At 37.5% G+C, this 60,948-nt stretch overlaps 1 protein-coding gene and 1 long non-coding RNA gene across 3 annotated transcripts in view; one reads left to right on the top strand and one right to left on the bottom strand.

Moving 5' to 3' along the window:
• The first annotated feature begins 590 nt into the window (after nt 1-590).
• Nucleotides 591-37,541, top strand: LOC18439172 (SH3 domain-containing protein). 2 transcript variants are annotated; one of them, XM_011626924.3, is made up of 10 exons: nt 591-1,055; nt 4,580-4,702; nt 16,170-16,239; nt 16,403-16,548; nt 25,227-25,328; nt 25,456-25,653; nt 25,745-25,807; nt 25,917-26,006; nt 26,098-26,172; nt 37,206-37,541. In XM_011626924.3, exons 1-10 carry the CDS (start codon nt 996-998, stop codon nt 37,323-37,325), a joined length of 1,047 nt encoding a protein of 348 aa, XP_011625226.2. In that variant the 5' UTR covers nt 591-995; the 3' UTR covers nt 37,326-37,541. The 2 variants fall into 2 exon arrangements, with proteins under 2 accessions (XP_011625226.2, XP_088714288.1); XM_088858162.1 differs by having other exon boundaries at nt 25,449-25,653.
• A 21,075-nt stretch (nt 37,542-58,616) lies between these two features.
• LOC148783122 (uncharacterized) overlaps nt 58,617-60,948 on the bottom strand; it is a 3,131-nt gene continuing 799 nt past the window's right edge. Inside the window, exon 2 of the long non-coding RNA XR_016049297.1 lies at nt 58,617-59,169. This is a non-coding gene — a long non-coding RNA (uncharacterized LOC148783122). The remainder of the gene's footprint in view (nt 59,170-60,948) is intronic.

The raw sequence follows: 60,948 nt of genomic DNA, 5'->3' as shown, positions 1-60,948 counted from the left end.
TCATAGGGTATAATAACTCTAAGCTTCAAGAGCTCAAGAACAAACACAGAAATCAATAATATAGTCATTTGCTTTAAGAGCTCAAGAACAAACACAATGATCATTAACAGAGAGCATAAAGTGTATACCTCAAGATCAATGGCAAGGATCATAGGTTTGTTTGAGATAATGGCGTGCTGGGCTGGCTCAACAGCGAGATGTGAAGTTGCGAAAAGAGGGGTGCTCAACGGGGTGGGTGCTCAGCGGCGCAGAGAGGAGTGCTTAGTGGGGTGGGTGCTCAGCGGGGGGATGTGCTAAGAGATTATCGAAGGGGAGGAGTGCTCTAGGTTATCGAATGGGGAGGAAGTTTAGAGCTTCCTATTTGAGGTTCCAACTTTTGAATCACAACTTTTTTTACACGGGGGTGTGCGAAGATGAAAACTTTTAATTTGGGGTTCTCATTTTTATCAAACACGAAAAGTTGAGAAGTTCTCAACTTCGAAGCCACTTTCTATTATCAAATACGCCCCTAGTGAAATTTTTTAGGTAGACTTAAATTTGATTGGATAGAGCCTTGGATCTATATAAACTTTTTCCATTCCATATTATCTAATGTACTAAGATGCTAATAGCTTTTACGGTATTTAAAGAACCGTAATTTTATTTATTTATTTATTTATTTTTGTGGAGACGAAAATTAATGCACATTTGTAATAATTTTCATATTAAAAATAAAGACATTAGATTTACCTCTGCGCTCTCTCTCTCGACTTGGATCCGGCTGAATCCAGCCAGTCAAAACTCAATAGCTTCGTGGGGGAGATTTACCTCTGCGCGCAAAAGATATTTCTCTCTCTCTCTCTCTCTCTCTCTTCCTTGGACTTTCTACAGCTCAGGAAGCAGTCAAAAGACTGAAATACTTCTAAAGGGTTGATTTGCCTCTTCTCATAGCACAACTTGCATTTGAGTCTTTTGGGCCTTTCTCTCTCTTCTCTCTCTGACTTTCTCTCTGGAGGATGGACGCTCTGAGGAAGCAAGCGAGCAAATTCAGGGAGCAGGTGGCAAAGCAGCAACAGGTGACAACTTTTAGATCTTCTAACTCACCGCTCTCCTCTTCGCCTTTTCAATAGTAGTTGAATCATTTGGCGCTCTTGTTAAATATGTCTATTCCATTTTGTATACAATTTATAAATCACCATGATTTAGTGTGAATTTAACAGCTACTGCTTAATTTGGGGAATCATGCTTAACTAGTAGATCAAGTTTTCTTCCAATGTTTGATTTTTTTTTTTTTGCTGGTTAAGTATTCGTTAGCTAGAAAATAAATGAACGTATATGAAAAATGACTTGATTTGGGGATAAATGAGTGAGTGAAGATGCAGACTGTACATTAAATCAGTATAATCCCTTAGAATAGGTGTTCTGATGTGTCATGAAAATTCTTTGGGGTGCACGAACCACAATCAGATCGATTACTGGTTGTCATGTTTTGCGAGAGAAGAAAATCGAGGACTCCTTTGTCGATCCCGTCTGGGGTTGAGGAATTCGTGATTCAAAGAAAGTTTAGGTTTTTTGTCTACATGGAATGAGCTTGATAGAAATTTTAAAAACAAATTATACAAAGACTTCTACAAGTGATTTTGTATGATTTTCTGATGATGATGCACCATCATTTTGCTTTGATATTAATAAATCCATTGATATAATTGATTTGCTATTTATCCAATTTCCATTCAATAAATGAATTACATAGAGGATATTAGCCGTCTGGAAATTTTTAACAGTACTATTGGATTTTCACTAATTTCCTGGACTCTATAGACACACATACATAAATACATAATGTATGTATGTATGTATATATATGATTTCATGAAAAATGTTCCTGTTGGTTATTGTGCTGTGGGCTATTTATTGTGAGCTTTATCCATTCTATCTACCAGCCATAAATACTGAAACACATGTAGAAGACTTTATTTGTTTATTTTGCAAGATATTGTGGTTATGTTAGATATGGCTGCTTGCATTTCAATGTGCTACTCTTAGATTTTAGGCTTTCTAGTCGTTGGAAAACTTTGTTTCTAGCTTGCCTCACTCCAATTGAGGATGAAGGTCGAGTTGTTGTGATACCAAAGGTTGCATTAGTCAGACGCTCTTGTGCATCTTTACTCATTGGTTCACTAGTCATAGAAAGTGTCATAGTCTCATGATTTTTGCTGGATTTATTATTTGGTAACATGATATAGGAGCCATTTCTTAGCTCTGTAAAAAGACTGAGCATATTTATATCCTTTCAACCGTATAGGTTTTAATAATACATTGATCTGTATTAGGTGCTGAAATGTTTGTCGTATTTCTTTGGGCAAAGCATGCATGATGCTATTTGAAACCATGTCCAACAAACTACAGCTTGTAAACAAAATTTTTCAATGAAAATTTGAAGTTGGAGCTGCTCTGTGCTTATCTTTGAGTAACTTTTGTTTTTCCTCGAAGTCTTACAGCCTATCTGAAGCAGGCATAGACCTGTGAAGCTATCAATGAGATGCATCTATTGATTGTTTGAGTTAACAATGGTTTCCATGAACGTTGTTCTTGATATTAGACTTCAATTTTCCCGGCTTGTGACACTGTTACCAGAGTATTTTCTGGTTTATTTTGTGAAAATTGCTAAGGAAGATAACTTGGCTCTTTGCCAAGTGATTCCTATGTGTTCTTCTAATATCAAATTCATTGAACCAGATTTGTTACTAGCTTCTATACATGTGGCATCTAGCCCTATTATACATCACATGTCAATGAGTTCTACCTCTAGGTACATTATACATTATCTCAATGATGCTTTAAACGAAGTTTGAAAGGCAGTCTTGGTTTTTCTGGTTTTGGTGGAGTTACTAGAGGAGTGCTTTGGTGTACATGTTCGGAATGCTGTGACATGTGTGGGGTGTCATGCTTGGAAGCATGTATGCATGTGCATTTAAGCATATGCTCAGGCTGTCCTGCATACAAGGGGCACCCTTGTTGTCGTCTTGCAAGGTGGTAACCCATGTCTACATTACCTTTGTAGTATAGTCAAAGGAGAAGGTTCCCTATCTGTATGGGCTCCAAAAAATTGCATAAAGTCACTCATTTTGGGTGATAGATATGTTTTTGTATTTTGCTGTTAGCCTATGTGATGTTGTCTGCTGGGGCTTTTGCTTTAGAACTGTTAGGATCCTGATGCTGGAAAATTTGAGGGAACAGTAAAATCAGCAAGAAACAAAGAAATGAAGCTAAACGCAAGCATAATTCAAAAGAAACCTTCTCCATACCCCAAATAGGGTTCCAAAAGCATAAGCTCTTCTCCTTTTCAATTTCAAAAAATCATGTGGAATTGTCCCCCACATGGTCCTACACACCTCTTATATATTATAATTTAATGTTCCACGTAAACAAAAAGCGTCCAAACAAATAATACATTGACCCATATATCCTAACTTAAACATAAATTTTGTAATGACAATTCTACATCCTGTTGATTTTTGATACAATATGTGTCAAAATCAAGAATTTCATCCTCCAAATCGAATACCCTAAAGTGATGTTCCCCACATCTAGGTCTTCTATTACTATCCTCATCACTCTACTCCCCACACGGAGTATAAAAGTGAAAAAGCTTGTACCCGAGATCCTCTTGGGTTGACAGATCAGCGTCTTGCGCATTATTGAAGCTTGCAAATTGCTGCACCAGCTTCTATACTTGCCTTTCAAGTTCTTCAATTCTGTCATCTGTGTGATCACGGATTGGATCCACAAAAATCCCCCATCTGCGGCTCCTTCTCGCTGTCATGGGTTCGTTGAAATCACAAACCTTAAGTAAATAATCAAAAAAAAATATTGCTCAGCAAGATCAAGGTTGTTTTGGCAAAACTTTAGCTAAAATCAGCAAATCCTAGACCCCCACAGCGCTACAATACAATACTTTTCGTATAGATTGCTGGCTCTGATACCAATTTGATACAGAAAAATTTGAGGGAACAGTAAAAAATAGCAAGAAACAAAGCTAAACACAAACATAATTCAAAGAAACATAGGGTTTCTTCTCCATACCCAATCCAAAAGCCCAAGCTTTTCTCTTTTTCAATTTCTAAAAATCCTGTGGAATTGTCCTCCCCAAGGCCTCACACACCTCTTATATATTATAATTTAATGTTCCCTGTAAACAAAAAGTGTTTAAACCAATAATACAATAACTTAAACATAAATTTTATATTGACAGTTTTACCACTGTGAATAGTACCCATGAACAGTACTCGTGAATAGTACTTATGAAGTAAATAAAATAAAATAAAGACCCTAGATTCCCTAAAAAACTGAAAAAACCCTAGAAATAAACCCTAAAACTAAACTATAATATCTATCCTTTAAAGTTGAGTAACAATAAAAATAAGAATAATTTTGCTCTCCATCAGATCCTCTGAATGTGCTTTTTAGATATAAAAGAATTTGGGCATTGGTGATCTCTTCCATTTTTCTTCCTTGTAGTTTTGGTGGTTGTAGTTTGGTATGAAGTTAACTTCATTTCCGTTTACCATGGTCTTTACCTTGTTTTCTCGACTTTCAGGCTGTAATTAAACAATTTACTTCGAGTGGCTATGAAAGCTCTGATGTAATGGTTACGGATGAGGCGGAATTGCAGAGACATCAACAGCTGGAGAAGTTGTATAGCTCCACTCGAACTGGCAAGGTAGATATGGTTTTCTCTTTTTCTGCATCCATTGTAAATAACATTACCTTTATACTAGTTGAGTTATATGAACTACTATTTCTTTAATTGGGAGATTTTTGTCTAGTCATCAATGAGCAATGCAACTTAAATACGAAAGCAATGTGATCACTCTCCAGAGAAAGAAGCTTAATTTGTTATGGATAAAATGATATGGTCCGAGAAGTTGTTGTTGTTCCTTTATAACAGTCCATCCATGACAAGTGTTGATTAAACTTCTAGTGGTCTAGGTCGGAGCTATGTGACAGAGGCAAACTGTAGTATTCCTTTTGTCATTCACATTCATGTAATATGCACTGCATGAAAGCACGATCTAAGTTGTCTGTATTTAGATACCTATGCTAAATGTTTTTTTCAGGGTAGTTTTTCTGTACTATGCGTAACAGTCAAAATTTGTTGCATATTTCTCTGGGTTAAGCAGTAAATTGCATTCATCTATTAAGGGCAAACGATATTCTATTGCAGTGGATTACTGTAGTTTGAGATGGTTATTTCAATGAATAATTTGATAGGGGCGACGACAACCACACTATCGTTGTACTTGATTCTGTTATTTTCTAATATAGTGTGATATTCCCACATCTTAGCAACTGAGCATATGCTTTTCTTTGAAAGAGTTTGGGGTTGGGGCACAATGACTTGTTTTATGGATGACTATCTCCATTGTGCTTCATCTATTTGCATTTGCGCCTATTTTCGACAGGAGTCCAAATAAGGAAATCTCTGGAAGGCAGGATGACATTCTTGACTTGCATAGAGTATTCTAGAATTATGTGCAATGATTACGAAATGTGAAGAATCTTGGAGAGGCACGTGCAATCTTTATTAGGTATGCCGATTATTCTGGATTTCCTAGGGAGGTTTTATTTTTTAAGAGAAGGGCAGAGAATTTTTAGAGACGTCTATAGAAGTTCTAGAGAAGTCTAAAGCATCCTTATATATATCTACATAGGAGTTCTGTAAAAGAACTCATGATCAGTTGGTGATTCATAAAGGGTTATAATCAAAGGGCCTTAGCATTTACAAGATGGTGAATGTCGTGAGTAATCGTCTGTCAAATGATTATAATTGGTGAAATCCTTCCTCAAATGATTATAATCATTGAATCTCCCACAAAGTAGATTTCCTATTGTTGCCTCTGTGTTGTGGCAGTGTGTGAGAACAAGTAGTGCTGATAAGTCTCCATGTGAGATGTATGCAGTGTTAGGCAGCAAGACCCCAAACATGTGATTACTTGTTCGAAGGCTTACTTGACTTGGTAAGCCGTTGCTAAATAGGTGCTGCACAGATGCGTGTAGAAAGGGAAAGACGTAGTAAACTACTTTGATTTCTCATGTGAGGAGCAAGTTTTGTGCTTGCGACGAAAGCAAGCTCTGAAACTGGCTCGTGGAAGAACCTGTCAAATGTCAAGTACAAGAAGAATGATATTAGGAGTATTGGAAGTGGTGGGAATTAGTCATTTGTCTTGTATAAGGTGTGAGTACTCCTGAAAGATCATCAAACAAAAAGGAATAGTTCACATAAGAAGCAGTGGTAGAGAATTTGCTGAAGTTATTGGAACTAGATCAAGTCTTTCAATGAGAGAGTTGTGCTCATTGGTTGACGAGGTTGAACTCTTAATCTAGTCTTTCAATGAGAGAGTTGTGCTCATTGGTTGAGGAGGTTGAACTCCTAGAAATAACAAGAATAGCAGCGTACTGGCAGTCAAGCAACAAATAAGGGAGCTCACTACTGTAGAGCCTTAAGAGAGTTGACATTAAAGTAGAGAAGAGAACAGTTTGGTAGGGTCTAGAGAGAGAAAGAGAAAGAGATGAAAGAAAATAAAGTTGATGATGATGAAGAAGGGAGAGAGAGAGAGAGAGAGAGAGAGAGAGAGAGAGAGAGAGAGAGAGAGAGGGAAAGTTAGTGGCTTAGGGGTCACTTGTGACTTCTACCCCTCCTATAACATTAAGTAATAAGCCCAATTATAACTTATGGACAATATTGCCCTTATATAGTGACATAAGACAAATAAAGACTAAACAAAAGGTAAATGATAGTTCTGTCCATCAAATACAATAAAGCTTATTCCTTTTATTTCCATCACTCCCCCTCAAGCTGGTGCATAGATATCAATCATGCAATCTGTAGACTTTACATGAGGAGTCTGAATGATCTTGGCAGCAACCTTCTCTCTGATAAATTGATAATCTACTTCAATGTGTTTAGTTATTTCATGAAAAACGTAATTTCCTGTGATATGGATGACTGCTTCATTGTCACAACATAGAGTCATGGGAAGCTTAACTCTTAACACCCAAATGGAAAATAACACTTTGGATCCATATTACTAGGCAGGTACCATGAGCCATTTCTATGTATTCTGCTTCAGTACTTGATCTTTCTACCACATTTTTTTTCTTGCTTTTCTAAGTAACTAGTTTTCCCAAAACGAAGGTCCCATAGCTAGTTGTGGATCTTCTATCAGTTTGGCAACCAACCCAATCTACATCTATGTAAAATGCAACATCAATCTCTCATTGATTTGAGAAAAGTATTCCTTTCTGTGGTGCAACTTGAGATATCTTAATATTTGTACGCAACATCAAGGTGGGGTTTACGTGGTGCATGCATAAATTGTCTGACCACGATAATCGCATAAGAAATGTTTGATAAAAGTATCCCTTTCCCTGGTGCTGACTTGAGATATCTTAATATTTGTAACAACATTAAGGTGTGGTTTCCGTGGTGCATGCATAAATTGTCTGATCACGAGTGATTATGAGATATTATGAGATATCTCAGCATCCAATAACAAACTTCATATCGTGCAATTTATCGTGATCAAACAAGAAATGTTTGGTCGAGTGATTATGAGATATATAAGATTGCCTACTATTTGTTGGTACTGATTAGGATCTTTTAGTATCTCTCCCCTTTATCCATGAAGTTCATGATTGACTTCCATAGGAGTATTGCAGGTCTAGATCCCAACATCCACCGTTTGTTGTTACAAGATTTTCTCTGGGAGATGACTATCCCTTTCTTTGATCTTGCCACTTCAGCAATACTTAAAGGGTCCTAAATCTTTGATATCAAACACTTTTCTAAAATAAGATTTAAGATCCTCAATTCCCTTCACATTATCCCCTATCACAACAATACCATCAACATATACAATAAGGGCTGTAATTCCAACGGTATCCTTCTTCACAAAGAGTGTATGATCAACTTGACTCCTTCTGAATCCAAATTTCAATAGTGCCTCACTGAATTTTTTAAACCATGCTCTAGGAGACTGTTTAAGTCCGTAGATTGCCTTCTTTAACTTGCAAACATTTCTTGTCTCCCCCGTATTCTGAAAACCATGAGGCATGGCCATATAGATTTTTTCTTGGATGACTCCATGTAGGAATGCATTTTTAACATCTAGTTGATCGAGTGGTCACTATTTATTTGCACTAATGTTCAACTTTGCCACTAGCGTGAAAGTCTCTTGATAGTCTCTAGCAGGTTTTTAGGTGAAACATTTTGCAACCAATCTTGATTTGTACCTTTCAATGGTACCATCGGCTTTGTATTTTACAATGAATATCTTTCGACATTCTACGACCTTTTTCCATCTTCCCTTAAGGAAGGTTAGTGATTTCCCGTGTATTATGTTGCTCATGTGCTCGCATCTCGTCACCCATCCCAGCTTTTCATTGAGGTTATGTAAGTGCTTCTGCAACACTGGAAGGTGTTCTAACAGAAGACAAAGCAGATATGAAGGCACAGTGAGAGGGAGACACAACATTGCACGATATGAAGTTTGTTATTGGATGCTGAGTGCAAGAATGTGTACCCTTGCAAATAGCAATAGGTAAATCCAAATTAAGATTCTTCGAGAGGGTGAAAGAGATACTTGGGTTAGGAACAGTTTCTGATTCCGGGTTAGCATTCGAGGTATGGTCGCATGGAACTTTAGGTTCTACCATTTTCTTCCTCCTAGTATATGTCTTTAACTCATTCTTTGAATGCACACCATTCTTTTCAGATAAATCGCTCTCTTTAGATAAAAGTAGTGTGGGAATAGTAAGGGGAACAATTGATGTTGTCTCTTCACTAAACTGTAACTTACTCTCCCCCTGAAGAGAGCACTCATGACCAGTAGAGAAGTATGGAGTATATTCAAAGAAAGTGACATTCATGGAGGCATAATGGACCTTGTTAATAGGATAATAACACACGTACCCCTTTTGATGAGATGGATACCCCAGATAAATACATTTGACAGTTTTAGCATCAAGCTTGTCCTTCTTTGGACCAATGATGTGGGCAAACATACACAACCACACCTTGAGAGGTACAAGCACCATGGGTGAGTTGGGATGAACAATTTAAATGGGAAATCTCCCTCAAGAACATGAGAGGGCATGCAGTTTATTAAAAGTGTAATAGAGAAACTGCTTCAAATCAGAAATTTTTTGGAACGTTCATTCCCAATAAGAGAACTCGGGTACTTCAAAAACTGTCGAGGTGTGTATGGACTATAGTTGCTGGAAACATTTGTGATTTCAAATCGTCTCTGGAATCGGAATCATGGTATCAGAAGTTTCGGAATATAGGAATCGCTGTCCGTACGATTCGGATTTGAGAAAAATGATTCTCACTATTTTGGAATCGCGATTCAAAAAATTAGGGATCGTGTTTCCTATTTGCAAGAATCGATGTCCCTTCATGTTGGAATCGCGTTTTATACCTATATGGAATCACACATGATCCTACTTGTTTCGGTGGTTGTTGGAATCGTGATTCTTAAAATTAAGAAATCGTGATTCCTAAACTTCTAGAATCGTTGTCCCCATCAATTTGGAATCAACATTCTCACCATTCCAGAATCGTGATTCTCCCCATATTAGAATCGGGATTCTCCCCTTACTAGAATTGCGAACCAATTCCCTCCAGTATATAAGAGAAGTATTCAGAAAATATATAAATTTACCATTACTACAAAATCGAATTTTGGTATGTATATACTCAGTCCAAGATTCCAAGTACTAATGTCAATCTTTATGATGTCTTTGTGGACAATCCCATACAATGGACTCGTTCTATCGATAACCCTATTATGCCTACAAAGTCTGGAGCTAGTCTACAACATACAAGGAGTGAGAACAAGGGCAAGCGCCATTTATCTCTTTCCTTTGAATTATAAAATAAGTACATGACATAGTAATTCTTCTTTGTTAAATGTAGTTTTGGGTCTTTTGACTTTTTAAAATTGAGTTATTCAATTTTTAGTCAATTTCTTTGATATTTAATGATTAATTTAACCTAAAACATCACACAAGGCCCTTCGCTCAAATCCTTCTCTTTTTATTTTACTTAAAGAAAGGCATTTTTATCCTCTTATTCAACTTGAAGAAATGACGGTGTCGATCATATATTAAATATTATTACATTAGTAGTTTACTACCCACACCATTTACCAAACATTATTAAATTTGAAGTAACATATTTTTTTTAGTATTATTTATTCTTGGTAAGAGTTCTTAAAAAGTAACATGTAATGAAGGATGGAAATTAGTAAATAAGAAAATAAAAAATTTAACATATTACTTATATTTTAAATTTTGATTTTATTGCCGTGTGCAACAGCTTCAAATTCTCTCATGCTCTCATACATGTTGCGCTCACTCATGATTGAGCACACATCGAAGGGTTTCTGCTCTCCTTATGCTCACATATTACTCATTTTAAATTTTAATTTTATTGTCGTGTGCAACAACTTCAAATTCTCTCATGCTCTCATACATGTCGCGCTCACTCATGATTGAGCACACATCGAAGGGTTTCTCTTAGGCTCTCATACACAGTAAAGAGGGAAAAGGGTTATACTGTAGTTTAGGGTCTTTGTGAGACTACTAAAACAATCAAGGTGGATGACAAGTTAACAGAAGGAGTAAAATATATGGTTCCCTTTCCCTTGATTGGAATAATAAAACAATTTTCTATTTTAACTGATTCATGACTAGAACAAGGGATATAAGACGAGAAAAAATCAGCCATACCAGTCAAATGTTGAGTTGCTCCATTACCATCGTTACTGATCTTTGGGCAGACTGAGAAAGGGTGTTCTTGCGGGTCAAAGCGATCCAATTTTGGTGCCAGTTTGTGTCACTTTCATTAATGAGTAGGTGGAGAATTTACTTGGCTGTCTTTTGGCTCATCTCCCTTGCAAAAACATCTCCACATGATGCTGCTTTGGGATCAAACAATATCAACTACTCATCACTTTTCATATGCAGCAGGCACCCAAATCACTCTTGGATCTTCCTTGATCTTGATCCTTTTTGTCCAACCTCTTGTTTGGATTTGAAAAGAAATGAGAGAGGATCGTTGTCTGTCAAATTTCAGTGCAAAAAGCCTCTGTTGTCATGCAGTCTGATTTATGCAGCTATCATTTTACGACCTTTGATTTGATCGTCAATTTCTTTCCCCAGTCTTGTAATAGTCCCTTCCACTATTTGTATGGGTCTATAGAGCAATGAAAGAGGAACATTTTCCCCAAATTCCAGCCAAAAATACGCAAAGACAAGGGAAAGTTGAAGAAAGAACGCCTGGTGGTCATGCAGTCTCTGTGCGGCAGCATGCCTGTTTGTGGACGGGTTGTTAGGGCAGTATGGACTGGCAGTTAGGGCTTTTAAAACCTTCAACTTTGCCTCTTCTAAAATTGGGTCAAACCAGGTCCAGAGGACCTGAGGGTTTGATTACAGCAAGCTTATAATGCCTTGGATTAAAACACCAGAAACTTTCACAAGAATCTGAGACCGTCATCTTCTTTCGTCAATCATCGGCTTGGGTTATTGAGGGCTCTCTTGGACCGTTGCGTCATCTAAAGTGGACCAAATGATATTGAAATGCCTCAAGTTTGATAGGTTTATCATGATGAAAATTTGAGATTCTTGAGACTATCGCCCTTTAACCACTGGCAACTATATTTCTGAAGTGGTCAATAAATACTGAAAAACGTTAGAAATATTGTAGGAATAGGAAGAATAACTTGAATATGTAATTTATGTGATAGTAGGTATTTCGTTTTTGGCGTTTCTCCTAATATATATGTTTTTTGAGTCATTGATATAGAATAACATATATTTTTCAATCTTTATTCATTAATATAATTAAAATGTTAAAATATTAAAATAAAATGGTCCAACTGATTCATTAATCCAACTGATTCATTAAATGCAATAGAACACAAAAGTGAATGCATTATCCCAATCGAATGAATTACCATTTAACACATAGTTGTTGGAAACGCTTGGGAACTCGAATCGTTTCAGGAACCGGAATCGTGGAATCGCGCCTGGCCAGAAGTTTCCCATTCTAGGAATCGTTGTCTGTACAATAGAAATCGCTAGGAACGAGATTCCTAATTTTCAGGAATCGAGTGTCGATTGAAATAGGTCCAAGTTTCATCCACATATGAAATCAAGATTCTGGCCTCCTTGGAATCGAGATTCCCATCCCCCTGGGTTCCACACTCTAAGTGTCAAGTTTCATGAATATGCGGACTCGAGTTTCCGTCATCTATGGAATCGAGTTTCCAACATATACGGAATCGAGTTTCCATCATTTATGGAATCGTGATTCTAACATATTTGGAATCGAGTTTCTATCATCTATGGAATCGTATTTCTCACATAGTTGGAATCAAGATCAGAGATCCATGCTGGTTTGAGATCGAGAATTACAATAGCATAATTGAGTTTCCGACATCATTTGATTCGAGTTTCTGACATATGTGGTACATAGATATGTTGTTGTGTAGAATTGTCAATCCATGTGTGTTGCTTTGTATGTTATTACATAATTTCAATATTTTATAGGCATTTAAATTGGAGGCGAATAAATAAAATTAGCATTATTAATAACCACTTTACATTCAGTATTTCATTACTAAGCAATGTTGTGAGGCTACACATGGTGTAAGATCACTTAAGCAGTCTTTTCAAATAACATATGAGCAAGATTAAGAAACCAAGGCAGTTTACATCACCGCAAATATAGGAAACATTATTCTATGGGCATTTAAATAATTTCACATAACATTTGGGCAAGATTAAAAAACCAAGGCAGTCCGCAAATATAAGGAACATTATTCTATAGGCATTTAAATCAGGAAAAAAAGAAGTAAAAATAACATTCCTAATAACAATTTTGCAATCGGTAGTACAGTACTAAGCAATGTTGCAAGGTCAGACGTTGTGCAAGTTCACTTAAGCAATTCAGATAACTATGAGCAAGGTAAAGAAAGTATAACAGTTTACATTAATGCAACTATGAGAAACATAATAAATATAACTAAAAAAGCAACACAATGTCATTAAATTCCTTCTAAAATACATGCCTTATAAATAATAATACTGCTTTCAAGTACACATGCTGCCTAATGCTATCGTTTGGGACCTTAAAGCATGATATCCACCAGAAAATAAAACATTACTTTTGTGGTTATTATTTACAAGAAACTAATGTTTTATACGGTGTAGATGATTCAAAACCTTGACGAAATGAGTTCCATTACTTGTAGAATCGTGTATCATTTAATATGGCATCAAGGGTTAAACCTCGTTAGAAGCCAGATTCAATCTATTTGGGAGCGTCTACCCACAATTAGGGGGTTCAAGTTTCTCTAGATCTGTTGGATCGAGATTTCGAAATTAAGGAATCGAGATTCCAAAACTAAGGAATCGAGTTTCCTTGGTTCCGAAAAATAGTTTTAAAATAAGTGTTGAATCGAGATTTTGAATTTAAGGAATCCAGTTTCCTTGGTTCTGAAAATAGGTTTCCACATATGTGAGGGATCGAGATTCGGAAATTAAGGAATCGCGTTTCCTACATTTCAAAAAAAAGGTTTTCACCTAGGTATCGAGATTCCGAAATAAAGGAATCGAGTTTCGTTGGTTCAAAAAAACGGTTTCCATGGAGTTTCCTTAACAGAAAAGCAGAACGGGTTTTGGAACCGGAATCGTGGGGTCCGAGGTGAGATTCCGGTAACTATGATTTAACACCTGAGTTAATTGTAGCATATAGGCGAATAATAAAGAGCCTAAAGTACTTCGCAAGTAATTCCAAACACCAAAGTTCATGTCAGAGAAAATAAAAGAGATATACACTCAATCAGACTCCAATTCATGTGCATGTTCGTCTCCTCTGTCTCCTACATTTGAAGCTGAACCATATTATCTCTGTCATTGTCCCCCTCATTTATATATTCTTTCTTCCTCCTCAGCCTTCCGCTGAGTTGGTGTAGTCCTGATTTCTGGAACTAATGTGCTTGTCAACCGAAATCTCTTCTTTGCTAGCCTACTGTCCGGCTAAGGGTCTTTGTTAGCCCCCAAAACCCATTTGACATCCAATTTTCTGTTGGTTCACAGTCCATTCACATCTAGCATCATGTTCACCTGAGACATTGGGGCTGGGTCCATTAGCTTCTGGTTTCTCTCCTCACATTGTATTTAAAATGTATTAGATAACTGATAACTTAATTTCCTTTTCTCTAGAATATTCCTCTTTGATATGGAGCTGTGATTAGAAAAAGGGGATCAGGCAAAGGAAAAAAAACTTACTTAACCAATGCCCAGTAGTTTTCTACTATCTGGATGCTATAATACTAAACAAAAAGAGATTTACTTGCTCAAATGTGTTCCATTTATGCTCGCAACTGGATGAACTGTACTTGAGGCTCAACACTCGAATGTGAGACGTAGATGTGCTGTGTCGCTCCCATAAGGCTGTGCTAAGACTTGGATTTTCTTTTGTTGCCTGCTTCATTCATCATGACCAAACACTGGTTGGGTACCTTAAACAACTACCATATGAGTTGCTATTTTGTATGGTATACCTCATTCTGGTTCTTTCCCTGAGCTAGTTGTTATAGGTGTGATGAAACAATAAATATATGCAACTGGCATTCATGTGTCTTGTGTGCATGCACGACTGTTTCACCTTCCATATGTACAAATACACAATGACAGCACTAATGCCTTGAGCTGTCACTCAGCTCCTCTTAACTGTTTTAGCATAGCTGAATCATTTATGTTCTTTGCTGTTTTTGGATAGTCTAACATGATTAAGGCCTACATACATCACAACCTTTTAAATCAGATGTTAGTTACCATTGTTCATTAGGAGCTACCAGATTATTCTATGCATGATTGTAGTTTCCTCATTTCATTAGGAAGTATGAGATTATTCTATGGAAATCGCATCTAGGAGTTTTTGTGGCTTCCGGGATGAAATTGATGCAATCGTCATTTTCAGGATTTGTTTTGGTCACCAGGACGAATCTATCATTGTTTCTTTGTTTTAGCCCCGGGATGAATTTGTCAGTTTCTCTTTGTTAGTTGGTCATTTTGGGATTTGTTAAGGTCTGTCTAAGGAATTTGGTGTAGAGACAAGTAATTTATTGTGTGAAATTTTCATGATTCCAAAAGTCAAAATTGTGTAGTTTTAGTGCATAGGAATTTGGCTTCATACATGGGAACTTGGGTGCAAGAAGTTGCATGCAAGTATGGGAAATAGGGCAAAGGGGTAATCTAGTCAATTTCACATTTTATTAAGGGTATTTTAGTCATTTTCTAGTTTCAGCAAACTGGTTTATATGTATGGAATTGCTGTAACAGTTAGCTACTTTTGTTGTTAACTTGATAATGAAATTCTTCTTCCTCCTCCTTGGTATAGAGAGGGACAGAATTCCCATCCTTGTGTACCACGAGTACCTTAAGTTAGAAGGCCATCCTTGTGTACTGCGAGTACCTCGAGTGGCAAGAGTAAGGGCTGAAGATCCCTTCCTCTTCATTCCCTTGATCGAGATCAAGGAAGCCGGGTCGTTGTTGCACAATCGGCCACAGATCTTTTCTTTCCAGTGCCAGTTTATCACCACAGTCAATTGGTAGTTAGCATTGTTCATTCAAAGCTTACAAAATGCACTTGAAAATGCTTATTTTTTAGTTCTGTTCGGTTGTATTTACTATGTATTTCCAATATTTGTGGGCATGCATTTGTTTGAACTTGTGTGATTGCATTGTCCTTCAGTCATGTATATTCCTCCATTGTTGTATGTTTAGAACTCTGTAACTACGTGGATCTTGTATGCTCACATCTATAGGATGTTTTTCTTATCAGTCTTTTGTTGTAATTGGCATTGTTGGTACACTAAGATGCAGAGATATTTGCAGCTATTGAACATAAGGAGTTGTTTGTTTATTCTGCCTTATTATTGGTGTTCTTATTATGTCCAAGAACATAATTTAGGTTTAAAACCTCGTGTCTTTTGTATTTTAAGAACTTCAATTGAAAACAGAGTTTTTGCCACTTGGATATTTTTGATAAACTATTGGAGCCAGCATCTATAATAGCTTTTGCTATAATGATAATTTGCAATGTTACTCTGATGCAGAATTTTCAGAGAGACGTACTCAGAGCTGCTGAAGGATTCATGGCCAATGGACTTAAGCAGATTGAAATAGGTAGAATGATATCACAAGGACTTGAAACTCTGGTTTATGGCTACGTGTTGAAGATTTATCACACAATAGAACTAGTTATTTTACTGGACTTAGTTGTAGTTTTACCACTTCGATTTGTAATGGAACATGTAAGGAACCAAGTCATGTATATTTTCTTTACCAGGAATGAAGTTAGCGGAAGACTGTCGGAAATATGGAGTTGAATGCAACGATAATGGGATGTTATTGAAGGCTGCATCTCTGTATGCCTCAGCGCGGGCACATGTGGAGAAAGAGCAAGAGGAATTCAATAGAACTCTTTCTTCCCAGGTCTGCTTTTCTTTCTCATTTTGTAGTTTTACATATCACAAGGACTTGTTATGGGATTTTATGTTGTATCTCTTCCTGGATTTTTTTTGTTAATTACTTATTATCGAGTGATTCATAAAAGAAAGTGAATAGACATATAACTTTCAATCAAAACGTTGAGGTTTACATTCGGATGCCTATCCTAGTATTGTCAATCATATTGTGAGAGCCTTTTGAACATCATTTTTTGACGAATTCCTAAAGACATGCTTTCCTGCATTTCTATGAATCTATTAGAAGTTTTAGCTTGTTTCACCTCAACTAGGTCAAAGGTGTTTCCTGCATAGAGTTCTTGTGGTGCTTCTCACTCTGTCTTAAAAGGTTCGATTCTTAGTTACCTGGATCTCCCAACGTGGCAGTGATCCTGGTGACCCCACGCTAGAGCGGGATCTTGGGTGGATCCTGCTCCTTATATTAAATTCTATAATATTAATCACAATAAATGACTTTGAGATCTATTATTAAATAATAAACTATTGAGGTTGCTAAACAAATCTTGTATTCCGATTATGTTTATTGTGTATCCAAATATCGTAATTATCATCCGAGCCTTATCCTAACTATTTCGGATTGGCTGCACAAATCTTGTTCCACCATTTGGCTCTGTCAAGGGCCATACCTTTAGTCAGACTATAAGTTACCATATCTCTTTTCACTACTTCTATTCATGTTCTTTTGAGCTTTTCCTTAGCCCTTTTAAAGCTTTTTTCTTGAATCAAATCACCCCTCTTAATTGGTGTTGTTCTAGGTTGAAGCTACACATGGCTTGGCCACCTAAGTCTATTTTCCCTCATCTTATTGTCTATTGGAGCTACCCTTAAGTTCCGTCAGATGTATTCATCCAAACTCTATCCTTTTTGGTCTTGCCGTTCATCTATCTCAACATCCTCTCAGTTACACTCATTCCATGGATATGTAGTTTTCTTGGCCGCTCAACATCCTGTCCCATAACTATTAGTCTTGTTAGCTTTTTCGGCTGTTTGTGTTTGAGCCTGTATCGTTTGGTCCTCCTCTCAGGGACTATGACTCAACTGAGGTCCACGGGTGGTGGACCCAACTCTATTGATGTAACTTCCTTTATTTCTTAATGTTAAGTCAACTTCTCTAAAAAAAAAATATTTTGTCCCATAAAGCATCGTTGATCTTACAACCATCCTATAAAACTTGCCCTTCAGTTTTATTGGTATGCGATGATCGCATAAGACTCCAAAAGCACATCTCTACTTCATCCACCAAGTCTAATTCTATTTGTGACATCTTCCTCAATCTCTCAATTCTCATGGATTAACGACCCAAGGTTTTGAAAGTAATATTTCTTCATTTCTACTCCAATCATTACTAAACTTGCATCATTTATTTTAAAAGATAATTTACAAAAGTTGTGTATGTTCTAAAGCAACAACTTAGGGGGAAGGCATGAAAGGAAGGATTCGGAGGTCGCTTAATCGCCCCTGCTTCCCTCCTACCACCTGGAGCGACATCTATGCCTTGTATCCTAAAACACATCCACATCGTCCCCCCTCTTAGAACTCTCCGCCACCGGCCGTTACCCACAAACCCTCTTTTGTGCAAGTTGTTTCGTCTTCCAAACCTAACCCAACGTCAAAAGTTTCTCTGGTCCCTAGCAGTCTTTCTGTCTCCCCTGTGATGTCCCCCTACCTACCTTTTTGCATCACCGCTCTCCCGGAGGAGACAGAGAGACTCACCAAAAAACTTTCGGCTTCCTTAGTTGGTAATTTTCAACCGGAATGAGATGATTTAAGAGGAATCGAAAGGTGGGCCAGAAGCCTTTGGACGGAGCCGAACTTAGTATGTAGATGTCTCTCTAGTGGAGATTTCCTTTTTTCCTTTTCCTCTCATGAAGAAGCTAATCTACTCAAAACCTCTAACCCTTCGTTCAAAGGAGCCTCTTGCTCTCTTCGACGGTGGTCACCAAAAGAAGGCTCTTTCAGGAAACAAAGGGTTTGGCTCACCCTCCATCACTTACCACTCCACGCGTGGTCACCAGAGGCCTTTAAGAGAGTAGCGGCAGCCTGCGGCAATCTCGTTTCCATCCACTGGATCTCCCTTGAGTCTCTACCTTTGGGCTCCATTCGACTTTTGCTGGAAGTCCTGGACACCACTACGATTCCTCAAATGGGCTATGGACGTCTCATGGCAGCATACTTGGAGGACGTCCAATGATTCTGCAGATTGTTTGGCGAGAAAGGGAGCTAGAAGTAAGAGTCAGGTCGCTCAAGCCTGGTCCACATTCTTTTTTGTGCTGGACCAGTGGAACTCAACTTGAACTTCTTGTACTTATTATTATTATTTTTTTTGGCATTCTTGGTCTTTTTGAAAACTCATTGTGTACGGGCACTCTTATAAGCCTGTTTTTTTTTTTTTGCAAATACCTTGTAAACTTTCTAAGGGGGCAATCTTGTAAGCCCATTTTTTGTTACAAGGTCTGTTGACCTATTTTTTACCGAGGGTCCCGTCTAGAGGGTACTCTCGGATTAAACCCAAAACTGTACTCTATCTCTCTATAGCAATACAAAAGTCAACATTTATCAAAAACAAAAAAAAAGGTGTATGTTCTATTTCTTAAAATTTCAAATGTAGTATATATAATTTATAAAAAGTGTGTATCTAAATGTAATTTATAAAAACTAGTCGTCTGTTTTATATTCTTAGGATTTCATAGTTTGTATAATATTTATTGTAAGAGCATTCCAGTGACGCTTCCAAACTAGGGAGGTTCTTCCTACTGATGATCTCTCACCCTCACACCTGCTTCTCCCCTCTTTGAACAACTATGGTTTCACTTCTGACCAATGTTGTAGGAACTGGACTGGACCGGCCAGTTCAAACTGGAAACTAGTGAACTGGTTGCCTGTCTGATCCGGTCCAGCATAGTGGACCAGATGGTCCATTGTTTCCTTTTATGCCCTTTATTTTTACTGAAATTACTCATGTTTATCATACTTCATTTGGTCATTTTTAAATCATTTAGGGGTACTTTTGTCAAATTTAATTAAAGAGAAGAATAGGGTTTTGGAAAGTGCAATTTTAGGGAGATATCATTTGGACAATATCTGCTCTACTCTCTCTACCAAAAAATGCCATAGTCCTCGGGGTCGTTTTCAAGCGATTTGCCACGGCAAATCCGGCCATCAATCTGCCCTTGTTTGAGGCCCAAGTATATTCAACCACTTCTTTGATTGTTTGATTTATTGTTGGAAAAAATAGGAAAATTTTGGATTCTTTTGTGGGTTTTTGCAAGAAATCTTGAAATGAGCTTTGAATCTCTTTAATCATTCAATCTCAATCAAATATCTATTATGCGGGGGTGCTTTTTCATAGTTTTTTTCACATGAAAAAGTGATTTTTTTTTTGTGGGTTTTACTTGCTTTTTCTATGGATTTTTGCTTGTTTGTTTTGTTTTTGGTGGTCTCTCTCTCTCTCTCTCTCTCTCTCTCGCTAAAAGTCATTGCCATTTCCTCCAAGCAGGACTTTTTATGTTTTTTACCTTCTTTTAGTTTTGAATGATTAATGAACTTTGAAGCTTATATTATTGGGGATATTTTGATCTAGGATAATTGGATATTAGGGATATTTACTTTATGCAATTCATTAAGCGGATTTTTCAAAATAGTAAAAAAGCCACTATGAATGAGATTAAAAAGTTTAAATCTATTGAAAGATGTGATGAATCACAGACTCACATTTTCATTTACTTGTATTTTATTTTTTGATTTTTTCACAATTTTCTCTGTTTTCCCCCTTTGTCCTTAATTTTCCAGGTTTTCTTAATTTTTATTTACTAGTCTGGTCTGACCAATAAAACGCTCTGGTTTGGTCTGTCCAACTAGGGCGGTGCCCTCACCATTTCAGTAACTGATCCGATCCTAGCAAACTTGCTTTTGTTGTATTTGTTTGTCTCTGTTCCAATATTTGCTGAGTCTTCCCTAATGTAAAAGTCTTAATGGATTTTCGTAGTTCTTGACTTTCTCAAGAAATCATTGAGGAAAGTTAATGAACCCCTTTACTCAGTTGTATTGGCGATCTAAAATTTGACTTTATGTGTTTCCAGTATTCCTTGGATTTAATTTAGTGTCCAATCGGACAATTAACTTCTGATAAGAGTAGAAACATTGGTTCTCTATTGTTTTTGTTGATTGGTTTGCCGGTGAATGCCAAGTATTCCTACTGAAGATGTGAGCCTTCTAGGTCTCGAGAAGTGCAGGAGCAAAAGGTTCTTAGGCCGGAGGATATTTCTATTTGTATTCAGTTTCCACTCAAGAAAAAAAAATTGGGGCTTTTATTACCCGAAGTCCGGGAAAAGGTTTCTATCTGTATAGCTCTTCAAAAATCATTTTGTTGATCTTTTGGTCAAGACAAATTGAGTAAAGATCAAAAGACAAATTGAGTAGAAGTGTGATATTTCCAAAATAAGAGATCCATTGATATCAGCTTATTAAGCATGTCTCTTGAAAGCCAAAATCCATCTTACGATGTGTTTCTGTCAAAGGGTAACATTTGGACTTACTATCGTGCTCTTCATGGATAGGAATGTCCCCATCAGAAAATATCCTTCCCTTCACAAAGGCCCTTTTAGTGGTGGAAGTGATGACATCTTTAGTTGTAGCTTGTAGAAACTTTAGACCAATCATATAGTTCTGGAAGTTTTGATGTTCGTAAGGCTTGAACCTTCTCAAATGAGAAGTGGGAATGCAGTTGCTTGCATTGGTTCCATGATGTGTTTTTTTTTTCGGTTAATTGTGATAAAATTTTGTTTTGGAGGATCTTTCGTAATGTGTGATGGGAGGCTCTTGGAACTCCATCTGTCTTTAGCATTTTATCTCCTGGTTGGAGGAAAACAGGTGTATGAGAATTTTCTTCAACGAGAAGCCTGCAATGTATCTTTTTTCGATTGCAATTCCATATATGATTTACAATGATGCCTGCAAAGTAGAGGCCAATCCTTCATTCCAAAGTGTTCATCACATTTAGCCTAGCTAGATTGTGGAAAAACCTGTACATAGTTTGACCTTCTTTTAGTCTATGTGCCCCTCTCCATTTTGTCTTTGGTCATTCTTGTCCATAATAAGTCTATAACTATCTTTTTGGTGTTCTTAGCCATTCCTCATGGTTATAGTATGTCTAGGAAACATTTTGGTGTTCTTAGCCATTCCTCATGGTTACAGTATGTATCTTTTTTTCGATTGCAATTCCATATATGATTAACAATGATGCCTGCAAAGTAGAGGCCAATCCTTCATTATCCTTCATTCCATAGTGTTCATCACATTTTAGCCTAGTTAGATTGTGGAAAAACCTGTACATAGTTTGACCTTCTTTTAGTCTATGTGCCCCTCTCCATTTTGTCTTAGGTCATTCTTGTCCATAATGAATCTATAATTATCTTTTTGGTGTTCTTAGCCATTCCTCATGGTTACAGTATGTCTAGGAAACATTTCTGGGGATTGGGAGCAAGATTTGTTGTACATATGGTTTGCTATTAGATTATATTAAAGATTCGATCTCTCTAGATCTGAGGGTATGGCCCTTAATAAAGCAAAATGGCGGACCAAGATTCATGTAGCCGGCCCCAATTAGTTGGGAAAAGGCTTCGACAATGATGATGATGATGATGATCTGTCCAGATGAAAAAGACTGGTTACGATTTAATCCATCCAGTCCCTTCTACCTAGTTAGTTTTATTCCTTAATTGCCTCCTTGATTTTGCTGTTCCCTCACTCTTCTTTCTCCTTGCCCCACAACTTTCAGCAATGACAACATCCTTTTGCACCCCCGTATTGTCCATTCCTCTTACTGAACTCACCTTCCTTTTCACCTAACCTCTTATCCATCATGGTTAATTTAACTGCTCTACCATTCATGTTTTTTTCCGTCACCTCGTTCTATAAAAAACTTATGATGCAACGCACATTCCCCCTGTCCCTGAACTCCATTGTTACCCAGGCATGGTCTTCTATTGATCCCCCTAAAGTCCAAGCTTTGGCTATGAATCTTCCTTTCTGCAAGAGCTCTTACCGTGGAACATCTTCAGCGTTGGGGTGTCCCTATTCCCAATCGGTGCGCGATGTGCCTCTTAGACGAAGAGGGCAACCCCCACATTTTCCTTCATTGCCACATTGCACACAACCTATGGAGTCTTTTACTCCAACTCTTTGGTTTGCAATGGGTAACCTCTCTTTTTGTTCCGACACTCTATAAACTTACTCTTGCCACCTCGTGGACCAAAGCCAGTAGGACACTATGGAAAGCCTCGGTCGCTGCCACGATATGGGTCATCTGGATCGAGAGGACCTCAAGGATTTTTTGAGGAGTCAAAAGCGAGGTTCCAGCCCTCTTCCACAAGATAATTGCCGCAGTCATTTTTTGGGCTACCAGCCGCAAGAGTTTCAAAGGAACACCCCCTGCGACTTTCCTAAAACATTGGCAAACTCTTCTGAGTCTTCTCAGCGCCCGCAACCCGCGCTGCTCTCGGTCAAACTTTTGGTCCCCTCCTCCTTTGGGCCAAACCAAAATGAACTTTGATGGGTGTTCGCTCGGTAACCCTGGTCCGGCAAGGGTGGGTGGTGTGTTCTGAGAGCACCTCGGGCACATCCGCGCCTCATATTCCAGGAACATTGGCCATGCCGATTCACAACTTGCTGAGTCCACAGCCCTCCTATCTGGATTCAGGCTTTTCGACCCCTCTTGGGGCAGCCCCTGATCATCGAAAGTGATGCGTAAAACATCATTACCTGGGCCTCAGGTTCCATATCTTGTCCCTGTTACCTAGCCACGATTTTTGATGAGATTACTCACATTTGTAGGGATATGGCTGTCTCATGGAGGCATATCTAGTGGGAATCCAATGCCCTGGCTGACCATCTGGCTACTTGACCACTTGTGTTTTAGTTTTCTTATTTTGTAGCTATGTAATCCCGTTTATGATGATTGGGCTTTTTTGATTGTTACGACCCCATTTTTTGTACAGGACTACCTTCCTTGGTAAGCCTATTTTGGGTGTTCTCTTTGCTTCTTTGTACTTACCTCTTATATATACAACAGTTTCCAGTTTCCAAAAAAATAAGTTCCTGGTCCTGGATATCGTCAGGCTTCTCTTTGTTAAAAAAAATAATTAAAACTCAATTCTGCTGTAACAATCTTTTGCAAGCATTTTGAGTGTTTGTTGTCCAAATGTGCTACTAATATGAATCCTATCAATCCTACTCCAGTTATTCTCTATCACATTTTATGCTGTCACATTCCACTGCATTAATTGCCAAACAAGCATGCCAATCTGATTAAAAGTAGGAAAGAAATCCATAGTTTAGGGTTCTTTAATCTTTGAGCCACTCGACCTTAACCGGATACTATTGTTGTCTATATAATCCTAAATTTGTTCAGAATTATATCTTTATTTTAAAATATTATATCTCATCTCTCCAGTTTGAAATTTCTAGAACTTTCCATTTTCTTGGTAATAGAGTCAATTGATGGGAGCGATGTGAGATAGTTTCTCTAGTTATATTTATCTCTGACATGCCCTGTTGATCGGATTGTGGTACTAAAATAGAGGAATTATAGGTCAATCCATCTGTAACACTTCCTTTTTTCCTCTTCAGGTACTTTCTCTAAAGTTTCATTCCAGTTAGAATCCACAGTGTGTTAGCTTCTCGCAGTCATATGCACCAAGGAGCGCAAACTTCTGTCAGTCATGCTCTGAGGAGCATTAACTTCTATTAAGACCTCTTCTCTGAATTTTTATCCAAAAACCGAGTATTTTAGCTGGAGGAATATTTGAGGTGCCAACATCTGCTGGAGACCTTTCCTTTCCCTGTTTACCTTATTGTAGTCATGACTGGCTGCCTAGCTGAGGAGTGAATAGATTTCTAGTGAGCATTTCTTTGGATTTTATAGCCTGCTGAAAGTTTAATTGAAAATCAATTAAGAGTTTGAAACTACTTGGGATGTTTTTTTTTTTGGAAGAGAAACTACTTTGAGATGTTGCTTTCTACAGTTAGAAATTGTTCTCTCCATGTTTCACTTCTACAAATTAGAAAATGTGCTAATGTTAGTTTTTGAAGACAATAAAAGACACGGAGTTTATGGGTAGTGGTTTAAAGTTCCTACTGCATTTGAGGCTACAACCTAGTACCTGGCAACCATACTACTTTTCAATTGCATTCTGATGAAACTTGCAAAGTTCTTGAAATGCTTTTGAGTTGCAAACTCAATGTATATATTGCATTCTGATGAAACTTGGAAACTTCCTGACATGCTTTTGAGTTGCAAACTCAATGTATATCCAGATCTATATAGTACAATTGACCTTAACATAAGATATCATCTTTTCTGACCTTAAATATAATATATGAACTTCTTGGGTACCGTCATTTTCTGCTGATTTTATATAGTTGATATGTTTTTCTCAATTTCACTTGGAGTCCGTTATATTTTTTTTTCACTTCTCGAATTAGACCAAGATACGCTTCCGCTTGACTTCTTTCAGATTTGATTCTGTAACAATGGTTCATCTGTATCATGCATAGCTACCTATCATTTATCTTTCTAATCTATTGGGTTTTGTTTTATTCAGTGGAGTTCATCATTATCTTGTTTTATCTTTTATTTTTTGGTATTAGGTGTTGGAGCCCCTTAGATCAATGGTAACTGGTGCTCCTTTAGAAGATGCTCGTCATCTTGCTCAACGCTATAGTAGAATGAGACATGAAGCTGAACAACAGGTAATCAAACCGTATTTGGGCCACACAATCATGACTGATTTGTTATTATGTCGGCAATGATATTGATTTCAGCCTGGTTTAGTTATTTGTTGATCTTATATTTCAGTTGGTTTGCTAAAGTAAACAGGCCGCTGAGGTTTCGAGACGCCAAGCTAAATCCCGAGAAGCTCCCATTATTGAGAACAGTGCCAAGCTGCAAGTTGCTGAATCAAAAATGCATGAAATAAGAGCAAATATGGTAGTTCTGGGGAAAGAAGCAACTGCTGCATTGGCAGCTATTGAATCACAACAACAGAGAATGACACTTCAACGATTAATAGCTATGGTATGATTACGATTGTTTATTATTTTATTTATCTTATTTTTGAAGAGTATAATTTATGTGCAATTATGTTGAATTTTGGTTTCTCTTTAAGGTTGAGGCAGAACGTTTATATCATCGGCGAGTGGCTGAAATTCTTGATGACGTTGAAGCACAGGTTCCTTCTTGTCCATCTTTATTTAATTGAGACACTTCCTTTCTTGATCAATTAAACTTGCCAAGTGGATAAAGTTCTTAAATCATGAATATTATGATGCAAAGCACAGATGCTAGCAGAGAAACAAAGGAAAGAATCTGCACCTCCAGTAGTCTCCCCTGAGAGCAGTTCAGAGAAGGCCTTATATTTCCTTGCTGAAGTATGTAATTCAAATCCCAATCTCATATCACTTGGGGGATGGGAAGCCATTTTGGCTTTAAAATGTTTATTTATTTATCATTTTTTAACAGGCTATTCATGCATTCACTGCTGGATCTGAGAAGGAGCTTAGCTTGTCTGTTGGTGATTATGTTGTTGTTCGGCAGGTTCTCTTTCTGATCTTTATCTGTTCATTTAGTTATTTATTTTGGGTATGCGTTTTATTGTTATTACTTTGCATCAAAACAAACATGAGCAAGTATGTTATTGATTATAGTAATGCTTAGTATTCTGGTTTGTCAAACACCTAGACATATTTAAGAATGTATAAATGATTATTTAGTTTTCTGGAAAAATATTTCTGACTCACAATAATCTCTGATATGTCAATTTTGTATCGCCGTACACCAACTTGCCCAATTATGTTTCATGAAGACACTCAAGTAAGCGTATGAATATGCTAAGAGTCCACCTCATTGTAGGACCTTTAAGCTTTCACTGCATTAAAAAGGAACCGGAAATGAAAGGCAAAGTCAGCTGTATATTGTCTTTAGAGCATGTTTTAACATGTAGATGAGTCTAAATGTTACAAATTTGACCTTGTCATATATCTTCAGTAGCAGGATTTGTCCATACCATAAGCACTAACTATTGGATGATTACCTGATGTTTTTGACTGGATTCTCATTGTCTGAGTGATAATGAGCTGGAAAGGAGTCATGGAAACTACTCTGGAATGATGGTTGCGAGATGTTTCACCCTTTCATCTTTCCTTTTGTTGATGTGTATTAATAAATTATTGACTTCATTCGGGGTCCACTATTTTAGCAGCAACATAGATGACTCCTGGAGTAATAGATTTCCCTGGTTCTTTTCAAATTGCTAGTGATGTGTTTCAGAAAATGTCAGTTACTTGTACATTGGCCCTTCATATGCAACGTGACAATAGGAAACCATATGTTGCCTCCTTTCAGTACAATGTTGGTTAATTATGTGCCAATTTAATTAGAAAGATTTTAAATTTCTTTAATGATTGAAAAAATCATTTGACAATTTTAGGGTAGACAACAACAGCCAACCCCAATTAAAAAGAAAAAAAAGCTGACCCAATTAGTTGGAAAAAGACTTTGACGATGATGGCGGCAGACAACAACATTCTATGAGAAACATATAATTCAGAGTATTAGAGCGGTGGTGGCTTCTGATTTTTTTTTTGTGATTTCATGTTGGTGGGTTTTGGAAAAATTTTATAGCACATCTTTCAAATGCGACAAGCATCGGTGTTGAAAAGAAATGCAAACAAACATTGGCTGTGATGGTATTTTAGGAGATAATGATATAGTTTGGTCATGTTAGAAAATCAGAAGTTTTATTTGGTCCATTCCATGAATGTGGAACAGTTATTTTTATCAATGTCATTTGCATATGATCAAAGCTGTAATCCTAACCTCTTCACTTTATGTATATCCTCGGTAAGATATAGAGCATCCAATCAGGGCCTCTCCCGACCTCCAATACATAGATGGATATGTTGCTTTTACATTCAGCCGATCATATTGTTGAAATCATTTTTCCTGCTCAAGATAATTTGTGAAGAATTCTGTGGTGCTAACAGCCATAGCTGTTACCTTTGCTTAAGATCTTTCTCCTTTGTTATTGTGGTTTGAGCTAATTTTTTCTTGTCTCTTGTGCATCAAGCAATTAGGATTTTTACTATCCCTATTGCTCATTATTGCAAATGTGGGATTGATGGGTACTAAAACATTAGTACCCCAAAACATATTCTTAGGCATGCATAATACTAAGATAGTTGTGTTCTTTCAATGTCCTTTATGTCGCAATATCCATTTTAGTGAAGCAAAGGGGGAAGTATTGAGTATAATGGTTCTTTTATATAAAAACTTGATCTATCCTGCGGCCTGAGTGATACACAGGTAGCACCTTGTACTTATGAATTTAGAACACTTTTTATCCACAACTCATAGAGATTAGCTACAAAATATTGGGTGTTAATCATATTTTAAATCCTCTCTATCAATTTACAAAAAATATTTTAAAACAAAAAGGCATAATTTAAAAATTAAACAAATTGTCCATGTCACATGCCTTGATTTTTACTTGAAGATAAAAAGTAACAAAGTTAAAAATGGGAATTTTATCTTAATTCTATATTTGCTCGGCGTCCAAGCCCATAATATCAATTTCCATTAAAGCAAATGTGAGCTCCAATGGCTCCATTTGACGGACGTCACCACCCTTTTCGTCTCCCTCCCCCCCTTCCTCCCTTGTACCACAACTATTTGCATCTTCTTTGACCTTAGTCCCTGCCCGTCCTGGCTCCTCCTCCCCATCCCTCTCTAGATGGAGAAAACCATGGAGCTTTAGTTAGTCAAAAGGTGCGGCTCTGGGTCTTCCATATCCATCTCCACGCCTGCCGCTTAGAAATTTTAAAACAGATTGGTGAGGCATGTTGGGGCTTCATTGCAGTTCACTGGACATCTTCAGAGTTTCTTCCCCTAGGAGCTATCTAACTTCTCAAAGAGTCCATAGATCCCCACCAGATCCTGGTTGCCATTTGGCTCGTGAATGGCAGGCGCTTCGACCATGCACGTTTGGCCTGAAAATTTGCCTCCCCTCCCTCACAGCGCCATTTCCTGGCTCCTCGTTCAACTCTGCCGGTGAAAGAGATCTAAGTAAAGAATCAAGCCTCTCATGTGGCTACTAATGGCTGGACTATGGTATGTTGTAGAAAACGTTGGAGAGAAAATCGTGGCTGTCGATTGCTGCAGGTTTGTGGCTTGACGCTTGCCACCTAGGAAATTTCAATCCCGAGGCATGTGGGACTTCATTGCAGTCCACTGAACATCTTAGGAGTTTCTTCCCTTGGGAGCTATCCAATTTTTCATTGAGTCTGTATGTCCCCACCAGATCCCTACTACCATCTGGCTCGAGAAAGGCAGTCTCTTCTACCGTGCATTTGGCCTAGAAATCTGCCTCTCCTCCCTCACTGTGCCATTTCCTGGCTCCCCGTTCAACTCCGCCGGTGAGAGAGGGCTAGGTAGATAATCAGGCCTCTCCTGTGGGTCCTAATGGGTGGACTACGGTATGTTGTAGAAGACATCCGAGAGCAAATTGTTGTCGTTGATCACTACAAGCCTGTGGCTCGATTCCTCCTCATCCCCACTGTAGCGATTCGATGGCCGTGATCCCTTCGCCTGTGACGGTCCAGATTCCTTTGCACCCCCACCGTCCCTTTCCTTGCTCCCTTGTAATGCTGGCCCTTCATCCGACGGCCATGATTTCCCCATGTCCCATCTCCCATTCTCATTCCCTCAGGCATCTCACCTACCCATGTGGAGGGCCTCCCCCTCACTCCCCCGTGGACCTACTAGGCCCAACCACACACGTGATCCCCATACCTACTGGGGGTTCAAATTTCCCACCTAATGCAAGGCAGTTTTCCCATTCCTCTTCCTCTACTTGTTCCCCCTCCCATCCCAAGGCCTCAATACACATGGCATGCTCCCCAGTGTCGATCACGTAATGCTCCATTGCTCCCCTTCCCCCATCAAGCCGTCCGCCGTCTGGAACAGCCCACCCCTCAATCAATCGTTGACACTTGGACCTATCTGGCTGCCAACCTAACTTTGCATCCTCAATGTGATTCACCACCTTTGGCCAACATACTGACACGACCGGTCGAAGCACTACCACCCTTGGCCGACGTTTCCTGGCCCTTGGCTTCGACCTCCCCTCCGCCAACCGCCATTCTCTCAATTGCATCCCATCCTACGGAAGCCCTTGGGTTGTCTCGCACCACTCCTTGCCACCCTTTGTGTAGGGTATACTCATCCCTCATCCTCGACGTCCTTCCTGTTCTCAACGGTTGCCCTACCTTGCTTCCCAGTGCCCTTTCTGTACCACCATTCCTTTGACACCTTTGCACTAGTCCCCACTTCTCCCCTCCACACCCCTGAGCTCGCTGCCCAGGACCGCTCTCTCCCTTCTCTGCCTCCCCCTTTCTACGCCCTCGCCTTCTCTACCTAACCCCTTGAATCCTTAGTGCTCCGAATCCTCCTTGATGGCTCTCACCCCTTATCATGTTTCTTCTAATCTGATAGCTGTTCGTTTTGGACCCTTGCTTCCTCAAAACTGGCCTTTGCTCCCCACCTCACCCTTGAGGCTTCCGACCCACCCTCTTCCAATCTCTCCCCCCCCCCGCCCCCCATCCTTTTCACCTCCTTGGAAATGGCTTTCCTTTCAGCTCCATCCCATTGTACCACCCCGAAGACTTTTGTCGCCTTCTCTCTCGCCGTTCAACCTTATCCACCTTCTAACGTCTTGCCCTTGCTTGGCCATGCTATCAACTGACTCCCTCTCCGTTTGGGTTTGCATTCCCCCACTTTGTCCTCCATCAGCGGCTAAACTCCCCACCCACCGGCTCCTTTGCGGCCTCTTTTTGGGTCTCTCATAATCACAATTTCTACAACCCACCTCCCTTGCCAGCTATACCTGCTCCTCAGCCCCACTCCCCCCACTCTTCTCCCAGACTCTTTACTGTCTCCTTGGCAAGCCTGAGCCCCCCTTCTTCCCATTCCCCCTCTCCCTCTTTAACCCCCCTACTATTCCCTAGGGTAGGCCCAACCATGACCCCCTTTATGGACAACCCTTCAATTCCCCTCTTGCCAGCAGCATTTCTGCATCCTCGGCTAGCTTCGTGATGGCCAATCCTATTTCAGTGGACTCGAACTTTGTCGATGGCCTTGACCAAACGCAAGCTGACCTACTCCAGGGGCTTAAAATAATGGGTTTTGAATGCCGATGGACCAAAGGGGGCCATTTAAGCTTTCATCATAGCTGGCGCCCAAACCAGATTCAAGGTAAGTGTGAAAGGCCCGAGGGAATTGTCTAACCTCCAAAGTTGCATCAATTACGACTGGGGAGACACCCCTGCTCCCCTTAGCCCCTCTGTCCAGCTCGCCCCTGGGCCTTGCCAGCGTCCCGAGGGGCTCATCTAGATGCGCCTCTCATTCCCGGCCCCTCCCATGAAGATTCTCATGTGGAACATCCAGGTTCTCGGGGCCTTCCTCAGCATAGAACTGTCACGAGTTTAGCCTCAAACATTCGCTGGCCTTCTTAGAAACCAAACTCCCCTCTCTTGCCCTCGCCATCATCTGGAAAGTGTGGGTTGTTAGAGCGTGCCAGTGGATTGCCTTGGAGGAAAACGTAGTGTCTGGTGGTATTTGATTCAGTTGAGACCCTTCTTCTGAGATTGGGGCTTTCTCTGCCACCATGGCCCTGTCCAGAATCTCAGATGGAGTCTCCTGCAAGTTCATCGTCGTCTATGGCCCCAAGGATCCCCTCTCTTCTTATGGTGTATTGGCAGCGATTTTAATGTCACAAGATGGTCCAAGATGGTCCTTTGAGGGGAATTCCAACTCTAGGATTTGTCTATGCTCGCTCTTTCCGATTTTGTGTCTAGAAACTATCTTCTGGACCTCCCCTTGCAAGGTGCCTGGTTCACTTGGTCTGATCACTCTTCCAACCTACCCTATCCAAATTGGATAGATACCCCATCACCCTAGATTAATATTCCACCTTCCCTCACTCCCACTTCTCCGCTCCTCCTAAGTCTACCTTCAACCATCATCCTATTCTGTTGGACACTGAGCCTGTTCTTAAGGGCCCCAAACCTTTCCGCTTCCAGTTGGCCAGGCACGAGGAGCCCAATTTGTCCTCGCTCATTCCTTCTTGGTGGTCGTCCTCTGTGCAACAATTTTAAGGCTTGGCTGGTTTTCGCCTTAAGAGACCTGAGGTCGGTCCCAGTCCAAACTTTCTTACCTGAGCCTCCTTCGCAACGAGGAAATGTACTGGTTCTAGTGTACAAGGGTCAAATGGCTAAAACATGGTGACCAATTTCTTTCACGAGACTGCTAACTGTCAAAGGCAGGACAATATTATACCCCTCATCATGGTTGGGGACCATGTCTTTGACCAAGCCTCGCATATAGAGAGGGCTATGATTGATTTCTTCAAGAAGCTCTTTGTGGCCCCGTCGGGTCCCAAACCAACGATGGCCTCTTTGGCCTTTCAATCCATATCCTCGAAGTAGGCGGCTTGGCTTGAACACCCCGCTTCGAAGAGGAGATTACTGCTGCCATCAAAGCCCTAGGCCAGGATCGTGCTTTGGGCCTAGATGAATTTCTATTTGCCCTCTTCAAACATTTTTGGATCCCCATTTGCCCCAACCTGTTTGCCTTCTTTGAGGACTTATATAATAGTGGCATTGTCAATAAAGCCATTAAAGCTACTTTCATCGCTTTGATCCTTAAGGTTGACGGGCCTGAGGAGCTCAAAGACTATCGGCCTATTAGCCTATTAGCCTCCTGAATAGCTCTTACAAACTTCTATCCATGGACCTTGCTTCCAAGCTGAGAGTGATCTTCGGATGGGTCATATCCCCAACCCCAAGGGGCTTTTGTCAAGGATAGGCTGATCCTCGACATGTAGCCTTAGTGCTCACTAGTGCTCCACACAAGACACCTCATCAAAGTTCTAAATTTAGTCATTAAACTAGACGGAAAAAACTTTTCTCAAAAAAAAAAAAAAAAAAACTAGACGGGGAAAAGGCTTATGACCGTGTCAACTGGGATATCTTGGTTGAGACTCTCAGTGGGATGGGTTTTGTCCTCCGCTGGAGAAAGTGGATGAGAGGGTGCATCTGGAGGCCTTCCTTTTCCATCCTCATCAATGGCTCCCCTAGGGACTTCTTCCATTTGTCGAGAGGTCTCGGGCAGACAGACCCCATCTCACCATTCCTTTTTGCCGTTGCGGCTGATGTCTTCAGCAGATCCCTTTCGGGGTTGTTCCGAAATGGATTTCTTAAAGGTTAAATTGGCAACCATGGCTCTGAGATCTCTCACCTTCAATATGCTGATGATACCCTCTTGTTCTGCAATGCTACTCCCCACCATGTTGACTGCTTGCTCCTTTCTCTCAAGTGCTTTTAGATGGCCACAGGCTTCAAAGTGAACCTGTCCAAAACTACGATGATGGGGTTGCCATCGACAACCTCGTTGTTTCCAACCTGGCTCATTGGTTGAGGTGCAAACTTCAACCTTTGCCTTCCTCCTACCTGGGGATGCTGCTGTGCATTGGCAAGCCTAAACAATGCCAATGGAGCTACATTATTGATAAATTTGATATGAGGTTTGTGGGATGGAAATGTCTCTTCCTTTCGTCAGCAGGTCAGTTAACCCTAATTAAGGTTACTTTCTCCAACGTTCTCGTCTTCCAGATGTTTCTCTTTCTTATCCCCTTCTCCGTGGTCAACGGCCTATAGCAACTTATGAGGATCTTCCTATGGTTAGGTGAGGATGGCAGAAAGTATCAGCTGATTGCTTGGGACAAAGTTTACTCTTCCAACTCTCAAGGGACTTAGGAGACTCAAAAGCAGCAACCTCACCCTCCTTGGTATATGGTGGTGGAGATTCACCACCCAACAGGACCATCTTTGGCTTGATGTGGTACGTTACAAGTACTGATGTGAACCCTTCGTCTGGCTACCTAGTGGCTGAGTCCCGAACAATCCCTTTGGGCTATGGAGAGGCTTGCTCTATTGTCTCAATCGGTTTGTAGGCCACGTTTGTGGGCCGAGATCTGGCGAATTAATTTCCTTCTGGTCAGATTTGTGGATTGGACATTGCCCCCATGAGTGATCATTTCGCCAACCTCTTCTGTCTGGCCCGGCACCTGCCTCAGTAGTGACAAATTTTGATACATTGGGCTTTGGTAGGGTGTGGAATCCTAACTTTAGGAGGCCTTTGTCCGACCAAGAAATGCTGGAACTCTTAAAACTGCATTCAATTCTCCACGCCACCTTCATCTCGTCTTTCAGTAATGATAAGATCGTCTGGTCTCTAGCTCCGTTGGGTATCTTCTCGATTTTCCTTTATCTTGCCTTACAGAGGCCCCCAACTACACCATCCCCATCCCCATCCACAGCAGACAGAGCTTGGTCTTCTTTCATTCCTCCCAAGGTTCAACTTTTCAGCTGGTTAGCCATTTCTGGAGCGACCTCCAGCTTTTTGAATGGTCATGGGTTACTCCACAGTCAATCCCACAACTGTTCCTATCCTTCCTCTCTCCCCCATGGCCCAAGTTGGGTATCCTCTGGCAGAGAGTCGCAGTGGCTGCTACACTTTGGGTAATCTGGTTGGAGAGAAACAACAGGACATTTTGTGGCGAGAAGTCCCATGTCGAGCCCTAAAGGAGAAGGTCCATTCTATAGTTGTTGAAAATGTCTGTGATTCCGAATCGTTTCTGGAATCGGAATCACGGAATCGCGTTTATCAGAAGTTTCAGAATCTAGGAATCGCTATTCGTACGATTCGGATTTGAAAAAAATGATTCTCACTATTTTGAAATCGCACTTCAAAAAATTAAGAATTGTGTTTCCTATTTACAAGAATCGATGTCCCTTGATGTTGGAATCACGTTTCATACCTATATAGAATCACACATGACCCCACTTGTTTCAGTGGTTGCTGGAATCGTGATTCCTAAATTCAAGGAATTGTGATTCCTAAAATTCTAGAATCGTTGTCCTCATCAATTTGGAATCAACACTCTCACCATTTCGAAATCGTGATTCTCCCTATATTGGAATCGAGATTATCCCCTTATTAAAATTTCAAACCAATTCCCTCCGGTATATGAGAGAAGTATTCAAAAAATATATAAACTTACCCATTACTACAAGATTGAATTTTGGTATGTATATACTCAGTCCAACACTCCAAGTACTAATGTCAACCTTTATGATATCTTTGTAGACAATCCCATACAATGGACTTGGTCTACCGATAACCCTATTATACCTACAACGTCTAGAGCTAGTCTACGGCATACAAGGAGTGAGAACAAGGGCAAACTCCTTTTATCTTCTTTCCTTGAATTATAAAATAAGTACAAGACATAGTAATTCTTCTTTGTTAAATGTAGTTTTGAGTCTTTTGGCTTTTGAAAATTGAGTTATTCAATTTTTAGTCAATTTCTCTGATATTTAATAATTAATTTAACCTAAAACACTACACAGGACACTTTGCTCATATCCTTATTATCTTCTTATCCTACTTAAAGAAATGCATTTTTGTCCTCTTATTCAACTTGAAGAAATGACGGTGCCGATCATATATTAAACATTATTACATTAGTAGTTTAGTACCCACACCATTTACCAAATAGTTTTTTATTTGAAGTAACATATTTTTTTAGTATTATTTATTCTTGGTAAGAGTTTTTGAAAGGTAACATGGAATGAAGGATGGAAATTAGTAAATAAAAAAATAAAAAATTTAACGTATTACTCATATTTTAAAATTTGATTTTATTGCCGTGTGCAACAACTTTAAATTCTCTCACGCTCTCATACATGTCGTGCTCACTCATGATTGAGCACACATCGAAGGGTTTCTGCTCTCCATATGCTCACATTACTTTCATGTTATATATTATTTAGTTGAACACTTGAAGTTTCTATTCTCACATGACTTTCATGTTATATTATTTAGTTGAAGACTTGAAGTTCCTATTCTCGCATCACTTCCATGTTATAAGTTATATTATTTAGTTCAAGAATTGATGTTCCTATTCTCACATTACTTTCATGTTATATTATTTAGTTGACCTCTTGAAGTTTCGATTATTTAGTTCAAGAATCGCATTGTTGTGTAGCAAGGAATCTTGATGTCTGCGATATAGAAACTTGATTCGAAGCAACATGGATTCGCAATTCCAAAAATTTAGAATCAATGTTTTTCACAAGCAGAATCGCATTCTTATGTAGCTAATAATCATAAAGTCTTCGATATGGAATCTTGATTCCGGCAATCCAAAAATCGAGATTCCTAAACTAGGTGGAATCGTGTTCTTAAAAAAATGGAAACACGATTCCTTTCTTTTAGAATTGACTTTTGCCCGGGATATTGCTGAATCGAGATTCCAAAACGGAATCGCTACCCTCATAGGCAATTCGGGTAACTATAGTCCATTGTATATCATCTTTTGGATGCAAAACAACTAACATTTTAACCACTGTTCAATTGCGGACTTCCACCGGAATTGGTAGGCTTTACTATTTTTCCAACCCACTCGAATCCCTTGGACTTCTTTGTTGAGACCACTGGACAGCGGCCATTCCAAGCTCAACTTTGACGATTGCTCTCAAGCAAACCTGCCTCTCGGGCAATTTCCACAACAAGGACGACGGAGCTCTATTTTCTTTCTCTCGCATTATCGGCCAAGCCAACTCCAATGCTGCGGAGGCTACAATCCTCCTCTTTGGCCTCAGGCACTGTAACCACACCTGGTGCCCCTCTTTGATTGTCGTTTGAGAATCTAAGAATGTCATAACATGGGCCTCTACATCTTCTCCTTGTCCATGGAGGAGCTAAGGAGGGAGCCACCCAACACAACTCGAAAGGGACTCTTTTGGGCTTTTTTTTATTTCTCATGTCCCGTCTCTTGTATATTCTGTTCTAGTTATCTTTTGGCTGTCTATACAACCCGTATGGATTTTTTGGGCCGCTCAAGGGATTTTTGGATTCGAGCACTCGCCTTGTGGGTAGCAGAATATTTTGTATTACTTTATTTAATACAATCATTAATACTTTAAAAAAAAATTCTATATTTGCTCAGAAAGTTTATTTATCAGGATTTTTTGTGTGAAGGTGAATTAATTTTTCTATTTTCTTAATGTAGATTTGAATAATATTTAAAACAATAAAAATTCATAATAAAAAATTTGAAAATCAAACTTGAAAGCATACTGATCCATACCTTACTCGACATAAAAAAAAATTAAGGAGCCCAAAAAATTGGGAAGTTTTTCTTTATCCAATTTATTCTTGGAAATTTTATTCATTAGGATCCGTGTGAAGAGGGATTGGTAGTTTATAATGAGGTGTGAGAAAAATCACAGACTGCTATTAAATTAAACAAATTTGACGGCCATTTGTCTGCTGATGATCGATAATTACATCCTAAGAGAATTAGTATACATAGTATAGATTTTTCTTTTGCTTGATGGAGCTTGGTCTCAAATGACAAAGAGCCTTAAAAGTTTATAACAGAAATGCATGGATTTCGTGGTTCTTCTTTACTTGGATCACTATCTAAACTGCTGTGTTTCATCAATCAGGTAACACCAGTGGGATGGTCAGAAGGGGAATGTGGAGGCAAAGCTGGTTGGTTTCCGTCAGCTTTCGTGGAAAGGCGCCAAGGGATTCCTTCGAACAAAGTGGTTGCTGAAGTGTTTTAGCATCTTGATCAATGCTGAACATAATGCTTCTGAATGCACTACTGAAACTTTTCAGTAGTCAAGAATGCCAAACCTTGTTATTTAAATGTAACATCAAAATTATAACCGTCAGAAGCCCTCTTTCCTTGAGAGATCGGAGATTTGCTGAGGTTGATTTTACAGATGACCATATTCATCATATATTTATATTTTAGGATTGGACTTGGTTGAGGAGAATATATCCCATCCAATGGTGGGGTAGCATATGAAGAAGTTTTCAAATGGTTGTAAGAGTCCGCAATCCTGATGTTTGATCTTGATTCAAAAAGAAAAAAGGGAAAATTATTAAAAATCCACCAAAATGAGCTTTTTAGACCTTGACCCCTACCCTTATATTTCTATACTCTTTTTTTAAAAAAACGAACTTTCTTTGCTAAAACCCCCAACTAAAAAAGGTTTATTTTTTTTGCCAAAAATACCCCTTTTGTACCTGGAACGTGCGATCAAATCCTGCGGAAGGACCCTAATTTTCATTAACACCGGCCAGCAGTTATTATTCGATGGAGTGCTCAAGAGAAAACAATATGTCAGATCGAATATCTAAACTGACTGAAGTGCTTGTGTATTTGGGAAATATATTGCCGGAGTGCTTCTTAGTTTTGCCGGTACGCGTTTTTTAGATTTCGGATTGGCTATTAACAGTGAATCAATCTCTAGAGTGAATTCAAGAAAAGCTGGAGTGTTTTTTAGTTTTGTCGGAGTGTTTTTTACAGATGCCGAACTGTTTTTTTTGCAGTGAATTAATTTCCGGAGTGCTTTCAGCAAATGTCGGAGTGCATTTTACAAATGCCGGAGTGTTTATTTAATAGTGAACATTATCTAGAGTGCATTAAGAAAAAGTTGGAGTGCTTCTTAGTTTTGTTGGTGTGTGTTTTTTAGATTCTAGACTGCCTATTAATAGTGAATTAATCTCCGGAGTGGATTAAGAAAATGCTGGAGTGATTTTTAATTTTGTCGGAATGCTTTTTACAAGAGCCGGATTGATTTTTTTACAGTGAACTAATCTCCAGATTGCTTTCAGAAAATGCTGGAGTGAGTTGTAGTTTTGTCGGAGCGCGTTTCATAAATGTCGGACTGTGATTTTCGGAGAGTGTTAAAAAATGCCGGATCTCCCAAAAATGCTCTAAGTTCTTGATTTATTCCTTCATTCTTTGTTTGTTATAAATACTGGTTTTCTTTCACCAAACAACCTTCTTTCTCCCTCTAGAAAACATATGTGCTGTGTGAAATCTCTCTCTAGAATACATATATTGTGTGAAATCTCTCTCTTTCTAGAATACCTCTATTGTGCGAAATCTCCATCTCTCTTTCTCTCTCTAGAATACCTCTATATTGAGCAAAATCTCCCTCTATCTCTTTCAAACATAGAGACATGGTCTCTCTCCTCTCTCTAGAATACTTCTATATTGGGTTGGAATTTCCTCTATATGTTATTTATTTTGCCTAAAGAGAGATTTGATTAGTGTGAGGAAGCCGATGGAGAGAGAATGAAATTCGTGGAGAGGGAAAATCGTGAGGAAGGTATTGGAGAAGGAAATCCAATGGCAAGAAGAGGTGAGGAAGAAGCTGAGGAAAATAGAGAAAATTGTGACGAAGAAGGCGTGGTGGTAAAGGAGAAAGCTGTGAGCATAAGAGGCTGGAAGGCGTGGTGGTGAAGGAGAAAGCTGTGAGCATGAGGAAGAGGCCGGAAGGCGTGGTGGTGAAGGAGAAAGCTGTGAGCATGAGGAAGAGGCCGGAAGGCGTTGTGGTGAAGGAGAAAGCTGTGAGCATGAGGAAGAGGCCGGAAGGCGTGGTGGTGAAGGAGAAAGCTGTGAGAATGAGGAAGAGGCCGGAAGGCGTCGTGGTGAAGGAGAAAGCTGTGAGCATGAGGAAGAGGCCGGAAGGCGTGGTGGTGAAGGAGAAAGTTGTGAGCATGAGGAAGAGGCCGGAAGGCATGGTGGTGAAGGAGAAAGCTGTGAGCATGAGGAATAGGCTGTGAGCTCTGAGGAAGAAGTCGTCAACGTGAGAAAAATAGAGGAATGGGTAAAAATCAGAGTTCGTGACGAAAATAGAGGAATGGGTAAAAACCATAGAAGAATGGGTAAAAATCAGAGTTCGTAAGGAAAATAGAGAAATGGGTAAAAACCATAGTTCGTGTGGTAAAAACCAGAGCTGGTGAGGAAACAGAGTAAATGGGTTAACGGGAGGGGTAATGGATAAAGGTCAAAATGGGGAAAATTTGTCTTTAGCTCTTATTTTTTGGGTTGGGGATTTTAGTAAGAAAAGTTGATTTTTTTAAAAAGAAGAGCAACGAAATGTTAAGGTGGCGTAGAAGGTCTAAAAAGCTTATTTTGAGAGATTTTTAGTAATTTGCCCAAGAAATAAAGAGTCGAAATTCACTATGATTGGCCTTATTGGTAGGAAGTCTAAAATAGTTTTTTAGTAATTTGCCCAAGAAAAAACAAGGAGTCGACATTCACTATGATTGGCATTATTGGTAGGAAGTTTAAGATAGCTTTGTTTCCATGAAAGCAACTTCCATCCATTTTGTTTTCACATGCAAAGCCGAACATTACCCGTAAACCAAGTAACCAAATATCATTAGAGTTCTTGTTTGATGGTGTGGTTTGCATAGGGTTGCAATCTTAAACAATCAAATTAAGGTGCACTTTCAAACTTTCTTTAAAGATTCAATATTGACATTGAAAATCCTAAAGATGGCCCGAGAATCTATTTTTATAAAAAATTTGAACTAAAAAAAATGGTTCAAATCAAGCCGATCTATAATCACGTGAAAATCTTAAAAATGGACGGTCTAGAAAATGTGTTGCAAGGCGTATAATTTTTAGGATTTGAAATATTTCATTTTTTACCATATCCATTTCAATGTCGAGATGATCAATTAGACGGTTGTACAATGTTAAAAATAGCCTATCTCATTACCACATTTGAGCTTACTGATTAAATTCCTCTTGCTTAATGCATGGTTTACCATTGATTGTGAAATTTAATTTTTCTTATTCTTGGGCTTGGCGAAGCAATGATTTACCATTGGCTGCATTCTGCAACCAACCAAGAAAGCTGAGCAGTCGATAGCTTGGAAATCACTCACTATCTCTCTCACTAGATAATGGATTTAGAGAGAGAAATGTGGGTGGGTGAGAGAGGAGAGAACATGGAAGGCCAAAAAATGTGCCAATTAATAAATTTAGAGAGACAGAAAGTGGGCCAAAAAAATGTGTCACAAGCAGCGTTTTAAAAATCGCCGAGTCGAACCGGACTCGCCCGGTTCGACTCGGAATTCACGAAAAAGGGACCGGATCGGTTCAAAAACCGGGAATCGTCCGGTTCTAGAGAGAACCGGACGATTCCGCACAGTGACTCGCCGATTCACTGTGCGGAATCGGCGAGTCCGTGAAGAACACGGGTTGCACAGTGTTCTTCACGGATTTTTTTCAAATTTGTCATATTTTGATCATTTTTTTTGTTTTTTTCGGCACGTGATCTGTTTTTCAGGCTGTAAACAGCTTTATTCAGCTTTTTTAACGATTTAATGGTGGAAAAATTGGTTGTTTTTGGATCAAGAAAAATTCGGGGTTTAGGGTTTCCGCCATTTCTGAAATTTCATGCCAAATAGGGCATGAATCTTTCAAAATTTGTAGGCATATTGATCTTAAAGCTGTGAATCAAAAGATTTTGTTACTAATTTGTGATAATCGTTGAGAAAAACAGACTTTTTTGGAGATTGAAGGCTTCGGTTCACAAAAACAGGTAAGAACTTTGGGTTTTTTTGTTTTTCCGCCATTTGATTTATTTCATGGCATATTTTGAACAAAATGAGTTCAATAATTAGGGTTTTTAATCTTTATTGTGTCTAGTATGATTTAAAATTTTCAATTTTACGTAATCTGGTCAATTACAGCAAGAAATTTGATATGAACAGTGAGATGTCTGCGGAACCAAATTCCGCTGTTTTTTTTTTTTTTTTCCGCCTTTTGATTTTGTTTTCATGATATATTAGAAATAATGTGTTAAAAATTTAGGTTTTTGATTCCTTATATTGTTGTTTATCAGAAAATATAGTCAATTGGATGTAATTTATTCACTTGGAGGTGAATTTTTGAGTTAAAATCGCTTATGTAAAACGACTCTGTGAAGAACAATTTTTTTTTTTTTTTTGTAGCCCATGATAGAATTTTTTGTAATCTATGATCGAATTTTTTGTAATCCATGATCAAAATGTTTGTTTTTTTTTCTTGTAATCCATGATCGAATTTTATTTTTTATTTTTTATTTTTGTAACCCATGATAGAATTTTTTGTAATCCATGATCGAATGTTTTGTAATCCATGATCGAAATGTTTGTTTTTTTTTGTAATCCATGATCGAATTTTTTGTTTTTTGTTTTTTATGTAACCCATGATAGAGTTTTTTGTAATCTATGATTGAATTTTTTGTTATCCATGATGTAATTGTTTTTTTCTTTTTTAGTAATCCACGATCGAATTTTTTGTTTTTTTTTGTTTTTTGTTTTTGTAATGCATGATCGAATTTTATGTAATCCATGAACGAATTTTTTGTAATCCATGATAGAATTTTCTGTAATCCATGATCGACTTTTTTGTAATCCATGATCGAATTTTATGTAATCCATGATCGAATTTTTTGTAATCCATGATAGAATTTTCTGTAATCCATGATCAACTTTTTTGTAATCCATGATCAAAATGTTTGTTTTTTTTACTTGTAATCCATGATCGAATTTTTTGTGTTTTTTTTTTTTTTGTAACCCATGATTGAATTTTTTGTAATCCATGATGGAATTGTTTTTTTTTGTTCTTGTAATCCACGATCGAATTTTTTGTTTTTTTATGTTTTTTTTTTTTTTTGTAATCCATGATCGAATTTTATGTAATCCATAATCGAATTTTATGTAATCCATGATCGAATTTTATGTAATCCATGATCGAATTTTTTGTAATCCATGATCGAATTTTTAGAAAATTTATGAATTTTTTTTTTTAATCCATGATCGAACTTTTTGAAAATTTGTTAATTTTTTTTTTTAATCCGTGATCGAATTTTTTGAAAATTTGCTGTACTTTCTATGTTTATCCTTTTGTGTGATGTAAATTAAATGTTGAATGGCGGTTCATGCAGGGAAAGAACATATCAATATTCGCATATTCATCCAAAAATATGAAAATTCTTAATGGAGTACCCTCATTTTTTATTGAATTCCTAAAAAACAATATTTATAATGAATTTTAATAATTTTTTCGGATTTTTTTGAAGCTTTATTCTGATCGATTCACCTGATTTCGATCCGGACCGCCGATTCGTCGATCCGGATCGCCGATTCGCCGATCCGGATAGGTTTTTGAAAAGCCCGATCCGGGTCATCGATCCGATTTTTAAACCATTGGTCACAAGTAATAGATTTAGAGAGACATTTAGACGGACAGAAAGTGGGACAAGCAGTAATTGGTATTAGCATTCTAGCGAGGTGAAATTTGGAGTTTTGGGTGTTATGGGCTAGGTTTATTTGGACAGGAAATGAAGGGTAGATAGAGAACAAGAGGTTTTGGGCTTGTGGGTCTGATCTAGTGAAGTTTAGAGGGAGAGAACTTAGGGAGAAGAGAGGAAGAGGAAGATGAGAGGGAAGTTCAGAGGGAGAGAACTTAGGGAGAAGAGAGGAAGAGGAAGAGGAAGGAGAACAGGGAACTCTCTCTGATTTTCAAGTTTGGGTAACAGGTCTGGGTCCAGGGAAATGGTTTGTGTTCGGGGATTTTGGACCTGGTCGGGTGGTCCAGGTCCGGGTTTTGTTCTGGTCAGACCTGGACCCGACCTGATCTGTTGCCACCTCTACCTCTCTTACCAACTTTCTGCCTGGACGACCCACCCCATCATGTAGGAGATACTGAGTGTATCGAGGACCGATCTTTTGATCCGATCCATGGTCAAAATTCAATACCTGAAATCATCCAAGCTCCTCCCACTAGAGTGACTTGAACTCGGGATTCATGGAAGGAATATGTACATACCAGTGCTTTTTGCATAAGAGGGAGGTTTTGGTGGGACAAATGGCCGGGGGATAGTCCCCATGGTGAAGGGAGTTTTAAAATAAACCTTTGCCCTGGCCATGAGAGATGAGATTTCCAAAAAGGATTTCAGGTCTTGCAATCCTTGAGGCCATGGTGAAGAATATTTCGGGCTGTTACCTAAGTGCAGCTTCAATGATGCCTAAGCCCTAATTGTGCTCCAAAGCACAAAATTACCGAATAGAAATAGCAGGACGTGATCAGTGAAGGGTACCCAGCCAATGTGATCATCTGGGGCAACAGAAAACTCACTCTCCCAATGATGTCTCAGAAAAGTGCAAGAAATTTGGGATCGATTATGAGCATGTACTGCTGAAGCTCTTGCCGAAGAAATGATATCTAAGGAGACACTTAGGGGGTGTTTGACAATTTGAAGCTAGAATCAAAATTGTAAAACCCCAATTCTTGAATCTAGAATCTGAAAATTTGAGTGCCTGGTAACGGAAAATCCATGCTTGGCCAAACTGTATCAAATTTTCGGAATTCGGAAAAAAATGTTTTGGTTTAACGTGGGATTTTGTAAACCTGGAGAACTAGAAGTTAGTCCAGTTATAACCATTAATTAAAGTTTTTAGGTACGAGAGGGTGTTTATTAAATGAATGAGATATCAAAATCATAGCTCATCTATGGTAGGTCCGATCGAAATTGGACAGTTGAAAGCATCGATGAGTGTGTGTGCATATATATATATATATATATATATATATAGAAAAGTCTTTCCAAAGCAAAAATGAATAGTGATTTTGCTTATTTTTATCATCGTCTAAATTTTATCGTACAGTCACGATTTTTCAGTAGTGTTTTATTTTTTCATTTTTTTTCTATAAATCGGAATGACTCGAAATTTAGAGGGTATGTACATCTTACTAAAGCGCATCTACTAAAAATATAAAAAAAACTATCCGTAAAAAATATATTGACCAAAATACCCTCGATATTTTGGTCATTGTTTTCATGTAAAATATATTTTTTTTAATTTTCAAAGATTCCCCTATTTTTCATGAATACACGTTCCAAATTTCAAGTCATTCTGATTTGTAAAAAAAAAAATGAAAACTGAAACACTATCGGATAATCGTGATCGCGCGATGAACTTTGGATGGTGATGTGGATAGACGAAATCACTGTTCATTTTTGCCTATAGGCGTTGCGTAGTGTTTATATATATATATATATATATATATATATATATATATATATATATATATATATATATATATATAAAAGAATGAGCTAAAAGTTTGGGTCATTCCTACTGCTCACCCTAATGCCTCCGTAAAAAAATATAAATACTTGATCATTTTGTTTTGTTTGAATTATTTTGTGCTAGTGTCGATGTAATCAAAATTGCAATATTTTTGGATTGCAATCCAAAAATCTTGTAAAACAGATTTGAACTGTTTGGGGAACCACAAGATTTTACTAGATTTTTAGATTGAAATAACAAATACTGCAGAATCAAGGCAAAAGTTATCTTAAAAAAATTCACGTCAAACTTGAATTTTTTTTTGGGAAAGTGCACTCTCTCACCCTATGCAAACCCTACCCTATGACCCAACAACCCATAGCGTGAAACCTCAGAAACGTCAAATCTACTCTATCCCTCTCTCGCTAAACTACTTCAACCCGAAATCTACTCTCTCTAAACTACTGCAAGTGAGAAAGCTCCTCTTTCTCTGTACATAACCAGTTATTGAGCTCCTCTTTCTCTTTCTAGAACCAGTGTCTCGAGAGCCCCTCTATCTCTCTCTAAAACTAGTGTCTCAAGAGCTCTTCTTTCTCTCTCTAGAACTAGTGTCTTTAGAGCTCCTATTTCTCTCTCTATAATGACGTAAAAAATATTGCATTGTAACCTGCCACATGAATGGGAGAAACAAGCTAGGTCTGAAGTGGTTTCTAAGCCAGAGTCTGAAGCTCAAGGGCTTCACAATTTTACAATTGAAGCATTGTAAAAAGATTGTTTTGAGCTTCAATGAAGTCATCCATGGCTGGCATTTTGCTCTTTCTCGTTTTGACAATTTTGTCATGGCCTATACTATCGAATCTCTTTGCCAGAGAGTTGCCGCCTCAGAGCTCTCTCTGCATGGCGGATTTTTGACAGAAAGATTTTAGGGTTTCAAATCTCTTATTATAGCTCTAATGGGCAAACCTCATTGGGCGAATTTTTAGGTTTTCAGTTTTCTAGAATTTCAGAGCTCTCTTCAAATCCAATGGACCATAGTTAGAAGAGTTTTTGGGAGTTTAAGCTTCCATTTTTACGGTTGTAGTGAGCAATGTGGCTTGAACAGATAGTAGCTAAAATGCCGATCTATCTATGGAAACCCCAATAAAACCATTCTCTCTCCATAAAACTCAATTTTCTTAACCATTTTCTTCAATGTCTATATTTTCTCTCCACGCAACTTTCAGAGTTAAACAAAAGGCTTCTACTTGTAAATCCCCTTCTTGTTGAGGGAGAGATTCACAAAGTTTATATTGAGCTTGCACCTCCTCTACTTATAAATCGACTTCTTATTGAGGGACATAATTGTAAAGAGAAATATGGATTTTAACACCCAAACGGTTTTATAAGCAAAGAAAAAAGGCTCGGTATTTTTACAATGGGTACACTTGGCATACGGATGCATCCGTAGCTGTAGAGGTAAGGTGCACCTTCAAATTTTATCTTGGTATATAATTTTAATATAAAATGTTCTTAGGATTATCTCAAAATCTATTTTTATATTTAATTATAAAATTTTAAATTTCAAAAATGGTTAAAATCATGTAGATCTATTATGAAAAATCTTGAAAATGGACCGTGTAGAAAATATGTTGTAAAATGCACTATTTCTGAGACTTAAAATCATTTTATTTTTCATAGTCATATATCTCGATGTCGAGATGATGAATCAAAGGGTTTTTCAACATTAAAACTATTTTTTCCGATGGATTTTTGAGGTGCATCCATAGTTCCGATGGATTTTTTCTTTTATAATTGGTATTTGAAAAACTCTAATTTTATTAGATAACAATTTCTTTTTATTTGACATCCAAACTGGGCCTTTAATATATCCCAACAGCACCTCGCCAAATTTTATCTCCATCTAATTTTGGAAATAAGTTATAAAATGTATGAAGATAGTCGCCACCATTTTCAAAATGGCCAAAAGTCTATAAGTTCGCCTAAAATGCTATCGATCTTAACCAAGATAGACAATTGAGAGCATGTCTGATTGTGTTAAATTGATTTTACTTTTCTACCTGTTGGGTTGAGCAAAAATTTTAGGCTCTATACTTCTCAAGTCACGGACCTATAAAAGCAAAAAAGTATTTTTAAAAAAATAAAATGATTGAAATACCCGAAGAACTTTGACAAACATGTTGATCATTTTATTTCATATGAATTTTATTTTTTATTTATTTTTGATTGAGGAAGATGTAAATTATGAGTTGGATGGGCAAAGTGGATACGTGCATTTGAAGTTTTATGTGATCATTGCATACCAATAATTTTTTTTTTTGACAAATGTTCAATGCTTTATTGATAAAAAAAGTTACAAAGGAGCAACTACATCATTAGAAATAACAAGAGAAGGTAAAGAGATGCCGGTCTTTACTAGCGAATAGGCCACTTCATGGGCCTCCCTAAAAACATGGTTAAAAGAAACCGCGAGGGGTCCTGTCATATCCAAGATTTGGAGCCACACTGACCCGAGTTCCTCAAGAACTCATTGCTCCTTTCGACACCATCAAATCACATTCAAAGAGTCTCCCTCCAAGATACAGGCAATACCCAAATTCTCATAAATAAAACTCTGAAGACCATTTAAGAGAGCTAAGATGTCAGCATGATTGGTTGTCGCTATGCCAATTGGGCCGGCAAAGGAGAAAACTATTGACCTATTCCAATCCCTCATAACACCTCCAATACCTACCAAACTAAGGTTGCCCAAAGAACTCTCATCAACATTAAGTTTGAAACTACATTGTATGGGAGCAACCCACACTAATCTCAGGAGACATCTAACCACTCCCATCTTGAAAAGATTGGAAAGATTAATGGAAACATCAACTTTCGAAATACCCCTTCCCTCTATCGTAATAGCCAGCCAGCACCACAAAGAATGTTTAATATCATTAAGGATTCTATCAGAAGGTACCACAATCTTTTCAAAAGTCCTATTACGCTCTTTCCAAATCTCCCATAAAATGGCATCTCACAATCTTCCATATGACTCTACGAACTGTGGGTAAATTAGGAATGGCTAATTGGGTAATAATGCCAAGGACCTCTTGTGGTAAAGCAACATGAACCCCCAACTGAGAAAAAAACCAACACCATATTCTCGAAACAAAGGAATAATGAAGAAATAGATGAGCTTCAGATTCCGCATCTTCCGTATACATTGTTAATTGTAAGAATCTTGTTTTGGGCAGCCAATTGAATGAACACTTGTACTTTGTGCGGAACAGGCAATTTCCACACTTAGGCCACCTGAGGAAGGGACCACTATATACCAATAAATTGAAGGGGAAGTTCTATAGGACAGCTGTAAAACCAGCCATACTTTTTGTGATATAATGTTGGATGGTCAATAAACAATACATCCATAAGATGAATATAGCGAGATGAGGATGTTGAGGTGAATGAGTGTCAAGACCAGAAGTGATAGAAATCAAAATGAATATAGTTGATAGAACCCAAGTGCGGCTTTAATAAGTGATAAGATGAGGGAAAGTAGACTTAAGTGGCTGGTTATGTACAACATAAACCAACATAACACTGGTTAAGAGGTACGATTTGTTCAATAGGAAGGTTAAAAAAAGACAAAGAGAAGACCCAAAAGGACATGAATAAAAATAATATGAAAATATATGGTAAATTAGAGTCTTACTAAGACTATGACCCTTGACAAAACAGAATGGGTTAACAGGATTGATAGAGTTGACCCCAAAAATAGTTGAGAGAAGGCTCGATGATTATGATAATATTTTATTTTTATTTTACTTATTTTTATAGATGTGCCTCTCTCCATATTTTATTTTGATCAAATTTTGGGGAAAAGATAAATTGAACCTGACCTTTCAAAATGACCAAATCCACTATCTATTACACAGCCGCCTCTCTCATATTTATTTATTTTTTATTTCTTATTTTTATTTTTATTTGAAAAATTTGCTTCTGAACATTTATCATTTTTGAAAAATGTGGATCTCCAATTCCCAATTTTCTCTACAACACTCATAGTTGTAAACAAATAATTGCTACAGTGTCGAAGAACTTTGGGGTTAGCAACCATCTGGTGGTCAAGCAGCCTAGGGAAGTTTAATGGTCAGTACATACCCTTTCTTTGCATTCCATTTTGTGCATCACGTTGACATGGTTAACAAAATACTTGCGAACAACTAAATAAAAAAAAAAACCAATGTTTTCAGACCCGGCCGAGTCCACTGAGACATTCGAGTTACTTGAACTCGCTTGTTGGTGTGTTGAGTTACCCTAAGTTGATTACCTAAGTTAACCGTGTAGCGTTTAACATTGAAAGGGCAAGTGATTTATGGTTTAAAAACCAAAGTTATGAAGATTGGATTTGATCGACAGTCTGATCGTGATCGTTAGGACGGGCAGCCCAATAGGTAGAACCAGTGAAAGGATCCTGTCCGATCCAACATGAGCATGGGACCAATATTTGTTGAGAACGGTAAAAGCCGGTGGTTGAACCATTGAATTGATTTGACCGCTGATCCTCTTAAATGAACAGCCTCAATCTTTTCCCCACCTTGTTTTTTTGGCCTAGATTATTTCCCCCCAATTTTTTTTTTTGAATGCACATGGTGCTTTATTTAAAAAAGCTTCAATACAAAAAATCTCAAGATTTTGACAAGAGATGTCACCCCAAATGCTTAAACAAACTTTTTTTTCTTGCTTACCGTTTTGGCATGCTATCTTGCTATATTTTTCTTTTTTATTTAAAAGAATCTTTCCCTCTATGTTAGAACCAGTCATGTTCTCTCTCCTTAATGGGATAGAGGTGCACCTAGTTCTTTTTCATTGATACACTTCAAAGGACTGCATGCCAATCTTTATTAGGTGCGGTTAGTATAGAGCATAGGCTCTAAACAATCAAATTAGAGCCTACCTTAAAAACGTGTCGAGAAATTTTGTTTTAATATTGAAAATCTTGGTGATAGCCTTAAAACATATTTTCATTTTTATTTATAAAGTTTAAAGTTTAAAAAATAGTGTAGATTGACATATATATTAAACCTTGAAAATCTTGAAAATTAACGGTTAAAAAATACGTTATAAAATACACTATTTCCACTACTTGAAATCAATTTTTTTCTCATGCCCATGCATCTTGATGTCAAGATAATCAATTTGAAGATATTTGGGCATCGTAACAACCTCTTTTAATAAAAATTTTGAGATAGACTCTTATTTGATTGTTTAGAGTCTCGGCTCTATAAAAACTTTTCTCCATCTCTATTGGATACACTTCCAGCTTGATAGAAGTACGCACTTCAACTTTATAGAGATACTCCATTCGTTTTATTTGTTGGGGAGATGTGCCTTTCCGTACGTATGCGAATCAGAGAAAAGATATGGAACCTCTAACAAATAAAAAAACGTATATTTATGGGAAATTATAAACAAACCAAACACTATGATTTACATATAAAACTCTTTACAAAAAAGAGAAAACCACGGGGACTATGCAGAAAAATACTTGCGGATAGTTTTTTCTAATTTAATTATTTGTAATTTGAGGATTAGGATTAAAAAAAATAGAAAAACATATGGTTACTTCAGTGGTATTAATTGTCTTCTTCGTTTTTTTTAAAAATATTGCTTCTTTTCAACCTTTATTAGATAGCACCAACTTCAATTATATAAGAAGCCTTAGATTTTAGAGATTTTTGGAAGAAAAACTCAAATCCTAGAGAGAGAAACAAATGACATTTACTTGTTGGGTTCATGTAATCTTTAAAGGGCTCATGAGTGCTTGTAAAATGAAATGATATAGTGAAACATGAACTCAGTGGGAGTAGGGTCCTTCGTGTACCATACTAAGCAAACGATGATTTGTTGATAGCGATCTGTGCATAACGATTTAGGCCAGTCGGTTGGAAAAAACCCATGTTACCTGGGCATGAAGAACAAACCGATGAGAGCTTATGGGTTAGCCCTTGATGAGGTCAGAGAACATGCTTAGATGAGTGAGCCAAGGGACTGTGTGACCCTTGTGTGTAATGGTGGCCTACAGAGACAGGGGTCAAAACCGCATCCATGTACCATCACACGGCATACATATCGATAGATCGTTCGGAAAAGTCAGAAATCTACCTTTTAGGATGAAGCGTATGCATGTAAGAGATACCCCTATGCACCATAGGGGCTATGGTCGCATTAGGTCTAGGTGACATTGACTCGTCTCTAGAGGAGGACCTGAAATCCACAGACTGGGATTGCGATCACTTGGCTCATCGATCGGACTTTGGTAACCCGCTAATGAGCCCCTACTTGGACTGTGGGTCATGGGTAATACTTGATCGTTTTGATAAACAAGTATGGTCTGTAGTCCACAGTTGAAGGTGAAGTACCCCATGATTGTTGATCCCTAAACCATATAGATCATTTTCCCATCAAATTAATTAATTATGTTTGTTTTATGATGGAAATTATTTTAAGATTATTATTTGAATTTTTATGAACCCCTGTATAATTTATTTATAATTTTTAGATTTATAAAATTAAATATATTGATTTTACAATTGTTTAAATATTCAAATAATATTCTAATATCTTTTTATTAATTTTAAATATATAAAAATTTCATGGGGGTCCATTGTGCACATGAGCCCACCATATTTTTAGAAGGTGGAGCCCATGAGTGCCTCTCTTGGATTGTATGCCCCGCCCTTATTCTCTTTCCTATTTTTTTGGTGATATGGCATGTGGTCATATAGTTAAAAGATATTGACTAAATATTGACTCGATATATCTTTGAAAGATTTTGTGGAAAGATTGAGTATACTTGTGCTATTTTATGATATGCATAATATTTTGATTAGATTTAATTTATTTAATTGTTATTGATGAGAAAATGGTTTAGGAAAAGGAGATAATGGTTCATGCACCTTCCATAATGTTGATGACCCATCTATGGAATGGATGACTCATATCTCTCACCCCACAAGTCACCCTCGATCGACGGTCTATGTTCAATCTCACAAGAAGAGGCAAGCCAAAGAAAACCTTAAGAAACCCTAATCTTATTCAAACCTTATAAAAATGGATTGTCTCTACTCAAAATCTCTACACTTTATTTTTCTATCTCTCTCTTAAGAAAATTTATCTCTCATATTTGATCTCTCTCTCCTACATTGTGAAAGAACCTAAGAGTTTAAGTTATGAAGTTCTTCTCTTCTATATCTCAAATATGGATTTATGGATAAGGGTTTTAGGGTTTAGCAAAAAGAGAATCTATCTCTCTCAAACTCGGTTGCTAAGAGAATTTACCTAGGGTTTGAGTTTGTGGTCAAAGGGGTTTATGATCTATTGGTGTGGCTTGGCTGAAATTTGCTTTTCCGGTTCGAGATTGAAGCTAAACCGTTAATCCCGCGCCATCGGATGATGGTGACTCGATGTGGGGTGTAATAAGCCTGGTTGAGGTAATCTTCAGCACTCTTGCTTTTGTTTCTTGTAATCTTATATTTTATTCTCAAGCATAATGCATAGTTGTTCAATGACATCAAGTAGTTAAGATCTTAGTTTTATTGTTATGTTGATTTTATTTTGAAAGTTATCTTATTATAATAAAGACCACCTGTAATCCCCAGTAAAAGAAAGGGGTGGAAAAAATAATAATAATGTATTCCTCAGTAAAAGATCACATAGGTCTTTATTTCATTGGTATCAGAGCTATTGATACTTGATGCAATTAGTTATCTTTTCTCTTTATTGAGTTTAGATGAAGCTTGTGAATGAGAGATTAGAAAGCTAATGACCTTTGTGGTCAAGAAATATACTCACAGTTAATAATTATTGAAATATTCCAAGACCGAAAAAGGCACTCTGTATAATGAGTATTCTAGGCTATTTTGGAGTAGTGATATGAAGAAATAATGCGGGATTTTTCTGTTACATACTTTAGTGATATTTTGTGTCTTTAAGAATAGGATCTGTCTGAAAAATTTTAGTGAGAGAACCTAAGGGAATTGAGAATTATGGAATCATCAATGAAAGGTGTCAGTTCTGACCCTGCAAAATCTAAGAACTGTCCATTGCGTTCCGTGATTTTTTCTACCAATCATATAATTTTATTTCTTGATGAAATTTTGATTTAATTCACAAAATTGAGTCTACTTTTAAGAAAAAAATGTTTCATCAAGAAATTCCTTGTGGTTTGAAAGACATGATCAATTTATTAAAGGGTGCGCAAGTGTTCTTTTCTGCAATGAAAACTATTTCCTTGACTTGGAAGTCATGATTTTATTTCTATACTTAACAGAATGTTTTATAGTCCATACTAAATTTTTAAACTTCCACTCTGAGTCTAATTTGAAATAAAATTTATTTGAAAGAGAAATATCTACAGGAAGAGAGGAATAAAACTTTTGGATTGAAGAGAGGTCATCCTGAATTTTTTACAATTTGGTATGTTATTCATTGAGACATGAATAACTATATTTATCAAGCCTACTTAACAAAGTCACATGAGGCTTGTGGAAATATATGTGCTATCATTATGTGTCTAATTTCAAACAAAATTAGTTTGAAAGGGAAACTCCATGATGGTAGAGAGAAAAGACAATTTTACTAGATGGTGTTCATCTTGGAATTCTGCAGTATAATTTATTTTGTGACGTGAATGTCACTTATTTATTTCTCTGAAGAAAAATACTATTTGGGATTCAAACTATGATTTTATGATTTTCTTTTGAGTATTATTTTATATTTTTTAGTCTATTTCAATACTTAAAAGGATTCGGAGATAAACTTTTTATGAGTTGACAAATGTCATATTTTTATCATGGGATGCTCTTGTTCTATGCTGCAGTAAATTAAAAGATGTGCCATGTTAAGGCACATCCTTTAATTATCAATTATGGAGACCTTTAAGATTCATTTTAAAAGGTTTTATAGTGTGCCATCAGCATGATTTATTATAGTACAACTTCAGAAAGATGTAATACAGAGTTGACATGATAAGACACTTTATGTGAAGAATATTCGATCTGAAATTAGCAAAAAGAAGAAGAAACACAATACCTATAAAAGTATATTGGTTTCTTCAAAATGAAGGGATATATAGAGAGACTTGGTGGAAGCATAAAAACGTTAAAGATCAGTGGGATAATCGAAATTGTGATATTTGAAATAATGGGATAAAAAAAAGATTTTCTTTACGGTGTAGGACAAGAGAATCCAAGTACCAAAGAGATGGACACTTCGTGACATGTGAAACCAATGACCAATGTATTTTCCATCAGTTGCGTGTACTTCCAAGTAAAAGCGATGAATCAAGAAAGCCCAGATGTTACACTATATGGTTTTGAGGTATAAAATCTATCCCACATAATATGGTAGGGTCATATAGGGAAAGAAGATTCAATAACTTTGTTTAATGGGCTTTGGTTATATTTTGGCTAATTGTTTTATGAATATGTATAGAGTGTATGGACATTAAGAGATAAGTGCTAACAAATTTGAAAGTGCCGATTTTGAATACCTTGTGTTTTTGTGCCTCCTTGTGCTTAAGTATGGATTACTTGAGGTAGTGATACACATGAAAATGTGATTTGATCAAGGGCTTTGAACCCTAAGGATGAAACACGAGAGATGGGTGTGGCTCATTCAAATATGTAAGCACAAAGGGAGTGTTCTGATGGAACTTGGTCTTGGTGACCATCCTCTCAATAATGTCTATAATATGATGTATTGCATGTGATGATGATGTCTTGATAAATTCTCCATAATTGCCAAAAATGAAGTATTTTTGTCAAGGCTTTAGTAGACGATATTTAGTCGTGCATTATTTTGGATAAAATTATAAGATAGTATATATGATTTGTTTTTGTGGCCATGAACTTGACTGGTAGGAAATTAAAGATGAATGCGGTAAAATGATTTATGAAGGCTAAACATGTATTTTATAATTAAATTGGATGATTTGAGAAAAACCTAAGTCTATGAATATGATTTTGAGAAAACCACATAGTCTTGCAAGGTCCATTACGTTTTATGAAAATTATTTTAAACTGTCATACTATTACATAACTATTGCTTGTGAATGTATATATATATATATATATATATATATATATATATATATATATATATATATCAATTTTTTTTATTAAAAAGAAAAACATTGTGTCTTGAAGGCATTTATAAAAGTGGGAGAAAAACTATCATGCACTGTTTTGTTTTAAATACCTATATGCCTTGGCCCATGTTTCTAGTTATTTAGATTCCTCGATTACCTAAGACTTTGAACCATAGGGAATGTTGTAGGAATACCATCATGTTGGGCTTCTCTGACACATATTGTGTTGATTAGATAACTTGATTTGTATGAATCTACTACCAAGATGTCTAGTGTGGTTGAACCTTTGTGGTTCATGAAGGTTTTTACATATTGTGAAACCAACGGGTATTGAATTACATATTGCATGAGACTTGATATGCTGCCTCATGATATATGTATAAGAATGTTGAGAATGTATATGTTGTATGTGCAATAATTGAGTGGGAGCTACTACAGTCCCACATTTTTTTAGCTGCTTGGATATTCAGATATACAGGTGTAAGCTATCTCACAGATCCAGATAATGTGAAGTCTACATCTGGATATGTGTTATTGCTTAGAGTGGGTGCAATTCTTAGAAATCAAAGAAACAAGATGTGACGAAATTCTCTACCATAAAAGCAGAGTACGTGGTGTGCTGTTTGGTGATCGAGAAGGCCGTATAGATTAAGAAATTTCTTAATTGACTTAACTTTCACCTCGCGCCTTGTGAGGCACTAAGAATTTTCTACGACAGCACGTTGATGATATACATGTCAAAGGAGCCACAATTCCATAAGAACTCCAAGCATATAAAACCATGTTTTTATCACCGGAAGAATGAGATGAGGTCGAGAAAGATCGATATCTAGATAAACTAAATATTCCAGTAGGAGCATCTGCTAGTATTTGACATACCAAATGGAACAACAGACTATAATGTTGTTCACCTATGGAACCCAAATGTTTGGTGCTGGTTGTATGGCTACAAAAGGGAACAACTTATTTGAAGAACTTTTTTGAGCCCATTAACATACGACCCCATGTGATGAGGGTACGTGATGGTCTTTTGCGACATCAGGTCCATGATTCACGATGTGATGCGAAAGATGAGCTACGACCATTTTCGGGAGGAGATCCGAGCAGCAAAGAAAAAAATGTGTTGCCTTTTTAAATCTTTTTGTGAAAGGATTGATGACGAAAGCCATGCTTAATGTATTGAGAGAATAAGTAAAATGTTTGAGAGAGATTGTAATTGGGAGAGAGAGATGGGAATGAAAGAAAGTGAGAAAGAGAGAATGTAAGGCCTTCAAAGGCCAAATGGGAGATGTTGGGTTCATGTGGCTTTTAAAGGCCTTATAAGTGCTTGTAAAATGAAATGATATAGTGGAACATGAACTCAGTGGGAGTGTGGTCCCTCATTGACTATACTAAGCAAACGATGATTTGTTGATACCGATTTGTGCTTAAAGATTTAAGACAGTCGATTGGAAAAACCCGTGTTACCTGGGCATGAAGAACAAACCGATAAGGGTTTATGGGTTAGCCCTTGACGAGGTCGGAGAATATGCCCAGATGAATGAGCCGAGGGACTGTGTGACCCTTGTGTATGATGATGGCTTAAAGAGACAAGGGCCAAAATCTCATCCAAGCACCATCACACGATAGGCATATCGATAGATCGTTCGAGAAAGCCAGAAATCCACCTTTTAGGGTGAAGCGTATGCATGTGCGGGAGATCCCCTATGCACCATAGGAGCTATGGTCGCATCAAGTGTAGGTGACATTGACTCGTCTCTAGGGGAGGACCTGAAATCTACAGACTGGGATTGCGATCCCTTGGCTCATCGGTCGGATTTTGGTGACCCGCTATTGAGCCCCTGCTTGTACTGTGGGTCATGGAAAACACTGGGTCAGTCTGATAAAGCAAATGTGGTCTGTAGTCCACAGTTGAAGATGAAGTGCCTCATGATTGTTGATTCCTAAACCATATTCCCATCAAATTAATTTAATTGTATTTTTTTTATGATGAAAATTATTTTGAGATTATTATTGAAATTTTTATGAGCCTCTGGATATTTTATTTATAATTTTTGGATTTATAAAATTAAAGATATTAATTTTACAATTGTTTAAATATTCAAATAATATTTTAATATCTTTTTATTAATTTTAAATATATAAAATTTCATGGGGGTCTATTGTGCACATGAGCTCACCATATTTTTAGAAGGTAGAGCCCATGAGTGCCTCTCTTGGATTGTATGCCCCGCCCTTATTCTCTTTCCTATTTTTTTGGTGATATGGCATGTGGTTATATGGTTGGAAGATATTGACTAAATATTGACTTGATATATCTTTGAAAGATTTTGTGGAAAGATTGAGTAGACTTGTGCTATTTTATGATATGCATAATATTTTGATTAGATTTAATTTATTTAATTGTTATTGATGAGAAAATGGTTTAGGAAAGGGAGATAATGGTTCATGCACCTTTCATAATGTTGATGACCCATTTATGGAATGGATGACTCAGATATCTCATCCCACAAGTCACCCTTGATCGACGGTCTATGTTCAATCTCACAAGAAGCGGCAAGCCAAAGAAAACCTTAAGAAACCCTAATCTTATTCAAAACCTATAAAAATGGATTGTCTCTACCCCAAATCTCTACACCTTATCTTTCTATCTCTCTCTCTTAAAAAAGTTTATCTCTTTCTTGTTTAATCTCTCTCTCTCCCACATTGTGAAATAACCTAAGGATTTAGGTTATGGACTTCTTCTCTCCTATATCTCAAATATGGATTTATGACTAAGGGTTTTATGGTTTAGCAAAAAGAGAATCCATCTCTCTCAAACTAAGTTGCTAAGAGAATGCACCTAGAGTTTGAGTTTTTGATCAAAGGGTTCCGTATTCCATTGGTGTGGCTTGACCGAAATTTGCTTTCCAGATTCGAGCTTGAAGCTAGATCGTTGATCTCGCGTCATTGGATGGTGGTGACTCGGTGTGGAGTGTAATAAGCCCAGTTGAGGTAATCTCCGACACTCTTTCTTGCAATCTTATCTCTTATTCTCAAGCATAATTCATAGTTGTTTCAATGACATCAAGTAGTTAAGATCTTGATTTTATTGTTATGTTGATTTTATTTTGAAATTTATCTTATTATAATAAAGACTACTTGTAAGTGATCTTTTGCCAAAAGAAAGGGGTACAAAAAAAAAAAAAAAAAATGTATTCCGGGTAAAAAGTCACTTATGTCTTTCTTTCACTACCTATTTATGTAATTTTTGGCTCAACTCTTCTCACAAAAAAATAAATTAGAATCTTTTTATAAGAAACCCATACTATTTGTATTTTTCTCTTTCCCAAATATACCTATTTAATTTTCTTTTCCAAGAGTGGTCCTCAACCTCATGGAGCTAGACCACCTAAAACAAATTTTGTAAAAATCTCCCCCTCTAGAACCATGAGGAGGCCTCCCCCAACTCAGTGCATCTTATGCCCAATGTACCCATGCTGAAGTAGCACCAATGCCTGCCAAGTCCCTATAAAGCTTTTACTTGTCCATTGTTAAGGCCTTGGTTATCATATCCTATTGATTGTGATCGGTTTGGATTTTCTCTATTCGCATCAACTAATTCTCCAAGACATCATGTATCTAGTGATGACTAGATACTTTGTTATTGCATGATATTTGTGCTTAGATTAATAGCACTCTAACTATCACAATGAACCACATAGTTGTCTTGCTTTAAACCTAGTTGTTTTAAGAACCTTCATTTACAACTTTTCTTTGCAAGCTTTTTTAGCCATTATATATTTTACCTCTGTCGTGGAAAGAACAATACACCTCTACAATTTGGACTGCTATGACATGGCTTCCACTACAAAAGTAAGCAAGTAATCTGATGTGAATTTCCTAGTATTGAGGTATTCAACAATGCTTGCATCCTTATATCCAACAAGTACAAGCTTTTCACTTCCAAAGCAAAAACATGATTTGGATGAACCTTTAAGATATTTGAGAATCCTTTTTCATGCTATCTAGTGTTCATTGTTAGGTTTGGCAAGAAATCTACTCTCCACACCCACTATATGTGCAATGTTTGTACTTGTACAAAACATGACATACATCTAATTCCCCACCATTGAAGTACTGGGAACTTGTTCAATTTCCTTCTTCCTTATTTTTGAAGGACTCTGTCTTGCATTCAACTTAAAGTGTCATGTAAATGACATGCTAATTGGCTACGTATTCCTCTTATTGAACTTTTCAAGTACCCATTCAACATATTTTCTTATGACAACGCACTTCTTTGCTTTCCTGTCACATTTTCTTTTCATTCCCAAAGACTGCTGCTCTAACTCCAAATCACTCATGTCAAAGGCCTTGCGTAATTCTTTCTTTAATATGTCAAGCATATGAAGATCTTGCCCATACTTAGCCTGTCATCAACATAAAACAGAAGAAAACTAAAGTCACTATTAGAAGTTTTTTTAAAATAAACACAATGATATGCAACAGTCCCCTTATACTAATGACTCATTATAAATAAGTAAAACTTTTTGTACCAATTCCTAGGTCTTATTTCAATCCATAATAGCTTTTCTTCAACTTACAAGCCATGTGTTGTTTACTTTTCATTTCAAAGCCTTCTGGTTGTTCCATATAAATCTCTTCATTTACTCCACGAAGAAAAGCGGTTTTAACATCTAATTATTCCATCTCTAGGTCCAAGCTTGCAGCTAGTCCGTGAATTACACAAATTAATGACATCTTCACAATAAGTAAAAAATATTTCATCAAAGTTAATACCCTTGTTTTGTTCAAAGGCTTTTACGACTAGAAACTTTTAGATTTCATTTTGCATAGCTTCATGCCATTGTACATTTGTTCATGTACCTTACCTTCCTGAAACTTTTTAAGCTTTCATCCATCAGAGAACATGACGTACTCAGTGGGAGAGTATTTCTTTATGGTTATCTTACCCTAGTTGACCTTTTTAACTAAGTTACTACCGGTGATTCCCCTGCTCAACATCGCCATGTATAGGAGGATTATAACTTGCCACTTCTCCATGATCTTCTTGTACATCTCCCTGATCTTCACATACAATAAGATTGGGAGTTGGAGTAGGGTCTATAAGGTCATCTTCAAAAGTTTGTGGTCTCTCAACTTCAAAGTTTTCCATTGCTTGATCATCACAATACTAAATCCTGATTTTTGATCGCCTTCTTTTCTTTTGTATCTCATAACATGTAGCCAAATTCTTCATCTACATAACCCAAGAAGATACACTATGTCGACTTGTTATCAAGTTTTAACCTCTATTTTTTTTCAAGTGTACATGCGAGATATTTTTTTCCGTCCTAGATTTTGACCTATCTTTTGATATTTCACGTTTGCGAGGTTCATTGCTTATACTTCTCCCTCTATTTTTTGCGACAAGAGCCTGTGAATGAGAAGAATTCAAAGATTTTCTTCTTGTTTCCTCATTCTATAAACTACTTACAACTTGACTCGTTGTTACTTTTCCATCTGGTATGGAGTTGCTAAGAGACACCACTAAATTCTCCCAACTATCAGGTAACGAACTAAGGTGTAATAAAGCTTATAACTCGTCATCCAATATCATCTTCATGGAATAAAGTTGATTGATTATGCTTTGCATTTCCTATAAATGCTAGTAATTGATGCACATTCTTTAAACTTCAAATTAAATAGCTTTTAAATCAAGAAAGCTTTGTTCCTGGCTGCTTTTGTTTCATATCCAAGTTATTCCATAAGGAATGCACCGAAGCTTCAATCGACATATGGTGAAACACACTATTATCGTACCCAACGCCTTTCTGATTTAGCTTCTTTCACTCCTCATCTATCATCTCTTTTGGTTTGACTTCATCAACCTCAACTAATTATTTCTATCCAGGCTAATCATCCTGCTTGTGTTTGCTTCCTTGATTCACATACATATTTTTTCTTCCTTTTTTTTTTTTTTTCTAAATTGCAAGTGCTCTAATACCACTTGTGGAGAAGCTGTGCCTTCCCATCTATGTGTAAATCAAAGAAAAAATATCGAATCTCAAAGAAATAAAAATATGAAAATTCATAGGAAATTAGAAACAAATTAAATACCAAAACACTTCACAGAAGGAAAAAACCACAGGGCAATATAGATGAAATCCACTATATAGAAAAATAATTACAATAATTCTTCTTGAGTT

This window comes from Amborella trichopoda, chromosome 2 (assembly GCF_054954075.1).
Source record: "Amborella trichopoda isolate Santa Cruz 75 chromosome 2, AtrichopodaSantaCruz75HAP2 v2.0, whole genome shotgun sequence".
Taxonomy (NCBI): domain Eukaryota; kingdom Viridiplantae; phylum Streptophyta; class Magnoliopsida; order Amborellales; family Amborellaceae; genus Amborella; species Amborella trichopoda.
This window is presented reverse-complemented; position numbering and strand designations above follow the sequence as displayed.

Coding starts and splice junctions, on each gene's coding strand:
- LOC18439172 (XM_011626924.3), top strand. CDS start 996: ATGGACGCTCTGAGGAAGCAAGCGAGCAAATTCAGGGAGCAGGTGGCA. Junction 1,056..4,579: donor AGGTGGCAAAGCAGCAACAG/GTGACAACTTTT, acceptor CTCGACTTTCAG/GCTGTAATTAAACAATTTAC. Junction 25,654..25,744: donor TTCAACGATTAATAGCTATG/GTATGATTACGA, acceptor TTTCTCTTTAAG/GTTGAGGCAGAACGTTTATA.